The 72,089-nt window shown below is 45.7% G+C and overlaps 2 protein-coding genes and 1 pseudogene across 2 annotated transcripts; 1 reads left to right on the top strand and 2 right to left on the bottom strand.

Annotated features, from left to right (window-relative positions):
- Nucleotides 1-30,692: 30,692 nt before the first annotated feature.
- On the bottom strand, nt 30,693-48,329 carry LOC103350887 (prostaglandin-E(2) 9-reductase-like; annotated as a pseudogene).
- A 6,074-nt stretch (nt 48,330-54,403) lies between these two features.
- LOC100343788 (protein FAM163B) lies at nt 54,404-55,452 on the top strand. The gene is given in 3 exon segments (XM_051821596.3): nt 54,404-54,428; nt 54,431-54,495; nt 55,048-55,452. Coding segments are annotated over 3 exon segments (495 nt in total).
- A 2,385-nt stretch (nt 55,453-57,837) lies between these two features.
- LOC103346828 (ADAMTS-like protein 2) lies at nt 57,838-71,215 on the bottom strand. Its single transcript, XM_089311278.1, is given in 17 exon segments — nt 57,838-58,003; nt 58,313-58,515; nt 58,601-58,758; nt 58,761-58,786; nt 59,470-59,630; nt 60,692-60,728; nt 60,730-60,775; nt 60,778-60,841; nt 61,442-61,628; nt 63,076-63,202; nt 65,694-65,791; nt 69,804-69,969; nt 69,972-70,178; nt 70,772-70,876; nt 70,879-70,931; nt 70,933-71,012; nt 71,015-71,215. Coding segments are annotated over 17 exon segments (2,085 nt in total).
- Between the last annotated feature and the right edge of the window lie 874 nt (nt 71,216-72,089).

Raw genomic sequence — 72,089 nt, 5'->3', positions numbered from 1 at the left:
AAGGCAAATAGCCAATCAACAAACTATAACATACCTGCTTGTAGACTGTAACTCTGTTCATTGTTTTTAGACTGCTAACTTGGAGAGTTTTCTGGGTCTGAGACTAACATGGATACTCAACCTTTCATGCTGTACTTACATGAATTGTCAGTTATCATGTCTACTATTTGATTGTATCCCTATTCATTATTTTTAAGATGTCAGCCTGATTTATCTTGTGCTTGGTGTTTTCCTATTTGAGTGTGTGCCTACTGACTGTAAGAAGTCTACAGAAGTACAATTCTCAGCAGGATAATGCCTGGCACTTTGAGATGATGATTTGCACCTACAGAATAAACGAAACTAAGTTTAACAATGGACTCCAGGTAAATTTAGTTTGAGAGCCACTTGTTTAACCTCTCTGTTGCTCAAATTGGGACAAAATTGTTCTTTGAAATGCCTCCTGGTCATGACTTCCCTTCCAACATGGCACCAGATGAATAGCTGGGTCAAATCTAACTGGGCAATGAGGGATAAGTAAAGTTTAGCTGCAGGATGGCTGATCAGCATTGTGCCCCCCAAAAGATCATGATCACAAAGAGGAAATAAATATCAAGATGGAATCACAGGTTTTAATCCTAAACAAAATTAGGTTAAAACCAAGAGGTTTTTAAGGGAGGGTCATTATGTGTGATTGCCTGCTAGTAACTGTCACAAAAGACTCTGATAGAACTATACCCATTAAAGAGTACCCCAATTTCAAAAGAGAAATACTAACTAGAAGTGATACCTGCCATCCTCACATAGAGTACTAGATTCTATAGACAGCACCTACAGCACACACAGGGAGGTGTTGAGAAAGGGCTTTGACCTCTTTGTACATGAGAAGCAAGGATTAGGACTGGAAGGAATGACTCAAAATTTGGGGAAAATAAAATGACTAATGGTACACATTTCAAAAATGTGGACATTCCACCAAAGACTGGCTGTGGTGTCTGAGAATAACAGCCACTTGTGAAGTACTGCAGGAGACAGAGAGCTCAGTTTTGGTCATCTCACCACAGTGCATACAGCTTACTATGTGCTGCCGCTTCTGTAACAATAAGGATCTTACTGCTTACTTCAGGCCCTATGGTAAAAACTAACCTGTACTATTTGATAACTGAAATGGTCCTGTAAAACTGAATCATATTTTAATCCATCCACCTTGCCCTCAGACTCCCCTGGGGAAACTATGTGACTGATTATAGGTCATGTAACAGATATGTCTGATTAGGCTGGATCTGACCAATATCCCCTTACAGGTTACAGATTGGGAACTCTTTGTGTATCAAAACAGCTTCACAGGACAGGACAATCAAGGGTTGGATATGAAGTAGGAACTCTCCCAGAAACTTCAGAATCAATAGCACTGCCACGAGGTATCTTAGCCCAGAAAGCTGAGCTCAAAGCACTCTCCCATCCCTTGCAGCTTAGAGGAAGCACAAGAATAAATATCCACAGCATTGAAAGGGGAATATTGATGGCCTTGGCTGCTCCTGGGTTAGCGATGATGTACTTGGGCCTCCTTTTTATTCAAAGAAAATAGAAAAACATACAGAAGTCTGCCAGTTTCCCAAACTTGCCTCACAGTTATGTCTTCCACTGGTAGGATCTTATTATCTCTGTCCCACAGTTAGGAATGGGGACTGAATTTGGCACATTGAAGCCTTGGCCAATTATATTCAAAGTGTCATAAATGACAGAGCCAGAGGACAGTGCTTAATAAATAACAGAAGTTTCCTACTGAGGCAAGTAGTTCTCTAAAGCTACAGCTGCCTAGGGGGAAAACATGCCTCCCCTGAAACAGAATACTGTGTAGACATCGTTGATAATTCCACAACTATCTCCTTAGCTCACCAAGATAAACACACTCAGGTTGGTTATATGTTTTAATCTATGGCTCTCCTTCTGCTATGGGACTGAACAATTCTGTAGGAAAAATAATAATCTTTCTGGTTTTCATTACAGGGAGAGGAATGCTAGTGTGTCATCATTGTGGAATGAGGAGGCACCTGCAAGATAAAGCTGTGCAAAGATAAACTGGGCCAGAATCCATCATGGTTAAGTTCACATGCAGCTGTCCATATTCTTTGATCCTCTATTCCTGATTCCTCCTTCCTTGTAGCCTCCTTTAAAATCCCCAAATCATCCTCTTTCAGCAGGGTGGCAAATCCTGGGACAGAAGTATGCTACCCCCTCATCTTCAATAGATTAAATTGTCTATTTCTTTTATGCTTAAACTTGTGCTTTTTATTTTCAATCAGCATTGGGAACAAGGAATGAGATTTTAGTAACAACCACTTTGAGAATGTGGAAAGAACTTGAATTTTATAAGAAATAACCCAAGCTGGGATGTGGAGTTGTCCACAACTATGGTTGTAAAGGCAGTGGTCCTAACAGTGCTGTGCTGCCCAGTACACTGCCTGCACCCAGATAACATGCAGGCTATGCCTGCAGGGTCTTGGCTCTTTAGGAAACATAGAGACATAATGAGATTCATGGGTGATAGAAAACCACTGCAGACTCGGTTGGCTGGGGAAGTGATGGCAGAATGAGAACAGAACAAACATGGGTGTTTTTATTTTTTTTTAAGATTTATTTTATTTGAAAGGCTGAGTTACAGAGGGAGAGGGATAGATGCAGATAGGGAGGTCTTCCATCCACTGGTTCAATCCCCAAATGACTCCAATGTCTAGAGCTGGACAAGGACAAACCAAGGATCCAGGAGCTTCTTCTGGATCTCCCCCATGGGCACAAGTACCCAATAACTTGGGCCATCTTTTGAGCTTTTCCCAGGCATGGTAGCAGGGAGCAGGATTGAAAGTGGTACAGCTGCTACTTGAACTGGTGCCCAAATGGGATTCTGGTCTTGCAGGCAGCAGCCTAACCCATTATGCCAGAATGTCAGCCCCCAAACTTGGGGAAAAATACCCAGGATCACCTAGCCATCAGGGAAATGCAAATAAAAACCACAATGAGGTTTTACCTCAAGCTAATTAGAGTGGCTATAACTCAAAAAATTTAAAAAATGCAGCAAGGATGGGAGAAAAAACATACATTAATATACTGTTGTTGGCAATGTAATTAGGTATAACTATTATCAAAGAGTGTACAGACAATCCTCAGAAATCTGGAAATAGATATACCAATGAACAAGCCATCCTACTCCTGGGAGTTTACTCAAAGGGAATGAAATCAGCCAATAAAAGGGATGTGATGCCCCCAGGTTTATAGAAGCTAAATTAGCAATAGCTAAAATATGGAATCAGTGCAGATGTCCATCAACCAATAACTGGATAAATGAAATGTGGTAGATATATATTACAGAATAATACTCAGCCATAAAAAGACTGAAACCCTATCTTTTGCAGCACAATGAAAATTTGGGAAGTAATCAATGGTGAGAGCATAAAGAAAAAGATCTTTTAGAATGTGGTAACATGTTTGTAACTAGACTGAGGGGAAAGAGGTATTGAAGAAAGGTATGAAAAAGATAGTCGTATGGGATGTAACACACATGGAAAATTATATAGACTAGGGGAGAAAATAGTCCAAGACTTAAGAGAAAAAAGAACTCAGCTCAGAATACTGTACCCTGCAAAGCTCTCATTTTGAATGAAGGTGAAATAAACACCTTCCATAACAAACAGACATTGAAAGAATTTGTCACCACTCATCTTACAAAAGATGCCTACAAAAGCCTTGCAAAAGATGCTTAAGGATGTGTTACACATAAGAACAAAGAAAGATAGTCATCATTATGCAAGAATGTGAAGGCAGAAAATCTGCCAATAAACACAAAGGAAATGCAATGTAAACAATCGGTATATTTATGGAAAAATAGTAGGGGCAAGTCATTATTTATCAATAGTAACCATGAATTTAAATGGTGCTAACTCTCCAGTTAAGATACACATGGATTAAAAAATAATACCTATCTATTTGCTGCCTACAGGAAACATACCTCACCAACAAAGATACAAAAAGTAAAAGGAAGAAAAGTATATCCCATGCTAACAAGGCAAAAAAGCACAGGGGTAGCCATCCTAATACTGGAAAAAATAGACTTTAACACAAAAACTATTAAAAGTGAGAAAGAAAGACACTATATAATGATTAAAGAATCAATTCAACATGAAGATATGACTATAATAAACATGTACCCAAGTACAGGGTGTATCAGCTATTTAAAGTAAATATGAATGAATATTAATAAACAGAGACATAGACTTGAATACAGTACTAATGTATGATTTTAATATTGTCTATAGTCAATGCACAGATCAACTAGATAAAATCAACAAAACCAACAGTACTAATTGACACTATGTTCCACTTGGACCTAATTGATATCTACAGAACTGTTCAGTCCACAGTTGCACAATACACATTCTTCCCATCAGTGTGTGGAACTTCCTCTAAAATATATTTGCATGTTTAGTTATAAAGCAAGTCTCAGCAAATTAAAAAAATCATACCATGCGTCTTCTCTGATCACAATGGACTGTAGTTGGTTGTAGCAGGGGGCAATCTTTCCTGCTGAGCACCCTGCAGAGATGGAGAAGCCATCTGTGTCTGTGTGTGCAGCACGTCAGGAAGCTTTGTGCAGATTTCAGAAAGGAGAAGCAGTAGTTACCATTGCTGAGGGACTTCGAGGTGGTGGGACTCATTGCTCCCTGTCACTCATGGTAGTCCCATGAGGAGTCTTTTGTGAAGCAACTGGAAGTACACAGAACATTCAAGAGTGCTACCAGGAGGCAGTGGACACAGGAAGAAGGAGCACTAAGGACCCTGAGCCCAGATAGGGGTGCATTGACAACAGGACCCCAACTGACCTATACATTCATGCATTGATGTCCCAGTTCTCCAACTTTCATAAACACTTTGCAGAGGAATTATGTCTCTCCATCCTTTACTTTCTGTGCATCACAGAGTATTTGCACTTAAAACTTTATGTATGTATGAGATTCTAGTTCTTTGTGTTAAGTCTTCTGTTAATTGGGAGCATGGTCTTGGTGGTCTCAGGTTTTTGTCACTATTGCCAATTATATAAACAAAGATAATAGAATTGAAAATTAAATATGATTATCATTGTAATAAATATAAGAAGAAGATATTTGATGAGGAACATTCAAGTAATAAACACACAGGCAGTATCAATGTTAAGAATACTTCTTTTTAAACAATTAGTTGAGTGCAGGAGCTAGGAAAATGGATAATGCACCAGTAACAATGATAATAATGTTTTCTCTTTGGAAAATAAAAATCATGCAGTAACATCAAAAATTTAGTTTTCTGAGTATCTTGACATCTGGATTTGAATTTTAATTACAAATAAAGGCAAGACTACAAATGAATACAGACTTATTTCACATATCATCAGATTTGGTGCTGAAAATAAAAACAAATGATTTGTAATAACTGCTCAGAATAAATTATAATGCTCCAAATCTTTATATTAAATCCTCCTTGAAACTATAAAATGAGAAATCCTCTTCTATGCAACAAAAAAGTAATACTATCAATACCTTTAGGAGTATGCATATTTTTCTTGTTATATTTAGACATTGTTTTTATCTCCTTCACTTTATAAGACTAATAGGTTTCATTTAGGGATTCTTTCTGAGGGAAATCTCATATGAGATTAAGCCAATGTTGCAAATTTAAAATTCGAATTCCACAGTAGACAGACAAAAGTATTTGAATTTATATGGCTAATTCCTTATATTTTTTTTGAGAGGTTGAGTTACAGACAGTGAAAAGTAGAGTCAGAAAGGTCTTCCATCCACTGGTTCACTCCCCAATTGGCCGCAATGGCCAGAGCTGTGCTGATTCGAAGTCAGGAGCCAGGAGCTTCTTCCAGGTCGTATATGCCAGTGCAGGGACCCAAGGACTTGGACCATCTTCTCCTGCTTTCCCAGGCCATAACAGAGAGCTGGACTGGAAGTGGAGCAGCCAGGACTTGAACAAGTTCCCATATGGAATGCAGGGACTGCAGGCAGTGGCTTTACCTGCTAAGGCACAACACCTGCAGCAACTTTTCCTGCTATGCCATAGCACCGGTCCCCAAGCAATTATGTCATATATTGTTATTATATATTCATTAATAGTGACTCTTCAACTAAACTGTGAACTTAAAGTTAATGACTCTATGTCAGAAGCTCAGGATAAATATTGGGGGGTTCTTTCAAAATTTATGGTAAAACATATTTTATTCACAAAAGACCAAATAAATGCGAATAAGTACTTATACAGGGACAAAAACCAGCATAACAATATTTACTGCTGGATCGAAGTTAGAGCCCCAATGCATGTGCAAACATACAACTTTATTTCTCTTTAATCTCTTACATAACTTTCATCTGTCAATAGCAACAAATTAATTAAAGGATAACTCAATAGTTTTTCACTTAACTTTAAGCTAGCTTTAGATAATTGACAAGGTCTGAATTTAATTGAAAGGCTATTCTCCCCTTTTTTTTTTAATTTCTCTCCCTAGCCTCTGCCTATTCCAAGAAGAACTAATCCATGTAACAGTATGAGAGGATTTCTTTATTTAGATGTCCATAAAATATACGCTAATATACTTTGAAAGTAGGATTTGCTGAAAATCAGCTCTTCACCAACATATATGGGGTGCGGTGGAGAGAATAATAATTTTCCCTGAATATATTACATATTCAAGAACACTTTTAGGTAATGCATGCTTATAAATATCAGGAAGATCATGTTGTTAACCAAAGGGCACTCCATAAGCAAAATGTCAAAAGGGGTCTTAATTGAAATGAAAATTTAATTTCATTTTAAAAGTATTGTTTATCAGGGCTGACACTGTGGCACAGCAGGTTAACACCCTGGCCTGAAGCGCCGGCATCCTATATGGGCTCCAGTTTGAGACCCAGCTACTCCTCTTCTGATCTAGCTCTCTGCTATGTGGCCTGGGAAAGCAGTAGATGATGGCGCAAGTCCTTGAGCTCCTACACCCATGTGGGAGACCCGGAAGAAGCTCCTGGCTCCTGGCTTCAGATCAGCACAGCTCTGACCATTGCAGCCAATTGGGGGAGTGAATCAATGGATGGAAGACCTCTCTCTCTCTCTGCCTCTTCACTCTGTGTAACTCTGTAGCATGTAACATATATATTTCATATGTTAAACATACCTACATAAAAAGCATAAATTGGTTGCTGTTTTGCTTTTTTTCCTCCTTTTTTGGGTAATTTTTTCCTATGCAAATAATGGGAAAAACAGCTGTATAATTGTAGAATTTTTTTTTTGACAGGCAGAATGGACAGTGAGAGAGAGAGACAGAGAGAAAGGTCTTCCTTTTGCCGTTGGTTCACCCTCCAATGGCCGCCGCGGCTGGCGTGCTGCGGCCGGTGCACCGCGCTGATCCGATGGCAGGAGCCAGGAGCCAGGTGCTTCTCCTGGTCTCCCATGGGGTGCAGGGCCCAAGCACTTGGGCCATCCTCCACTGCACTCCCTGGCCACAGCAGAGAGCTGGCCTGGAAGAGGGGCAACCGGGACAGAATCCGGTGCCCCGACCGGGACTAGAACCCGGTGTGCCAGCGCCGCTAGGCGGAGGATTAGCCTAGTGAGCCGTGGCGCCGGCCTGTAGAATTTTTTGAGAGAATGAGATGTCTATATATTAACGACAATTTTTTTAAATAAAAGTTCCTAAAAGAGGGGGAAAAAAAGAAATTGCAAAGCAGTGTTTTGTTATTTATTTATTTATATAAAGGGGACAAGTTTCATGTTAACCATGATCAACGTGTTTGGTTAAAAGCAGTTTACAGCATCCAGCGGGCACTCAAGGTCAGCACCCCACATCATCATGAGCTTCCCACGTTGCCCACGAGCTGGGCCCTGGGCCTCAAGCACAGGAGGGGAAGGCTCAGAAGGGACTCAGTAGTCAAGAGCAGACAGTTTTCAAAGGCGTGCAAGAAAAGCCAAACTCTTCAGCTCCCCCAGGCCTAAGCACCAACGTCCTCCAGGGGGCCACTCTCTCCTGCCCTGCCCCACCGTGTGCTCTCACTGGAGTGGGCTCCCATCACAGTTGATCTCTGCAAAGGAGCTATGAGCATGCATACCTGCCCCAGGACTACTGCCTGCGATTCCTAAATGGGTGAATTATATGGTGTAGGAGTTATAGCTCAACATCAAGAAGAAAGTAATTTAGGAAGGAAACTGATGAGCCTTGATTATTGTTTAGGTGTGAAATAATACTGGCAGGGAAAAACAAGTTTTGTTGTGTTGTGTTTTGTATTTGATTACTCAGTGGGGCAGAAGGGAGTGACATGAAACAGAAAATATACAAACCTTATATAAGGAGGTGACATATAAGGAAATGACAAGCTTAGAACAAATTTGATCAGCTAGAGATGAAGCCATATCACTGAAGCTCAAGAGCAACCCCTAGGCTGGAGAAGATACACTTGGAGCCAGAACCATTACAATGGGTCATTGAAATCATTGAAGCGGGCAAGAAAGGACCAGGCAGGAGTCTGAGGGCTTCTGGTGTGTAGAGTCTTGCATGGGGAGTGGAATCACCTAAAGGGAGACAATTTCTTGAGACAGCACATATAAAAAAGCAAAGTCATGTGTAACATGTGTCAACTAAAGCAAGACTTCCAGGTGGTAGAGCTTCATTAATGTGTTTAGAAAACCCAAGAATCAGGAGGGAAATGGAGGCCTTATAGAGAAAGCAATACATTCTCTTTCTTCAAGTGATGTCCATTTTTCCTAATTGTGTTATTTTAGAATATTAAGTTTCCACAAGTAAAATCAAAATAATTTCAAAATATCATATATAAAAGAGATCCTTGGTCAAAATTGTCACTCAGTGCTAGCAAATTTCACTTGTCACACTGCTGCTAAAAGCTTTTCAAATGAAAGATGGTATCTTTCTAAGGAGTCTATAAAGTTAATATTATTTTAAATCAGTGATTCCTTATCAAGTCAATTTTCAGAAGGAGGTCAGTTTTTGTAAAATATTCTATTACTGGATATTTGAAAAAGTTTATATTCCTACTTAGTGTTCAGAGTAACTTCATTAATATTTACAACATGCTGCTTAGAATGTGCTTTTTCGCCAGTGCCGCAGCTCACTTTGCTAATCTTCTGCCTGTGGCGCCGGCACCCCAGGTTCTAGTCCCAGCCGGGGCACTGGATTCTGTCCCAGTTGCTCCTCTTCCAGGCCAGCTCTCTGCTGTGGCCCAGGAGTGTAGTGGAGGATGGCCCAAGTCCTTGGGCCTGCACCCGCATGGGAGACCAGGAGGAAGCACCTGGCTCCTGGCTTTGGATCAGCGCAGCACGCCGGCCGTAGTGGCCATTTGGGGGGTGAACCAATGGAAAGGAAGACCTTTCTCTCTGTCTCTCTCTCTCTCACTGTCTAAATCTGCCTGTCAAAAATAGTAATAATAATAATAAAGAATGTGCTTTTTCAAGAAAACTCACTGGGACTACTTGCCTTGGAAGTTACCTGCTTTTCAAAAGTAGTATACCAAGAGAAAAAGGTACTCTAACACATTGTTTGTAGAATGTAAACTAGTACAATCACTATTGAAGACAGTATAGTGATTCCTCAGAATCTAACAACTGGTTTACCATATAAGCTAGCCATCCCATTCCTGGGAATTTACCCAAAGGAAATGAAATCAGCTTATGAAAAAGATATCTGAATTATCCGTACTCCCATATGTATGGCAGCTCAATTCACAATAGTTAAGATATGGAATCAGCCCAGTTGTCCATCAACTGATGACTAGATAAAGAAAATGTGTGTGTGTATTTGTATATATATAAATGTGGCATATGTATAAATGTGGCATATAAATAAATGCGGTATTTTATATATTATGTATGGCATATAAATAAATGTGACATTATATATATATATATATATATATAGCTACTACTCAGGCATAAAGATGAATGAATTCCTGACTATTGCAACAAAAAGACACAATTATGCTTAGTGAAATAATGCAATCATGACCAATATATGTATTTTCTCTGATTTGTGTTCACTAATATATACAGTACAAAAATATAGTATATGTGATTGAAATTGACATCTTGAGATTTGATTATTGTTTATAGCCTTTTTCTATACTCTTAGGAACAGTGGTCTTTAATTCTTTAGTGGAGGATTAGCTTGTGGCTATAAAGTAAATTGAAAGTATGTCATTGCAAAAATCAAAAGAAAACAAGAAAGGAAGGAGAAGGGATGCGAAGGGAGGCATGACCATGGGAAGTATCATTTTGTACTTAAAAACTGTATATACGAAGTACAAGAAATGTCCTCTTTATATAAATAAATGAATTTATTTTAAAAACAATCAAATGAAACATTTACTAAAACTTTTCCGAAGTATTTACTTGTCTTTGCTTCCAATCTCAGCCAATATTTAATTATTCAGGAGATGAGTATTTGTATGAACTTGAGTTCTGTATTGCTTTCTTCATGTCCACTTGATGATTTTATTGTGTGTCAGTCCTTCTTCCATTAGAAAGGTCATGAAAGTGAAATTGAGGTAAGCTGAAACAATTAGTTACAAGCTGGCTTTACTCTGAGTGTGCAGTTCCCTGCCCATCGATATGTGCTAGTGCTTGCAGGGCAAGTTCTGTCAGTAATCTATGGAGATCCTTTCTTCTGTAGGTGAAACCTGAAAGTTCTTGTGCAAAGACCATGCCTGACTCTGCTCTCTGTTTTATTCCTGAGTGTGTAATTCAGGAGACTTAAATAGATTCACACTGTGTAAAACAGTGAGCAGAACTTTGCACACCCCTTCACTCAGTCTGTTCCTCCCTCCCTCTATCCTCTGGTTACCACTATTTTACTTCATGAATATAGCTTCCCCAACTCCATTTACTTTGGAAGACACTAAAGTGTGTTTTGCACAAACAAAGGAGCCAGCCATAATCCTTGACTGTAATGTGCACTCTTCTCCATTACTGCTTTCTTCATTCCTTCATTCACTCAGTCCTTCAGGACAAGCGAGTTTAGGGTGTGCTTTCACTGGGGGAGAAGCTGTGTGGCACACATTGGCTGTATGGACATTTCTGCTCTTTCCTATTTCATGCTTCCTTGCTTTAACTCCTGCTCCATGCTCTTTCCCATGGTCTGAGAATGACCATCCAATGGTTACATTAACTCACATGTAATTTTTTAAAAAAAATTTTTCTCGCCGGCGCCGTGGCTCACTAGGCTAATCCTCCACCTAGTGGCGCCGGCACACCGGGTTCTAGTCCTGGTCGGGGCGCCGGATTCTGTCCCGGTTGCCCCTCTTCCAGGCCAGCTCTCTGCTGTGGCCAGGGAGTGCAGTGGAGGATGGCCCAGGTGCTTGGGCCCTGCACCCCATGGGAGACCAGGAAAAGCACCTGGCTCCTGGCTCCTGCCATCGGATCAGCGCGGTGCGCCGGCTGCAGCGCGCCGGCCGCGGCGGCCATTGGAGGGTGAACCAACGGCAAAAAGAAGACCTTTCTCTCTCTCTCTGTCTCTCTCTCTCACTGTCCACTCTGCCTGTCAAAAAAAAATTTTTTTTCTCTATTCTAGAGCTTCAAGCCCTATTTTATGTTATACCATAATCCAACATTCGGGATCCTATTTTGGGCCACGCCCCATTCCAGCAAGGACTGCCCTGCCCCAGCTTCTCTGGATATAACATGGGGAGTAGATCCCTCCAGCTAGGGCCAGGAAAGGGCCTCATGCATGTGGCAAACCCAAGAGGTGACTGCCTGATGAATTGAAGTCTCATGGATCAATCCTTTCTTTGAAAAGACCTTGGAAGGAGTCAAAAATTGCTTCCAGTATAAAGCAGATGCTCACGACCATAACTCTCATTGGCTTTGCACAACACACACACACACACACACACACACACATGCACAAACACACAAATAGGGTAGTTTCATATCAGATAAAACATGTAGACCCATGTTGCCAATACCATGCAGCAATATACAGAGAATAATCTTTCCCTCATTTAAGTAACTTGGTTATTGTCTAGTTTATTATTTATATTACATTTTGGCATCTGTATTTTATGTTCAATTATTATAAACTACACAAAATATAAAATTTTCCATTTTATCATTTTGAAAGAATATATGTCAAGAGGGTCAAGTAACCATTCTCCACATTATTATTATTATTTTTGCTTATTTTTTAAAGATTTATCCATTTATCTGAGTCAGCATTCAGGAGAGGAAGAGAGAGAGAGAGAGAGAGAGAGAGAGGTCCTCCATCTGCTCATTCATTCTCCAGATGGCCATGATAACCAGGGCTGAGTCTGTCTGAAGCCAGGGGCTAAGAGCTTCTTCTGGGTCTCCCACATGCGTGTAAGGGCCCAAAGCACTTGGACCATACTTCGCTGCTTTTCCAGGCCATTAGCAGGGAGCTGGACTGGAAGTGGATCAGCCGAGAGTCCAGTAAGCACCTTTATGGAATGCTGGTGTTGCAGGTGGTGGCTTTATCTTCTACACCACAGCACCTGCCCCTCCACATAATTTTTAGATCTGAGTAGTCAACTCTCCATTTCTACTTTTCCTTCAGCCCCTGGAAACCATTTTACTTTTAGATTCTGAGAATTTGATTCCTCTACATGTCCTGTACTATGTAGTTTAATAGAAACAAAAACAGGCATAGATCAGAGAGCATACAGCCCTGATTTTACTAAGTACTTAAAAATGTTGACCCTAAACCAAATCTCCTGCCCATTCTGTATGTATTTCATACAATCTATCATTCACTCTTTCTTTCACAAGTGTATTTCAGAAGGTGATGTAAGTCAAAGACAAAAAAGTGTTGATTGTAAATCTCTGTTGTTTCACATTTCATTCCTTCCTTTAGTTCCTGCTTATGGTTTGCAAGTCTCTGTCCACTTTTTCAGAGAACACTGAGCCAAAGATGTTATGACCTCAGTGTAATCTTTCAGAGGACATTCAAGGACGTTTTAGCCTCTAGTCCAATCTTATGTGAATGGAAGTAAGAGGAGGACTGCTATACAGAAAGAGCATCTCTGGCTTCAGTGAGCTTAAAACACTGACTTCAGGTCTCCATTCTTGCTCATTATGCACTTTATCCATTCTCCCACTCACTAACTTATGCACAACAAATTTGTTTCAGTAAGAATGTGCTTACATCAGAGAGAAACACAGTTCAACACATTTTTTGTTTATTTGTTTTGAAGAACTACTTTGTGATTCCTTACAAATGTCCTACTCTATGGATTGAAGTGCATTTCCTTTTTCCTTTCTGAGAACACCTACCCAATGTTACTAGGTAGCTTATATGTGGGATTTCAAAAATACTCAACTCAGGAGTTCCTGTGCAATTTTTTCATTATGCCATTTTCTACCATGAAATATTGCCTCTCACAATCCATTTATGGCTCCCGATATATTCCAATGGTAAGAAACTGTCCCTGCTTCTCTGGAATCTGCTAATTAGCAGATATCCTGGATCTGACCAGAAAGTGGTTTACAGGGACTTCACACACAGGACCTAGGTGCTTTTTCATTGATGCCTACTGGCACCAACAATCTAGCAAACATTTTAGATGGGTTCAGAAACTTCTGCCACTTCAGATTGGGTGCCAGAACTCAAAGCCACAGACACACACCTGCATGTGTTTCATCTGTGAAAACGTTGAGGCTGATGTTACCAATATTATGAAGGAATGATATATGGAGTACAGACTTCCTAGCATACCCACTGCACATGGTTGAACTCTTGTCGCAGACCCAGGAGGATACAATCTGATGATTGGACCTCACATTGGCAATCATTTCCTTAAAATATTTTAAAAGAATGCAACAAACTGTTCTACTTTAAGAAGCTTTGTATTGAAGTCTTGTGTATGTGTGTGTGTGTGTGTGTGTGTTTCTCTTTTGCTTTAGCACAAACACCAAAATTTGAGGTTCCTATTGGAAAAATCATCTAGAGCAATGTGGCTACTATTATGAATAAACTAACAGACAGAATAACCAATTCAAAGTCTAAGCAACATTGTTATCTAACAGATTATTTTTAGTTAAGATATTAATTTGGTGTAAATATAATTTATGTTGTTACATCATACTTAATTTTAAGCACAGACTAAAAGAATATCAAATATATTCACACAGAATGCCATAAATCTTTACAACTGTTCCCTACCAGCTACCTAGTTCTTCATTTCCTCCAAATAGTCCCTGGAAATAACAATTAGATCAGCCAATACTGTGATATTGACCCCTTTGTATATATTATATAATAGAGTTTGATTGAATGGAAACAAAAGGTGGACTGCTATACAGAAAAGTAACAGATCTAGCTTTAGTAAGCACTTTAAACTGACTTTAGGTCTGTGTTCTTACTCTTTCTGTACTTTATTAATTCTTCCACTCACTAATTTGCCCACAAGAAGTCTGTTTCAGGATGTGCTTAAATTACAGGGAAACAGAGTTGAACACATTTGTGTTTGGAACAACTACTTTATAACTCCTTGCTGAATGTCCTGCTCTATGGCCTGGAATCTTCTTTCTTTCTCCTTTCTGAAAACATATGCCCAATGTTAATTTGAGCTCATATGTAATATTTGAAAACACATCAGACACATTCTAAACTATACCCCTGTCCAATTTTTCTTTATGCTAGTTATAGTCATTTGCTGTTTCCACTAAAGTATCCCAAGAATGACTATGATAGAGTCTGACACAGGTATGCAGTAAAAAAGAAATAGGTGATATTATTGAAACCAACAAGACTTGTCTCCATCAGGAAGGGAATATCTACATACTCAGGTGATCTATATGTGTCTTTCCAGAAAAGACAAATTATCGTATAATGAAATTTCAGAGAGCATTCTTATTTCTGCAACACTATACCAATTTTTTTTTTGACAGGCAGAGTGAACAGTAAGAGAGAGAGACAGAGAGAAAGGTCTTCCTTTTTCCATTGGTTCACCACCCAATGGCCACTGCGGCGGACGTGCTGAAGCCAGCGCACGGTGCTAATCCGAAGCCAGGAGCCAGGTGCTTTTCCTGGTCTCCCATGGGGTGCAGGGCCCAAGGACTTGGGCCATCCTCCACTGCCTCCCCGGGCCATAGCAGAGAGCTGGACTGGAAGAGGGGCAACTGGGATAGAATCCGGCATGCCGACGGGGACTAGAACCTGGTGTGCTGGCACTGCAGGCAGAGGATTAGACTATTGAGCCGCGATGCCGGCCTACCAATTTTTGAGTACATAAATGTTTACATTGTTGAAATGTTTCACTTGTCACATTTATTTATATTCTAAATTAATATTTCCACAAACAAAAGGAATATAGAGTCCTCTCAACCTCATTTACACTATATTATTTATTTCATATTTAACCTTAGAGCACACAAGAAAGGGTGAAGTTCTTGTGTTAGCTGTAAATTGTTTCCAATAATGGGGTTTTATCTCTGTATCCCTTCTTTTTTTAAAGATTTAATTATTTATTTGAAAGGAAGATTTACAGAGAGGCAGAGGCAAAGAAAGAGAGAGGGAGAGAGCGGTCTTCCATCCACTGGTTCACTCCCCAGATGACTGCAATGGCCAAAGCCAGGAGCCAGGAGCTTCTTCTGGGTCTCCCATATGGGTGCAGGGGCCCAAGGACTTGGGCCATCTTCCACTGCTTTCCCAGGCCATAGCAGAGAGCTGGATTGGAAATGGAGCAGCCTGGATTCCAACCAGCACCCATAAAGGATGTCAACACTGCAGGTGGCAGCTTTACCTGTTATACCATAGTGCTGCCCCTCACTTTGGTTTTAAATTTCTCTTAAGGCTCTTCATCTCCTCCACTGAGCTCTTCATGCTTTGAAAAATTAAAGCCAGATGTTTTTGTTGACACTCTCAAGCCTTCCTTTCTCAGGGCATATGAAGTATTTTGGCCCTCAACACACATGCAGTGAAGTGGAAGGCAGAGATCTCAGACCATCAAAGTGAATTGGAAAGAACTAATTAACAATATAGAAGTGATATTTAACATTTATTTTTCCTTTCCTGATTTTTTACTCTAAATTTTTTTCTCCCAAAGTTACTATAAGCTACACTTTTACCTATATGGTAAGCTTTAATACTTTCCATTGAATTAGAATGGAGTTACTGTAACATACATCAGCTTAGAAATATATTGTAATTCTCTTTCTCCTACTCTATGTTCATTTATATGGACTTGTGTTCTCTTATTTACTTTTTGTGTTATAATTAATTTTACTTTACTTTTAGTGCTGAAATCCACCCAAATGATTCCTACCTAACTGTTCTATTATTTTTCAGACTTACCACAATGAACCCTTTTAAAAATTCTTGCTTTCTGGCACAATTCAATGTCTAAGGCTCATGTTTTGCTTGCTTTGTAGCAGATCTGGGGTTTATAATAGAAACAACAATGTCTGGACCACACAGTGGCTTCTTCACACCAATGTCATTTTTTTTCCATTTTACCTTTCCAGGAAATATGTCATTTATGAAAAAAATAATGGATTCTGACATTTTCCAATTTAAATTCAAGTTTCAAATTGAGCTACTTTTATTTTAGCATTTTCTTCTATATTAATATTAGCATTTCATAAAATCTTAGAGTTTTCTTTCTTGCTCATTTACATGTAGAATGTCAACCCTGTCTCAACCAGAGCAAACTGTTGGATTTCTTTAATTCAAAAGACATTGTTCTAGTTGCTGTAGTACTCTGAGACCAGAAAGAGATAAATGATACTAAAAGGACAACAGGAAGTTTATCTAAAATATCCTTGTTGAATATTTTTTAGATTTACAATACTTATTTTGCTAATCCTCTGCCTGCGGCGCCGGCACACCGGGTTCTAGTCCCGGTTGGGGCACCAGATTCTGTTCCGGTTGCTCCTCTTCCAGTCCAGCTCTCTGCTGTGGCCCGGGAGTGCAGTGGAGGATGGCCCAAGTCCTTGGGCCCTGCACCCCATGGGAGACCAGGAGGAAGCACCTGGCTCCTGGCTTCGGATCAGTGTGGTGCGCCAGCCACAGCGGCCATTGAGGGATGAACCAACAGAAAAGGAAGACCTTTCTCTCTGTCTCTTTCTCTCACTGTCCACTCTGCCTGTCAAATAAATAAATAAATAAATACAAATATATGCTAATTTTTTTTTGTTTGGGGTAAATTCCTAGAAGTGGGATGGAGGTGTGTCCATATATTCTTCCACAGTGGTTGTGCCAGTCTACATTTCTGCCAACAGTGGATTAAGGTACCTTTTCCCCACATCCTTGCCAGCATTTGTTGTTTGTTGATTTCTACATGAAAGCCATTCTAACTGGGTTGAGGTGAAATCTTGTTGTTTTGATTTGCATTTTGCTGATGGATAGTTATCCTGAGCAGTTTTTCATGTATGTTGACTATTTGGATTTCCTCTTTTGAAAATGCCTGTTCAAATCCTTTGCCAATTTCTTAACTGGATTGTTTGTTTTATTTTTGTTGAGTTTCTTGAGCTAGTCATAGATTCTGGATATTAATCCTTTTTCAGTTGCATAGTTTGCAAATGTTTCCTCCCCTTCTGTAGGATTGCCTCTTCATTTTGGTGAGTGCTTCTTGCCATGCTGAAACTTCTCAATTTGGTGTAATCCAATTTGTCAATTTTGGCTTTGATTGCCTGTGTTCCTGGGATCTTTTCAAATAAGTCTTTTTTTTTTAAGATTTATTTATTTGAAAGAGTTATGTTATGTTATGCCCAGTTCGATTGTCCCCAGAGACCACCAAGGGGCTGATACCGCTGTAAAACACAGAAGAGTTTTGTTGCAGGCCTGGGTCTTGGCTCTCAGTCATCATTGGCACAGCAGATCCGAATTGAGAACCCAGACTATTCAGTTAATGGGGTTTTTACAGGGTTTTCAGAAACATTCTATACATTATAGCACCATTCAGCAAATTATCTCATTCTGCGGGAGATTCAAAGAACATCTCTTACAATTGATTAGTGCACTCAGTGGCAGGATGGCTTTGGAGTTGATGTTTTTTAAAATGATTGGCTAAAGTATAGGGTCCAAGCCGCTAGATTGCACATGCCAAACTGCAGGGTTTCAGGATGCTATCAATCACCTTAATGGCCTGAAAAGACACCCAGAACTCTAGGTATTTCCCTGTTATCTGCTGGTTGGCTATTGCTAGGGGTGTTTATTGCAAGGGGAGTTTATTTTTCTTTTTTCAGGAGCTTTTGACTTAGGGTTCAGGGCCTGACAGACCCAAGTTACAAGATGGAGGCCTATTCTAAAATAGCTATGCCTTGATCCAGGCTCAGGTTCTTCAGTTACACAGAGAGAGAAGGAGAGGCAGAGAAAGAGAGAGGTCTTCTACCCACTGGTTCACTCCCCAACTGGCTGTAACAGCCGGAGCTGCATCAATCCAAAGCCAGGAGCCAGGAGCATCTTCTGGGTCACTCACATGGGTGCAGGGCCCAAGGATTTGGGCTATCTTCTACTGCTCTCCCAGGCCATAGCAGAGAGCTGGATTGGAAGTGGAGCAGCCGGGTGTTGAACCAGCACCCATATGTGATGTAGCACTGCAGGCAGTGGCTTAAGCTGCTAAGCCACAGAGCCGGCTCCCCAAGAAGTCTTTACCTACAGTAATGTCATTCAGAATTCCCCCAATGTTCTCTAATGATTTGATGGTATCAGGTTTAGAATTAGATCTTTGATCCATTTTAGGTGGATTTTTGTAATTTGTAAGGTAACAGTCTTGCTTCATACTTACGCATGGGAAAAATCCATTTTTTATATTTACATCTACTTGTTGAATTGATCCCATAATGATTACATAGTGCCCTTCTTTGTCTCTTTCATCAGTTTTTATGTTAAAGTCTATTTTGTCTGATATTAAGATGGCTACACCAGCTCTTGGGTTCCATTAGCATCAAATAACTTTTTTCATCCTTTCACTTTCAGTCTACATGTATCTCTGTTGGTGAGATGTTTTTCTTGTAGGCAGCAAAAATATCGGTTTTGTTTTTGAATGTATTCAAAATGTATCTTTTAACTGGTGAGTTAGGCAATTTACATTCAAGGTTCCTATTAATAAGTAATAACTTGGTCCTGCCATTTTTCCAAAAATATTCCTATTGCTTACTTTGGATTTCCTTTGTACTTTTCCTGGGAGATTTTCTACCTTCACATTCTTTCATTATGATGACTACCTTTTTTGCGTTTCTGTGTTCAGCACATCCTTAAGCATCTTTTTAAGGCTGGATGAATCATGACTAATTCTTTCAATTTCTATTTGCTATGGAAGGTCTTTTTTTTTTTTTTTTTGACAGGCAGAGTGGACAGTGAGAGAGAGAGACAGAGAGAAAGGTCTTCCATTGCTGTTGGTTCACCCTCCAATGGCCGCCACGACCGGTGCACTGTGCTGATCTGAAGGCAGGAGCCAGGTGCTTATCCCGGTCTCCCATGGGGTGCAGGGCCCAAGACCACTGCACTCCCAGGCCACAGCAGAGAGCTGGACTGGAAGAGGGGCGACCGGGACAGAATCCAGCTCCCCGACCAGGACTAGAACCCAGTGTGCCAGTGCCGCAAGGTGGAGGATTAGCCTATTGACCCACAGCGCCAGCCTATGGAAGGTCTTTTTCATCCTTCATTCATAAATGAGAGCTTTGCTGGGTACAGTACTCTGGGCTCACAGGTTTTTTTCTTTTTCTATTTATTTATTTATTTATTTTTTGGCTTCAGGCTTGTAATATATTTTGCCAGGCTCTTCTAGCCTGTAGGGTTTCTGATAAGTTAGCTATGACTCTACTTGGAGATCATCTGAAAGTATTCTGACATTTCCATTGTGTACATTTTAGAATCTTTTATTTATGCTTTACTATGGAAACTTTGGCCACAGCAAGTAGTGGTCATGTCATTTAGGAGGTCACTGTGCTTCCTCTACGTGGATGTCCCTTTCTTTCTCCAAATTGGGAATTTTTTTGAAATTATTTCACTAAAAAGGCCTTCAGAAACTCCTAAAACCCATATGTTGGGTTGTTTGAGAGTATTCCATAAATCACCAACACTTTTTAATTTTTATAATTTATCCTTCTTCCTCTTCTTCTTCTCCTTCTCCTTCCTTTCTTTGTAAAATTTCCAGAGATTTGTCTTCTGACTTGGATATTGTTTCTTCTGCCTCACCCTGTCTGCTATTAAGACTCTCTACCACATTTTTATTTATCTGTTGAATTCTATTTCATTTTGATTTCTCTTTAAAAGCTCAGTTTCTTGGGAAATTTTTTCATGTATGTCATTTACAGATTTCTTTAATTCATGGATTTACTTCTTGTTATTTCAGAGAAATAATATGATTAACTTTTTGAATTCTATTTCCAGCAATTCATCAATCTCTTCATCTTCCCATTCTAGTGTTGAAGCATGGTTGTGTTGCTTTGGGGGCATGATGTTGTCTTTCTTATTCTTGTTTTTTTAATTTCTGCATTTAATTTTAGGTATCTGTGGAGATACCTCTGATGGCTTTTATCTTTGGATTATACCTCTATCACATAATGGAGTGTCTGCTCTTTCAGTGAACACCCATAAGTATGTGTTGGGTGGGGCCAGGAGGTCTGTTGGTTACAGTAGGGCGAGGGGCGTATCCATGGTGACACCCAAGTTGGGCATGGTAGATCTCATTTTTTTAAATCAGAGGAGAGGGTTTGATCAGCTCTGTTAGAATAGTCTCACCTTCAACTTCTCTCCTCTAAGGTGACCAAAGCCCTGGGCAATAGCCCCAAGTGTGTGCAATATTCATCGGCACTGCCACAAGATCCACACAAAGGATCCATGCATTCCTCCGTGTGAGCATGGATCTCACAGCAATGACCCACCACAGGCAATCAGGGAGCCCTAAGCATATGGAGCTGCTCACAGCCACTGCTCAGGGACCCAGACACACCCTGCACCTTCCCATGTGGCCACAGTGTTTCCATAGTCCTAGCATACAAGTCACAGGGTGCCAAGGATCCACTCTGCCCTGTCACTCTGTCCTGTTCACAGCAAGGTGGAGGCACTCCCAGAGCCAGCCTCCTGAGGGTACTCTGCCCAAGCAGCCTAAGTTCCAGAGCCTGTGATGTGCTGGGAGGCCAGAGGCACCTCACAGTCTTACATGAGCACCTAGGCCCTATCAATCCTCCAGCCAGACTCAAGTATCTCCTCTCAGCTGGTTGCTGGACACGAGGATACAAGTTGGTCAATTGTTACATAAGTCCAAAATGGCATCTGCCCTCTCTCAGCTAGTTGCAGGGTGCTTTGCTGAGGGGCTGGAGAGAGAGAAATGTACCCTTTTTTTCCTCTATGTTGTCTGGTCCCCTGTCCCTCATGGGGCTCCAGGCTGGACTCACGCAAGCTTGTCCCTGCGGCTTTATTTCCATTGGCTTGGACTGCTATAGTCTGTTCTCAACTCACTTTGCAAAGCTGGTGCTGAGGCTCTTGGATGCTGGGGTCATGTGTTGTGCTCAGGCTGCATGTCCACACCCTCCATGTAGATCCACAATGTCCCTCTAATTTCTGTTGAGTTTCCACTGCAGTTTTCTCCCTAACTCTTCCCTGAGATTGCACTCACTTCACTTTTTGTTAACTATCTTCCCATAGACTAGAGCAGTAAGCTCCCTCCCTATTCTACCACCTTGGGTTATCTCCTATATTCTGCATATTAATACTTTATCCAACACATAGTTTCAAAATATGGTCTTCCAGGGGCCGACCTGTGGTGCACTGGGCTAAGCTGCTGCCTGTGATGCAGGCATCTTATTTAAGTGTCAGTTTGGGTCCCAGCTGCTCCACTTTTTATACAACACCTAGGAAATCAACAGAGGATGGCCTGATGCTTGGGCCCCTGCCGCCAACATGGTAGACCTGAGTGGAGTTGCTGGCTAATGCCTTCAGCATGGCTCATAGCCTGTCACTGTGGTCATTTGGGGAGTGAAGCAACATATGGAAGATTCTCTCTCTCTACCTCCCTCCCTCCCTCTCTCTTATTTCTCCCTCTCTCTGTAACTTTACTTGTCAAATAAAAATTTTTAAAGATTTATTTTATTTTATTTTATTTTATTTTTATTTGAAAGAGTTACAGAGAGAGGTAGAGACAGAGAAAAAGGTCTTCCATCAGCTGGTTCACTCCCTAGTTGGCCACAACAGCTGGAGCTGTGCCGATCTGAAGCCAGGAACCAGGAGCTTCTTCAGGGTCTCCCACATGGATGCAGGGGCACAAAGACTTGGGCCATCTTCTACTGCTTTTCCAGGCCATAGCAGAGAGCTGGATCGAAAGAGGAGCAGCCAGGACTGGAACTGGTGCCCATATGGGATGCCGGCACTTCAGGACAGAGCATTAACCTGCTGCACCACAGCGCTGGCCCCTCAAATAAAAACCTTTAAAAAAGTTTTCTTCCATTCTATCAGTTGTCTTTTTATCTGCTGATTGCTTCCTTTATTGTGTAGAAGCTTCTTAGTTTACAATAATCTGATTTGTCTGTTTCTTCTTTTGTTGCCCATGCTTTTGGTGTCTTATAAAAAAATAGTTGTCTCTGCCAATGCTTTCCAATGTTTCCCATTTGTTTTCTTCTAGTAGTTTCATAGTTTAATATATTCAGATCTATTTTGAATTTATTCTTGTGAAAGGCTTAAAGTGGGGTCTTGTTTCAAATTTCTGCATGTAGAAATTCAATTTTCCCAACACTATTGAAGTGACTGTCCTTTCTCCACGGAGTGTTTCTGGCATTTTTGTAAAGGATAAGTTGACCATTGATGTGTGGGATTTTTCTGGGGTTCCTATTCTCCTCCATCAGGAATTTCTACCCTATCCATGTTTCTATTTTCATGCCAGTATCATATTTTGTTTACAATTGCTCTTTGGATCTTATATTGTAATGCCTCCTTTTTTGTTTTTGTTGCTCAAGATTGCTTTGGTCATTCCAACTCTTTTATGTATGAATTTTAGGATTTTTTTTCTAGTTCTGTGATGAATGTCACTGGTATTTTGATGAGTATTGCACTGAATCTGTAAGTCATTTTGTGTGATATGGACAGGTTAATATTATTTCTTCCAATCAATGAACAAGGGAGGTCATTCCTTCTATTTTTGTGCATCTTATTCAATTTTTTATTAGTGTTTATAATTTGCATTGTAGAGATCTTTCACATCAGTAGTTTAATTTATTTCTAGGTATATATATATATATGTACACATACACATATGTACACACATTAACATATACTAGCCATTCTAAATGAAATTGCTCTTATAAATTCTTTCTCAGAAAGTTTGCTATTGGTGCTTAAAATTCTACTGATTTTTATGAGTTAATTTCATAATCTGCAACTTCTCTGAATTTACTTATCAGTTCTAATAGTCACTTGGTGGAATATTTTGGTTCTTCTCCATATATAGGATCATGCCATCCACAGAACATAATTCTATATAAATTATCTCATAAACAGGGATAATTTGACTTACTTGTTTCTGATTTGTATACCTTTTATTTCTTCTTTTGAAGAATGTCTATCCATACCATTTGACCATTTCTTAACTAATTTTCTGTTATCTAATAATCAACTAAAACTTCCAGAATCACACTGAATAGAATTTTAAGAGTGTAAATACTTGTCTGAACCAGATTTTAGTGGCAATGCTTTCTGATTTTTCTCAGTTTATTAATATGCTGCTATGGGCTTGTCATACATAACACTAATTGTGTTGTCATATGCTCCTTCTATACATAATTTATTCAAATTTTTTGTCTTTTTATTATGACTTGACATTTAATTGTATCAAATACATTCTTTATATCTACTGAGATGATAGATTTTGATCCTTTATTCTGTTGATGTGATGTATATTGTTTATTGACTTGTTCACATTCAGCCAGTAGTATATCTCTGTAGTAAATCCATCTTTGTCAGGGTGAATGACCTTTTTCTTCTTAAATGTCCAAAATTTCTTTTTTTTTTCCTTGTAATATTTATTTATTTATTTATTTATTTGGAAATCAAACTTATATAAAGATGGAGAGACAGAGAGATTTCCATTCACAAGTTCACTCCCCAGTTGACTGCATTGGCCAGGACTGAACCAGGCTAAAATTAGGATATGGGTTTCCTATGGGGTGGCAGGGGCCCAAGAACTTGGGATATCTTCTGCTGCTTTTTCCAGGCCATTTGCAGAGAGCTGGACCAGAAGTGCAGCAGCTGAGACACAAACTGGGACCCATATTGGATGCTGGTGTCACAGACAACAACTTTATGCTCTATGTCACAATACCAGTCCCAAGGAGAATGATCTCTTTGATATGTTATTGAATTTGATTTGCCAGTTTTTTAAATTATTTTTTATTTTTTTTAATTATTTATTGATTTATTTGAAAGTCAGAGTTACACAGAGCGAGAATGAGAGGCAGAGAGAAAGAGGTCTTCCATCCACTGGTTCACTCTCCAAATGGTCACAACTGCTGGAGCTTTGCTGATCCAAAGCCAGGAGCCAGGAGCTTCTTCCAGGTCTTCCCATGTGGGTGCAGGGGTCCAAGGGATTGGGCCATCTTCTACTGCTTTCCCAGGCCATAGCAGAGTGCTGGATCAAAAGCAGAGCAGCTGGGACTCAAACAGGCACCCATGTGGGATGCCAGCACTGCAGGTGGCAGCTTTACATGCTACCACCACAGTGCCAGCTTTGCCAACATTTTGATTAGGATATGTACATGAGAATTATTGATCTAGGCTGTTTTTATTGTTGTACCCTTGTCCGGTTTTGGAATTAAGATAACTCTTTTCTCATCAAATAAGTTTGAAAGGCTTCCCTCCTTTTCAGTCATTTGAAGTAGTTTGGGAAGATTTACTCTTAGTTCTTCTTTGAATGTTCAGTAGAATTCATCAATAAAATCATGTAAATCTAGGCTTTTCTTCATGGGGAGACTGTTTATTACTGACTCAATCTAATCACTGTATATGAGTATTTGTAATTTTCTTTCTTGTGGTGTCTTTGTCTGACTTTGATATAGAGTAAGGTTGATCTCATAGAATGAGTATCAGCAAGTTTTTATTTTTCTAAATTTTTTTGAAGTCATTCAAAAATGGTTTTATTAAGTAATCTGCTAGAAAACACTTCTTTGTTGGAAGGATTTTGCTTACTGATTCAATCTCCATACTATAAGCTGTATTCCAATTTTCTATTTTTTCATTAATTTTTGTAGGATACATGATTCTAAGAATTGGTTTCTTTGATTTGAATTATTACATTTTTGGCATGTAGTTTATTAGAATATTTTTGTCAATTTCCTGTTATTAAAAAATAGGTATTAAAGTTTCCAACTAATATTGTTGTGGTCAGTTCCTTCAATTGTTTCAGTGTTTTTTTATATTTTGCATATTGTGTATAATTTGTAGCTTTTATGTATGTTGTATTATGTTTTTATTAACTATATTATTGACTAGTTGACCAATTTAAAACAGTGTTCTTATTTCTCTTATCAATTTTTAAAATTTTTGTTTATTTATTTGAGAGAAAAAATATTCCCATTACTTGACTTACTCTCAAAATTTCTGGATAGGCCAGCGCCGCGGCTCACTAGGCTAATCCTCCGCCTTGCAGCACTGGCACACCGGGTTCTAGTCCTAGTCGGGGCACCGGATTCTGTTCCGGTTGCCCCTCTTCCAGGCCAGCTCTCTGCTGTGGCCCGGGAGGGCAGTGGAGGATGGCCCAAGTACTTGGGCCCTGCACCCCATGGGAGACCAGGATAAGTACCTGGCTCCTGCCATCGGATCAGCGCGGTGCACCGGCCGCAGCGCGCCGGCCACAGCGGCCATTGGAGGGTGAACCAACGGCAAAGGAAGACCTTTCTCTCTGTCTCTCTCTCTCTCTCACTGTCCACTCTGCCTGTAAAAAAAAAAAAATTCTGGATAGCTTGGGGACTGATATCAGGAGAAAATAACTCAATCCAGCGTTTCTACATGGATGGCAGGAACTCCATGACATGAGCTATCAACATTTCTTCGCAGGTCTGCATTAGCAGAAAACCAAAATCAGAAACTGAAACCTGGGGTAAAACTCAGGTGCTCTGTCACAGGGCATAGTCACCTTAACTAACATCTTAACCACTAGGTCAAACACCCACTCCTCATGTCACTGTTTTTGACATAAAAGTTATACCAATCTACATTGAATTTATGAATTTAATTTGAATAGCAACTTTAAAAATCTCTGGTTATTTATAATTCTCTTGCATCACTTTATGTTACTGATTAGAACTTTATCCATAGTGTGTGTGTGTGTGTGTGTGTGTGTTTATGGTTGATGCTTATTTATATGTATTTACCTTTCGATATCTGAAGGTAAAAAGATAAAGTGATGCATCAAAATTTTCAAAATATATACTTTATCCATGGCTATATATTTGTCTTTTTGTGGATGCCTTTCTAACTTTATATAGTATTGAGTTACTGTCCAGCATGCTTTCACCTCAACCTGATTAACTCCCTTTGACATTCTTGTATGGCAATTTCAGTGCTAATCAATTATTCAGACTTTATTTGAGATCATCTCAATAATCCTCCCCACTTAAAATATTATTTATTTATATGAGAGGCAGGGAGGTGACAGAGACAGAGGTCTTCCATTCACTAGTTCACTCTACAAATAACTGTAATAGCTGATGCGGGGGCCAAGCCAAAGTCAAGAGGAGGGATTCAATCCTATTATCCCACATGAATGGCAGAGACTTAAATATCTGCATCATATACTGCTGCCCACTAGGGTGATTCTCAGGAAGCTGTAATTGAGAGCAGAGTCAAGACTCCATAGTTGTCCCAAGTGGAGTCTTAACTACAACTCCAAGCGCCTGCCATTTCTCTCATTTTTGAAGACTATTTTTGTGTACTCTTAAGCTCCAGAATTTATGTTTTTTTAGTATATAATTTGCATACCTTAGTTGTTCTTATTTTATTCACATATTAGTTTTATGATTTCTTCGTACTTCAGTCAATATATTTTTTAAATTTTATTTGTTATACAAGTTTCATATATTTTATATATATATAGATTTAGGAACATAGTTGCATTTAGCAATTTGTCATCAAGACAGTTGTTTTAAAGTCTTTCTCTACAAAGCCATTAGCCTCTACTTCTTCAGAAATGTTTTCTCAAATCTGTTTTCATACTTACACTGACACATAATTTAGCATTTTTAATATTTACTTAACACTAATATGTAATGACTTTGTCATATTTGTGTTTTATATTTTTTGGACAGATTCTATATTACAATATTTAAAAGCATCAAACACTTAAGACAATCAAATTTACTTTAAATCTTGAGAAAATTGAGTTATAATGGAGTTGATACACAGGGAAGCATTTTTTATAATCCAGATTAATAAATGAATGTTTTGAGAGTTTTTCCCCAAACTATATTCTGTTGTATTTTTGCCTTTTTTTTTTTTTTTTGACAGGCAGAGTGGACAGTGAGAGAGAGAGACAGAGAGAAAGGTCTTCCTTTGCTGTTGGCTCACCCTCCAATGGCTGCTGCAGCCAGCGCACCATGCTGATCTGATGGCAGGAGCCAGGTACTTCTCCTGGTCTCCCATGGGGTCCAGGGCCCAAGCACTTGGGCCATCTTCCACTGCACTCCCTGGCCACAGCAGAGAGCTGGCCTGGAAGAGGGGCAACCAGGACAGAATCCGGCACCCCGACTGGGACTAGAACCCGGTGTGCTGGTGCCGCAAGGTGGAGGATTAGCCCAGTGAACCACGGTGCCTGCCTCTGTTGTATTTTTTAATATATATTTTAAGATTTAGCAATTTTTAGTATTTTGCTGTATTTTACTTCATATGTAGATATTATATGCATATATTTACCTAAGTGCAAACACACATTCCTTGAAACATGAATATTAATATCACATAACCGGAGATTCTCCATATCAGTCAGCTGTTTCTCTGATTTTCTATCCAGGTATAGCGACATGAATAGATTAGGACATGAACAGACTAAGTCTGAGTCTCAGCTCTGACTCTTCAATAAAATATATGGAAAGTTAGTTTTTATCAGCAGATATAATTATGAAGAATATTTGTCAACATCCCCAAGCAGAGACGTGCTCAACTCCATCCTCCTCAATTTCCCCCATCCCCTACCCCTATTCATCCTTCCAGGCTGGTTCCTCCCCTTAAGTCACCGACTAGCCTCCCCCCAGGGATCCCTAATACCTGAGTTTCTGGAGCTCTGATTCTTGAAGTTCTGTAGGGGAGCCCCTGCACTGTTGGTCACACTTGCAGTATTGCCTCACCTCCCACGCTCTGTGAAGTGAGTGTTCTTGTTTTTGAAACACTGCAGAAAAATTGGGAAAATCTTTGCTAATTGTCATCCAATTTGCAACATCCAGTCAGCCACATCTAAGGAATAGTTGTAACCATCTCCCAATAGAGGACTCCAGTCTTCTAAGAAAATCAATGAGGTGGGGACTTAGGAGTCAGAATGAAACAAATAAGTAACAGCATCTACGGTAGGTAAGCATCTTTAATAAAAACATTGTTTTATTTTTCAAGAAGTGACAGAAATGTAGTGCCAAGGCTTCTCACCCTGTAGATTTGGCTCTAGCTGAGTGGGAGTTGCTAATCAGCATGGATTAATCAGAAGAGAGGTGCCCACGCAGCAGCATCTGAGGTGTCTCCTGCATCATGATTCACAAGAAAGGGTCTTATGCTAGAAGTCTGACAAAGGCTTCCATGTTAATATTCATCAGAATTTATATAAATTACCCATTTAGTCTAATAGCACTAAAATGAGAAGATATACAGTCTAAACTTAATAAATACATTTCTAGAATAATTAATAAGTGGTTTATGTGAAATTACCATCAAAGTTAATAGTTTTTTTCTGTAAAATTGTAAAATCTGTTTATATTCATGAGCATTCCTTTATAATACATAAATTTAATCACATATAACTTTTTCTAATCATATTCCTTTACCAGAAATTTAATATATAAAACATGTAGAATAAAAAATTCAATAACATTTCTCACCCATAGCTGCATCTTTCAATAATGCAAAGTGATACCCACTGCTATCTTACATAAAAATCTCAAGGAAGAAGGAAAGCAAAAAGAATAAGGAAAGAGAGAGGAAAAGAGAGGGAGGTTGGAAGGGAAGAAGGGAATATCATTCTTATAACTGTATATATAAGCATTTGAATCTGTTGTCTTTTTACTAACGTTGCAATAATTTGAAAAAATAAAATATCGGAAAAAAACAAATTTTCAAGGGAAATTGAAATTTACTTTGCCTATTTTTGAATAAAGACACATCCACATGCTATTTAATACTAAAAACTATTTCAGGGGTATAGATTACTATTAGCAATTTTTTTTTTTGACAGGCAGAGTGGACAGTGAGAGAGAGAGACAGAGAGAGAAAGGTCTTCCTTTTGCCGTTGGTTCACCCTCCAATGGCCGCCGCTGCAGCCGGCGCACTGCGCTGATCCGATGGCAGGAGCCAGGAGCCAGGTGCTTTTCCTGGTCTCCCATGGGGTGCAGGGCCCAAGCACTTGGGCCATCCTCCACTGCACTCCCTGGCCATAGCAGAGAGCTGGCCTGGAAGAGGGGCAACCGGGACAGAATCCGGCGCCCCAACCGGGACTAGAACCCGGTGTGCCGGCGCCGCAAGGTGGAGGATTAGCCTATTGAGCCACAGCGCCGGCCATACTATTAGCAATTTAACATCCCTTTTACTAATTCTTTGCTCATTGCCCATCAGAAACAGTATAGTATATTAGATTAAGAAATGGGAAGAATGTCATTAATAAGATAGAATTCCATGTCTATATAGCTTCCTGCATAATTTACATATCTCTATTTAACAACTACAGAAACACAATGTGCTAAAAATGAATACTTATTAAAATATTTAATGGAGAGTAAGGATTATTCATTTTTTGTCACTTTCTCTTTGCATTTTGGCCCTGCCACATTCATTTTCCCTTATACTAATAAAATCATTAAAAATCAGAACATAGGTACCAATTTTGAGTACATACAATTTTTTATTATGCTAATTTCTTTCTTTATCCTGATCTCTTTCATTATTACATTTATTAATATTACAAGTTAAAAGCCCCAAAGGTGTGTATATTCCTTGCTACCCTCATATACAGTATGTATTTTTATTAGATTCTAAAATCTTCCAGCTCAAAAGAAGAATAAAGATCTTTTCTTTGTGTAAATTCTCTCCCATGATCATTTTTAAGCCTATATTCCCATTCCTGGATTTTAAATCTACCTTTAAGACTTCATCATCTGCATTGAGATCACCATGTTTTAGAAAATTATAGCGAAGTGTTTCTATTGAAATACTTGGCCAGCCTTTTTCAAGGTAAATGCAGTTGTTGGTTCTTTAAGAAAATTGCAATAAAAAGGGAGAGAGAAATTTTAAACTCTTAAAGAAATTAACTTGAAGAGATCTAATGAACAGTTCCATATGGAGATGATAAGAATTTCTGTTTAGGACCACAGAGCTGATGGAGACATCCTCAATCTTATAAGAATTGAGGAGGTTTGAGACAAATGAAGTAAAATATTTCAGTTTTGCAAAGATTTAATCATCCACATTGATTATCACCACAGTGCATGGTGAATAGAGACTAGTATCCTTTTATACATTCATCCTCAGAAAACAAATTTACCAAAGTCACTTACAAATCAGCAGTAACATATTGAAAATTTCTGTTCAGACCATCTACAACTTTCATGTCCTCTGAAGGCAACTGAAATTCAAATACCTATTAGAGAAGTAGAAAAAATATGTTATTTTCATCTTTTCATTTGTTGGTCTGGAAAATCTCAGTAAGTTAGATCGAATACTTCGAAGAAAATACTTAAAATATCTGAAAAGTTTCCAAACAATTTGAGACATTGAACAAAATTTTCAAGTCATCAGTAAATGTTGAATGAAAAATAAATCCACATATATACAGCCAACTATTTTGACAAAGGTGCCAAAAACATACACTGGGGAAAATATAGTCTTTACAATAATGGTGCTGGCAAAACTGGACATACACATGTGGAGGAATGAAATTAGATATCTACCACTCAGTGTACCCCCAAACCAACTCAGGATGGATCAAGTACCTAAATATAAGACCTAAAGCTACAAAATTGTTAAAAGAAAACTCAGGACAAACACTTCACGTCATTAGTGTAAATGATAATTTCTTGGGTAAGACCCCAAAAGTGCAGGCAACACAAACAAAACCAAAGAAAGGGACTATATCAAACTCGGAAGCTTCTGCACAGCAAAGGGCAAAATTGATAGATTAAAGAGACAACTGACAGGAGAAAATATTCACAATAAATTATCTGACAAAGGATTAATATTGAGAATATCAGCAATGTAAAAACTCAACAACAACAACAAAAAAAACCAACCAATCCAGTTAAGAAATGGCCAAAGTACCTGAATAGACACTTCTCAAAAGAAGAAATAAAAAAATAACCAATAAATATGTGAAAAGTGCTCAATATCAATAGCCATCAGGGAAATGAAAATCAAAACCACAATGAGAATATCACCTCATCCCATCAGAATGGATATTATCAAAAAAAGAGTAGCAAATGCTGATAAGGTTGTGGAGAAAGGGGAACACTTATACACTGTTGAGGGGAATGTAAATTAGTGCAACACTGTGGAGAATGGTATGGAGATTTCTTTAAAAATTATAAATGTAACTTCCATATTATCCAGCAATCCCATCACTGAGTATATATTCAAAATACATATACTAATTGTATTAAAGATATACCTCTCCACCATATTTATAGCCGCACTGTTCACAATAGCAATAGCCAAGGCATGGAATTAATCAAGGTGTTCATCATCAGATGAAAGGATAAACAAATTTGGTAAATATATTCAGTGGAATATTATTCAGCTTTAAGAAAAAGAATGAAATCTTGTAATTTTCAGAAAAATGGATGGAACTGAAGGATTTCATGTTGAATGAAATACATGAGACACAGCAAAATAATTGCCAAAGGTTCTCCTATACATGTGGAAGCTAAATTTTCTTTAAAAATTCTGAACACAGACTGTTAATTGCTTGAGATTGGGATAATTAGGAGGGATAAAAGGAGCATGGAAAAAAAATAGGGAAAGCTGGATGTGGTTCATTAATTGTGACAAATATAACAAAATGAGATGTTAACTGAGGCATATGGGAATTCATTGTATTACTAACTAACAATTTTTGCTTTGAAAATGACAGAAATGCATTACTAGATATAATTGATTCAAATTGTATTGCTCTACAGATAAAAGGAAATCTCAAAATCATCTGAGAACAAACAAAGCTGACATTATTTAAAAATGAGATGGCCATGTACTTACAAGATTGAGAAAAATCTAAAGGCAAACTTTGAAATATATGAAATAATTTAATAAAGTTATTTGATATAGTTGGGTTTTTATATCCCATCAACAAAAAATTAGAATAAGAAAAAAATGCTTTCAAATTAATTTAAGACAAGAATTTTCCATTTATAATGTTGTATTGAAGGACACAGGAACTTGCTTGAAATGTATCTCACTGTCTGTATTAGAGGAACCTTAAACATCAAAGTGATGATTACAGTTTGCTAATGTATGGACTACCCATATGAATTATTAGCAATATCCAAAAATCATGATACAGAGAAAGAATTTAGAAGTCTCCAACTCAATAATTGATGAATTCAAGTAATGGGTTTTTATTCTATAATTCTTTGAACTTTCCTATACATTTGAAAATGCTCAAAACAGAAAGGAAAAAGCAATTAAAGACGATCAGAATTATATTCTTTATAGTTAAACCTGACAAAACATATTAAAATACTTTAATAGAGAAAGTTATGCAATATATTGAAATATACTAAAGAAACTACCTAAATAATTGGAATTTTGCATACATAAACCTCAGTATTGCGAAAAATTCAATTCTCAGGATAAGCATTTGATGCAGCAGTGAGAAGGCCCTTAGGACAAACACACTCCCTATCAGAATGACTCAGTTCCTGTTTCATCTCTAATTCACATTCCAACTTCCTGCTAATTTATAACTTCTAAGGTAACAGGCGATGGCTTAATTGTGTTTGTCAGTCACATAGGAGGTGAAGAGTTCTAGAATCCTGTCTTGGGCTCATTCTAGTGCTAGTGAAGGTAATCAATGGTTAGAAGAATCTCTCGCTCTTGCTCTCACTCTCCCCCTCCTTCCCTCTCTCTTTCTCCAACTCTCTCCTTTTTCTGCTTTTCAAGTGTAAAATAAAGCTGAGAATTTAATAAAAGAAAAATACTAAAAAAAAAAAAACACACGTCTCTCAAATCTGATAGTTCAGTTCAATGTCAAGCAACTTGGTAGACTTACTCTAAGAAGAAGTTAAAAAGTTATTAAAATTTCACAAAATAGACAAATGAGTACAATAGCCAGGATATTTTTTTAACTTTTGTTTAATGAATATAAATTTCCAAAGTACGACTTATGGATTACAATGGCTTCCCCCCCATACCATCCCTCCCACCCACAACCTTCCCCTTTCCCACTCCTCTCCCCTTCCATTCACATCAAGATTCATTTTTGATTCTCTTAATATACAGAAGATCAGCTTAGTATACATTAAGTAAGGATTTCAACAGTTTGCTCCCACACAGAAACATAAAGTGAAAAATAATAGATGATTTTTTAAATGATGATGAAATCAGATCAGACCTATTGTCATGTTTAATCCCAGTGAGAGTCAAGTTGGGAATTGATAATTTCTTTTTTTTTTTTACAGAAGATCAGTTTAGTATACATTAAGTAAAGATTTCAACAGTTTGCACCCCCATAGAAACACAAAGTGAAATATACTGTTTGAGTACTCGTTATAGCATTAAATCTCAATGTACAGCACATTAAGGACAGAGATCCTACATGAGGAGCAAGTGCACAGTGACTCCTGCTGTTGACTTTACCAATTGACACTCCTGTCTATGGCATCAGTAATCTCCCTATGCTCCAGTCATGAGTTTCAAAGGCTATGGAAGCCCTCTGAGTTCTCCGACTCTTATCTTGTTTAGAAAAGTTCATAGTCAAAGTGGAGGTTCTCTCCTCCCTTCAGAGAAAGGTACCTCCTTCTTTGAAGACCTGTTCTTTCCACTGGGATCTCACTCACAGAGATCTTTCATTTAGGTTTTGTTGTTGTTGTTGTTGTTGTTGTTGTTGTTTGCCAGAGTGTCTTGGCTTTCCATGCCTGAAATACTCTCATGGGCTATTCAGCCAGATCCGAATGGCTTTAGGGCTGATTCTGAGGCCAGAGTGCTGTTTAGGACATCTGCCATTCTATGAGTCTGCTGAGTATCTCGCTTCCCATGTTGGATCACTCTCCCCTTTATTTATTCTATTGGTTAGTATTAGCAGGTACTAGACTTGTTTATGTGCTCCCTTTGACTCTTAGTCCTTTCATTATGATCAATTGTGAACTGAAATTGATCACTGGGACTAGTGAGATGGCATTGGTACATGCCACCTTGATGGGATTGAATTGGAGTCCCCTGGTATGTTTCTAACTCTACCATTTGGGGCAAGTCAGCTTGAGCATGTCCCAAATTATACATCTCTTCCCTCTCTTATTCCCACTCTTATGTTTAACAGGGATCACATTTCAGTTAAATTTCAACACTTAAGAATAACTGTGTATTAATTACAGAATTAAACCAGTCATATTAAGTAGAACAGACAAAAAAAAAACTACTAAGAGGAATAATGTATTAAGTTGTTCATTAACAGTCAGGGCTATGCTGATCAAGTCACCATTTCCCATAGTGTCCATTTCACTTCAGGAGGTTTCCTTTTTGGTGTTCAGTCAGTTGTCACCGATCAGGGAGAACATATGGTATTTGTCCCTTTGGGACTGGCTTACTTCACTCAGCATGATGTGTTCCAGATTCCTCCATTTTGTTGCAAATGACTGGATTTCATTGTTTCTTACTGCGGTATAGTATTCTAAAGAGTACATATCCCATAATTTCTTTATCCAGTCTACCATTGATGGGCATTTAGGTTGGTTCCAGGTCTTAGCTATTGTGAATTGAGCTGCAATAAACATTAGGGTGCAGACCGCTTTTTTGTTTGCCAATTTAAATTCCTTTGGGTAAATTCCAAGGAGTGGGATGGCTGGGTCGAACAGTAGGGTTATCTTCAGGTTTCTGAGGAATCTCCAGACTGACTTCCATAGTGGCTTGACCAGTTTGCATTCCCACCAACAGTGGGTTAGTGTCCCTTTTTCCCCACATCCTCGCCAGCATCTGTTGTTGGTAGATTTCTGCATGTGAGCCATTCTAACCGGGGTGAGGTGAAACCTCATTGTCGTTTTGATTTGCATTTCCCTGATTGCTAGTGATCGTGAACATTTTTTCATGTGTCTGTTGGCCATTTGGATTTCCCCTTTTGAAAAATGTCTATTGATGTCCTTGGCCCATCTCTTAAGTGGGTTGTTGGTTTTGTTTTTGTGGTGTTTCTTGATCTCTTTGTAGATTCTGGTTATTAACCCTTTATCTGTTGCATAGTTTGCAAATATTTTTTCCCATTCTGTTGGTTGTGTCTTCACTCTCCTGACTGTTTCTTTTGCAGTACAGAAACTTCTCAATTTGATGCAATCCCAATAGTTGATTTTGGCTTTGACTGCCTGTGCCTCCCGGGTCTTTTCCAGAAACTCTTTGCCTGTGCCAATATCTTGAAGGGTTTCTCCAGTGTTCTCTAATAACTTGATGGTGTCAGGTCGTAGATTTAGGTCTTTAATCCATGTTGAGTGGATTTTTGTGTAAGGTGTAAGGTAGGGGTCTTGCTTCATGCTTCTGCATGTCGAAATCCAGTTTTCCCAGCACCATTTATTGAATAGACTGTCCTTGCTCCAGGAATTGGTTTTAGATCCTTGATCAAATATAAGTTGGCTATAGATGTTTGGGTTGATTTCTGGTGTTTCAATTCTGTTCCATTGGTCTATCCATCTGTTTCTGTACCAGTACCATGCTGTTTTGATTACAACTGCCCTGTAGTTTGTCCTGAAATCTGGTATTGAGATGCCTCCGGCTTTGTTTTTGTTGTACAAGATTGCTTTAGCTATTCGAGGTCTCTTGTGCCTCCATATGAATTTCAGCATCATTTTTTCTAGATCTGAGAAGAATGTCTTTGGTATTCTGATTGGAATTGCATTGAATCTATAAATTGCTTTTGGGAGAATGGACATTTTGATGATATTGATTCTTCCAATCCATGAGCATGGAAGATTTTTCCATTTTTTGGTATCCTCTTCTATTTCTTTCTTTAAGATTTTGTAATTCTAATCGTAGAGATCTTTAACGTCCTTGGTTAAGTTTATTCCAAGGTATTTGATTGTTTTTGTAGCTATTGTGAATGGGATTGATCTTAGCAGTTCTTTCTCAGCCGTGGCATTGCTTGTGTATACAAAGGCTGTTGATTTTTGTGCATTGATTTTATATCCTGCCACTTTGCCAAACTCCGCTATGAGTTCCAATAGTCTCTTAGTAGAGTTCTTTGGATCCTCTAAGTAAGAATCATATTGTCTGCAAAGAGGGATACTTTGACTTCTTCCTTCTCAATTTGTATTCCTTTAATTTCTTTTTCTTGTCTGATGGCTCTGGCTAAAACTTCCAGAACTATGTTAAATAGCAGTGGTGAGAGTGGGCTGCCCTGCCTGGTGCCAGATCTCAGTGGAAATGCTTCCAACTTTTCCCCATTCAATAGGATGCTGGCTGTGGGTTTTTTATAAATTGCTTTGATTATATTGAGGAATGTTCCTTCTATACCCAATTTGCTTAGAGTTTTCATCATGAAAGGGTGTTGAATTTTATCAAATGCTTTCTCTGCATCTATTGAGATAATCATATGGTTTTTCTTCTGCAGTCTGTTAATGTGGTGAATCACATTGATTGATTTGCGAATGTTGAACCATCCCTGCATACCAGGGATGAATCCCACTTGGTCTGGGTGAATGATCTTTCTGATGTGTTGTTGCATTCTATTGGCGAGAATTTTATTGAGGATTTTTGCATCTATGTTCATCAGGGATATTTGGTTTGTAATTCTCTTTCAGTGCTGCATCTTTTTCCGGCTTAGGAATTAAGGTGATGCTGGCTTCATAGAAAGAATTTGGGAGGATTCCCTCTTTTTCGATTGTTCTGAATAGTTTGAGAAGAATTGGAGTTAGTTCTTCTTTAAATGTCTGGTAGAATTCAGCAGTGAATCCATCTGGTCCTGGGCTTTTCTTTGTTGGGAGGGCCTTTATTACTGTTTCAATTTCTGTTTCAGTTATGGGTCTATTTAGGTTTTCTATGTCTTCATGGTTCAATTTAGGTAGGTTGCATGTGTCCAGGAATCTATCCATTTCTTAAGATTTTCCTGTTTGCTGGCATACAGGTCCTTGAAGTAATTTCTGATTATTCTTTTTATTTCTGTGGTGTCTGTTGTTACATTTCCTTTTTCATCTCTGATTTTATTGATTTGGGTCTTTTCTCTTCTTTTTTAGTTAGTTGAGCCAATGGGGTTTCAATTTTGTTTATTTTTTCAAAAAACCAGCTTCTCGCTTGGCTGATTTTTTGTAGTTTTTTTTTTTTTTTTTTGGATTCAATCCTGTTAATTTCTTCTCTGGTTTTAATTATTTCTCTTCTCCTACTAGATTTGGGTTTGGTTTACTGCAGTTTTTCTAGGTCCTTGAGATGCGCTGAAAGTTCATTTATTTGGTACCTTTCCAATTTATTGATATAGGCACCTATTGCTATAAATTTGCCTCTCAATACTGCTTTTGCTGTATCCCATAAGTTTTGATATGTTGTGTTGTTATCTTCATTTACTTCCTGAAAGTTTTTATTTCTCTTTTGATTTCTTGAATGACCCATTGTTCATTCAGGAGCATGTTGTTCAGTCTCCATGTGTTTGCATACTTTCTGGGGTTTCCTGAGTTGCTGATTTCCAGCTTCATTCCACTGTGGTCTGAGAAGCTGCATGGTATGATTCTAAGTCTTTTAAATTTGCTGAGACTTGCTTTATGGCCTAGTATGTGATCAATCCTAGAGAAGGTTCCATGCACTGCTGAGAAGAATGTGAAGTCTTTAGATGTAGGATTGAAAGTTCTGTAGATATCTGTTAGATCCATTTGGGCAATAGTGTCGATTAAATCTGCTGTTTCCTTGTTGATCTTCTGTCCTATTGATCTGTCTGTTTCTGAGAGTGGAGTATTGAAGTCCCCCAGTACTATTGTATTGGAATCTAAATCTCCCTTTAAGTCACTTAACATATCTTTTAAATAGACCGGTGCCCTGTAATTAGGTGCATATACATTTATAATAGTTACATCTTCCTGTTGAATTGAACCCTTAATCATTATATAGTGTCCCTCCTTGTCTCTCTTAACAGTTTTTGTATTAAAGTTTATTTTGTCTGATATTAATATGGCTACACCTGCTTTTTTTGGTTTCTTTTGGCATGGAATATCTTTTTCCAACCTTTCACTTTCAGTCTGCATGCATCTTTGTTAGAGAGATGTGTTTCTTGTAGGCAACAAATAGTTGGGTTGTGTTCTTTGAGCCAATCAGCCAATCAGTGTCTTTTAACTGAAGAATTCAGACCATTAATGTTCAATGTGACTATTGATACGTAGTGACTTTGCCCTGCCATTTTCCCGGAGATATTTTCTAGTATATGCTTTGAGCTTCCCATGCTCTTTTACTGGTAGGTGTTCTTCCTTTCCCTTCTTTCATATTGATGGCCGTGTTTCTGTGTTTCTGAGTGTAGCACATCTTTAAGTATCTTTTGCAGGGCCAGACGAGTGGCCACAAAGTCTTTCAATTTCTGTTTGCTATGAAAGGTCTTTATTTCACCTTCATTCACAAATGAGAGCTTGGCAGGATATAATATTCTGGGCTGGCAATTTTTCTCTCTTAGCACCTGTGCTATGTCTCGCCGTTCCCTCCTAGCCTGTAGTGTTTCTGATGAGAAGTCTGCTGTGAGTCTAATTGGAGATCCTCTGAGAGTAATCTGACGTTTCTCTCTTGCACATTTTAGGATCTTTTCTTTATGTTTCACTGTGGTAAGTTTAATTACCACGTGTCGTGGTGAGGATCTCTTTTGGTCATGTTTATTGGGGGTTCTATGAGCTTCCTGTACTAGGATGTCTCTGTCCTTCTCCAAACCTGGAAAGTTCTCTGCTAGCATCTCACTAAAAAGGCCTTCTAATCCTTTCTCTCTCTCCATGCCTTCAGGAACTTCTAGAACTCGAATGTTGGTTTTTTAAATAGTATCCTGTAGATTCCCAACAATATTTTTTAGATTTCTAATTTCCTCGTCTTTTCTTTGGTTTGACTGTATGTTTTCCTGTGCTCTATCTTCTAAGTCCGATATTCTCTCTTCTGCTTCACCCATTCTGTTTTTAAGGCTTTCTAATGTGTTTGTCATTTGATCTATTGAGCTCTTCATTTCATTTTGATTTCTCTTCACTATCACACTTTCCTGTTCTACTAGTTTCTGCGTTTCATTTTGATTCTTCCTTAAAAATTCATTTTCACGAGAGAGATTTTCAATCCTGTCCAATAAGGATTTCTGTAGTTCAAGGATTTGCTTTTGAAAACTTCTAAATGATCTTATCATAAATTTTTTGAAATCCGTATCTTGCATTTCTTCTATCTCATTATCTTCATAATCTTGGCTTGGGGTGTTTTGTTTATTTGGAGGCATCATAGTGTCATCGTTGATCTTGTTCCCTCGATTTCTGTGTTTGTTGCTTGGCATAGTTAATTCTTCTTTCGTCACTGTGTGTTTTTTTTTATTTATTTTTTTATTTTATACTATGTCTGTGTTAAGTGGACTGCCTGCTGTTGGAGGAGCCTTGGAGGCTTGAGATGGGTGTGGCCTCAGAGCTCTGCTTGGTTCTTCCAGGTTATGGGTGTGCAAAGGTGACACCCTCAGGTTATGTGTGGTAAATCTCTCTCTTTATTTATTTATTTATTTATTTATTTTATTCAGGGGGTAAGTAATACTGCATGGCACGGCTGTGCAGAATTGATGGTATTTAGCTTCCAATCTCTGGCTTCTACCCAAAGAGTCTGTGCAGGCTCTGTTTCTCCTCTGGACTCCCACTGGGTTGCCTAGGCTACTGAATTGTAGTGACTCAGTTCCTTAGCTCTCCCCTGTTATGTAAATCCAGAGAGGGGGCCTGCTCTTCATCTCTTGCAAACTCTTGGAAACTATTGTAAGCCTTGCAGCCTTGCAACCTTTGCAAGGTTGTCAGAAAGAGAAACCCCCCACCTTTTTTTTTCCTTCTCTCCGGTAGTGAGTCTGGTGCACTTTCCGGCTCCCCCCTAGATTCTGACCCCCGTTTCCCTGCCAATGTCTCAGGTTATTGAGCTCACCTCCCCTTCCATCGCCAATGTGTGGACTTGGAGCCCTGGGCGTCCCAACTCTCCCCGCTGGTGTCTGTGTGACATGCACTCCCCTTCCTGCACTGGCGCACAGACCCTGCAGCTCCCATGGCTCGGCTTCCGTGTGGTGGGCGACCTTGTTCTCCCAGTAGGTCCTCCGATTCACAGCCACTAGATCCAGAAGAGTTTCCTCTGCAATATTTTCCTGGTCCTTTTTCTGAGGCTACCATAACTCCCCTTTTATTAAACTAAATTTTCCCAGACTATCGGTGCACGCCCTCACTATTCCGCCATCTTGGCTCCGCCCCCACCATAGCCAGGATATTTTTTAAAATATAAGTTCCTTGATGCTTTAACATTCTGGAAAGCAAGATCTTACTTTCCAACACAATGAAGACACTTGAGATAGGTAAATAAATCTGTTGCAAAGATGAGTGAAGCAGTTGGCTTGTGTCACAGTGAGTTAAACTGCCATCTGGAATTCTGATATCCATATCAGAGCATGAGTTGGAGTCCTGGCTGCTCTTTCTCCAGTCCAGCTTCCTGCTAATGCACCAAGGAAAGCAGCAGAAGATGGTTCAAGTCCCTGGCACCCATGTGGGAGACTGTGTTGGGTTTTTGGGTTTTCAGGATCCTGCTTTTCAGCCTGGCTCGGGCTGCTCACTGCAGGCATTGGGGCATGAATCAGGGGGTGGAAGATCTGTCTCCTCCTCTCTTTCATCATAAACTTTTTTAAAAGGAGTGAAATAAGAAGCATAATTATTCTTTTGAAAAACTTTGATACTCATTTAATTTATTTACTAGAGGGAAGGAGGGAGAGAAAGAGAGAGAGGGGGAGAGAGAGAGAGAGAGAGTTCTCCCATCTGCTACTTCAATAACCAGGGCTGGGCTAGGCAGAAGTAAGGAGTCTAGAATTCAATGTGGGTTTCTTAAAAGGGGGGTAGTGATCCAAGTACTTGGGTTATCACTTGGAGCCTTTCAGGATGTGCATTAACATGAAACTGGATCAGAAGCAGAATGAGGCACTCCTATATGGTCTGGTTGAATCCTGAGCAGTGTCACAACAATCGCAATAAATACTTGCCCCTAATATTCTTCTTAAAATATATGTGTATATATGTGTATGTGAAATTGTTTTACATACGATTAAAAGAAATTTCAGCTGAATTAAAAACTAAGTTGAGAAGGAAAGGCAATATCATTTTCATATGATAATGTAATAGGATATTGTCAAGTTCTCAATAGAGAAAAGGATATGGCACATATCCGCTAGAAACAAAGGCATGGACATTTAACTACGTGAAGTGTAGGAACTTTTGATCATGAAGACATGCTATGGAAAAAAATGAAAACACTGGTGCTCATTGTGAGAGTACATCCCACAAATAGGCTAATCAACATCCTAGAAGAGAGTTGCCTCATTCTAAAGCATATGAAGCATAGAGAGTTGATTGCAAGTATACCAGACAGCCCATCATAGAATACAACTTCAATGAGCTTAGGTTGAGCCCAGACTAATTTCCAAAAAACTTCTTAGAGATAAGATTTAAAGGACTGGTGCCAAGGCTCAATAGGCACCTGCGGCGCTGGCACAATGGGTTCTAGTCCCGATGGGGTGCCGGATTCTGTCCCGGTTGCTCCTCTTCCAGGCCAGCTCTCTGCTGTGGCCAGGGAAGGCAGTGGAGGATGGCCCAAGCGCTTGGGCCCTGCATCCCATGGGAGACCAGGATAAGCACCTGGCTCATGGCTTCGGATCAGTGCCATGCGCCAGCCACAGCACGCCGGCCGCAGCGGCCATTGGAGGGTGAACCAACGGCAAAAAGGAAGACCTTTCCCTCTGTCTCTCTCTCACTATCCACTCTGCCTGTCAAAAAAAAAGATTTAAAATTCTTTTTATATTAGACTTCTACATGGAAGACATTTTGCTTTCCAATTATGACAGTTAATAATATAATAATGGGCCGGCGCCGCGGCTCACTAGGCTAATCCTCCGCCTAGCGGCGCCGGCACACCGGGTTCTAGTCCCGGTTGGGGCGCCGGATTCTGTCCCGGTTGCCCCTCTTCCAGGCCAGCCCTCTGCTGTGGCCGGGGAGTGCAGTGGAGGATGGCCCAGGTGCTTGGGCCCTGCACCCCATGGGAGACCAGGAAAAGCACCTGGCTCCTGGTTCCTGCCATCGGATCAGCGCGGTGCGCCGGCCGCAGCGCGCCGGCCGCGGCGGCCATTGGAGGGTGAACCAACGGCAAAGGAAGACCTTTCTCTCTGTCTCTCTCTCTCACTGTCCACTCTGCCTGTCAAAAAATAAAAAAATAAAAAAAAATAATATAATAATGGTCTCATAATTGAAAACCCAAGCATCATCAATCTAATGGACAAAGACCTGGAGTACATCAGAAGCAAAACAAAGAGAACATTCAGGTGATGATGGCCTGGGTCTGGAGGCATCAAGAATCCCACAGAGTATCCTTCACACACGTGCTTCTTTGTACGATGTCAAGAAATCTTTAGGATAAGTCTGTTTCTCTGTCTTGGGGCATGCATTCAAGATTTCTGTATATTTCTGAGACATAATGGCTAGGGAGAGTTAAGACTGAACATAAAATAGAAAATCAGGTTTCAGGATTGAATTGGCAATATACTCTTGCAGCCATTTAGGGAGTGAACCAGCAGATGGAAGACCTCTCTGCCTCTCCCTCTTTCTTTCTGTAACTCAGCCTTTCAAATAAATAAATAATAAAAAAAGAAAACTATTCAAACCTAACCTCTGATTTACATAAACTTGGAGCAGAGAAACAATTAACCTGTGATTACAAGACAGCAATCTGAGAAATCCAGAAAATTTGACAAAGTTAACCTGGATATTTTAGGAAAACAAAATTTCTGACTAACTAGGTGGAACAAGATGGGCTCTAGTTTTGTCAAAAAATCCCTTAGTGTTGTTTCTGTTGGTTACTTGTATCAACATAAATAGGTAATTTCTTTTATCTTCCACATATTACCATAGTCTCCAGTTAATATTTTCTGGATTCATGAAAGAGCATGAGGAAAATGATGAAAATTGTGTGAACTACTACATTGCAACACTTTAAGTAGAATACAATCAGGGACAACAATGCAAATGTATACTATGCACTGGATGTTAAGTGATAGGAGGAAGTAATTGTTAACTTCTTTAGACACAATAATGACACTATAACTGCAGGACAGTATCTTTGTACACAGGGGATGTTTTCTGATGTCTGTAGGAATAAATAGTAACACTTACCACAAACTATTAGGAGAGTGAGCAAAATATTGTATGTGTATGTAAACATACTCATATATGCCTGCTTACTTTGGGCCTTCTTTTCTTTCTTTCTCTTTCTTTCTTTCTTTCTTTCTTTATTTTTCCCTTTAATATTCACAATAGCATGCTTTTAATTTACTCTATAATTGCAGGCTTATTGTACCACTAACCACAATGTGAACCCTGTTAAACAAGTAAAAAGTAGGAAGATTACTGTTACACAGGGTTACAGACAAGGGCTACAAACAACAATCAAAACATATCAGTTTCATTCTTATACTTTGGGGTTTTTTGTATTCTATATTAAATACTGCATATCAGAGAAAATGTATGATATTTTCTGGGTTTTTTTTGGGGGGACTGGTGTTTTTCACTAAGCATAATGGTCTCCAGTTACATTTATTTGATGTCAAAAGGCAGGATTTCATTCTTTTTATGACTAAGTAGTATTCTGTTGTGTATATATATCACATTTTCTTTTTCTAGTCATCCTTTAAAAAATGTAGAGACAATGGAGACCCATCCATACCCTTCCATACAGAGGTTCAGCTGATAGAATCTTCCATTACACAAAGTAAGTTTAACAGGAGAGGAGAACAACTAGACACGTGGCAGTAGTATGAGAAGAGGATAATAACAAAAGGAGAAGAGGCTGAGAGTCCTCACCTGGTTGCAGACAGGCCTGTACTTGAGCCCTGGCTTGTTCAGAATCATCTCCAGCTGCCTGCGGTTGAAGTTGGATACCCCGATGGACTTGGCTGATCCTGCATCTTTGCATTTCTCCATGGCCTGAGAGGAAAGATTGTGAAGAAATATTTCCACAATTGGTTGCCAATATAAATGCATAACACAGTTAAAAGGAACACTGTCAAGAAATTACAGTGAGGCTAGTGGGCACTGACTGACCAAAAGAGAAAAGCTAGTAGAGAAAATCAGCAACAGCAAAAAAAAAAAAAATTCCTGCAACCTCCTTAGAAAACAAAAGACATTATTGTATATGGGGGGCAAAATATGCCTGACATCATTGCCCCAATTCTTCTCTCTGTTATGTCCCAGTATTGCCTTCCTCTCTCTCCACTCAGTACATCAACACTTGTTGGTGACATAAATCTCAAGATCCAAAGCTGCATATCTCATTCCCACAAATTGAAGTGTGATCTGATGCTCCCACTTCTGACTTCCTGTTTTCTCTCTCCTGGGAGTACTCACCTCCCAAGTGGCACAGATATCCACTGTGTCAAATATTGTCTTTCCATGTTCATCTGTTGGAATAATCTCCTCTCCAGGCTGGAATAGAAGCAGTTATTTTTTACTATTTCATTAAATTTAGATACCTACCCATGGCAAAACACTGAAGTATACTTATGGAGACAGCAATAAACTTTCATGAAATAAGTGGAGCAACCTCCCATAATTGCAAAATGCACTGCATATAAGTCTGTAAAGAATGTCATTGTACTACAGACCTTCTCTTTTCTTTTATATTTACTATACATGTTAATAAATACTACTACTTTCCAGATTGTAATAGGGTCCCGTAGATTTATGTTACTTTGTGTTTCTCTGTTCTTTCCTCTCTGGAGAGATATCTCTCATTCACTGGGAAAGTTACCAGTTCCCTGGCCTTGATCTCCACCAATAGTGGATGTTGCTCATCTCCTCAAAAACATTTTGTTCCAAGAGCAGATACTTGAATCACAGATGGTCATTCAAGGTCTTTTTTCTTAATAATAATAATTTTAATTCTAAAGGATACAGAGAAGCTGTCAAAATTAATGATCATGAGAAAATAATTGTCCCATGGCCATTTATGACACCAATGAAAAGGCTTAGACAAAACCAACAAAAATTAGATTAATACAGAAGAAAATGATTGCTATAAATACAAGCAGTTCCTAACATTACCTCAAATGTGTATGTTACTCATGGCCTGGCTTCCCCTTTTACAAAATCAAATAAACTAAATTGCTTCACTTGCTTTGGGCAGTTTCTATAACTTAGAAACTGTTGTAAAATTTATATCAGAGGCAGAGGCCAGCTTTGTGGCGCAGCAGGTTAAGGTGTTGCCAGTGACCTCAGGACCCCCTATTGGAGCACCAGTTTGAGCCTAAATTCCCTAGCCAGCTCCCTGATAATATGCCTGGGAAGGCAGCAGAAAAATGGTCCAAATACTTGGACCTTTGCCATGTCATGGAAGACTGTCATGGACTTCCTGGCTTACACCTTTAGCCTGTCCCTGTCCTGACCCTCAATGACCATTTGAGGAGTGAACCAGATGGAAGATCTGTCTTTCTCTTTCTGTCCCTCTGCCTTTCAAATAAATAAAAAAAATCTTTAAAAATAAGTAAAATACATTTTATGATGTTGGTTGCCTACCTTCAGAGCTGTTGGGAAGTGAATAATGTAGAGATCAATGTAATCCAACTGGAGTTTTTTCAGTGAGTCTTCCAAGCTTGGTCTGACCAGCTCTGGTCTATGAAAAATGCACCAAAGCTGAAATGATAAGCAATTAAAATTGTGGTGAATTAATATGTTAGTTAATTTTTTTGTTTCCTTCACATAATACTGAGATATTTTCCCTTGGTTAAAAGCTAATGAACACTGAAAGAAAATACATTACATTTTGTATTTCCTGTGATCTGAACTAACTATATCATCCTTCTCACTTGTTTAGCTATTACTCATTAATCCACCAATGCATGGAAGGTAATTATACCAGAGATAAAAATTTTATCATGTAATGCTAATGATCAGCATTTGAGTTATGCTTCACAAAGTTTACAAACAAATTCAATGGTCTGATTCTTATAATCATTAATCAGTGGTAATAATTACTATATATTTTAATCACATAATAAGCAGAAAAATATTTTGAGTATTTGAATATTGTTGTGTGCATGAATTAAGCCACTACTTTCAATGCTAGCATCTCATATTAGAGTGCTGGTTTGAGACTTGGCTGCTCCACTTAGCAACTTCATTTCTGCTGAGGTACCTTGGAAGGCTGTAGAAATGGCCCAGGTAATTTGTTCCTGTCACCCATGTAGGAGATCAGATTGGAGTTCCCAAATCCTGACTTCATCCTGGCCCAGACCTGGCTGTTGTAGCCACAGGGGCATCCAGCAGATGGAAGGACTCTATCTCTTTTTGTCTCTCCTCTGTCTCTTTATTCAAACAAATAAATAACTCTTTTTAAACCGTGTCAATTCATATTTACAATAATAAGAAATTTTAAAAAGTAATCCAGGAAATCAGGAACATCATATTTAGCTCACAGCCCTCTCTGATTTCACAAGCCATGCTGAATCACACTGTTTGGAGTTGATACTAGGGAAATCATGGGAATGAATTTCATTTAAAATATATAAATTTGGATATAGCACAAGGTGGCATTTACCAATGCCATCTCACTAGTCCCAGTGATCAATTTCTGTTCACAATTGATCATAATGATAGGACTAAGAACCAAAGGGATCACATAAACAAGAATAGTGTCTGCAAATACTAGCTGATAGAATAAAAAAGGGAGAGAACGATCCAACATGGTAAGTAAGATACACAGCAGACCCATAGAATGGCAGATGTCCTAAACAGCACTCTGGCCTCAGAATCAGCCCTTAAGGCATGCGGATCCAGCTGAAATGCCCATGAGAGTATTTCAGGCATGGAAAGCCAAGACACTCTTGGGGGGGGGGAACTAAATGAAAGATCTCCGTGAGTGAGATCCCAGTGGAAAGAACGGGTCATCAAAGAAGGAGGTACCTTTCTCTGAAGGGAGGAGAGAACTGCCACTTTGACCATGGCCTTGTCTAAATATGATCAGAGTCGGTGAACTCAGAGGGCTTCCATAGCCTTGGCAGCTCATGACAAGAGCCTAGGGTGATTACTGATGCCATAAACAAGAGTGTCAATTTGTTAAGTCAACAACAGGAGTCACTGTGCACTTATTCCTCATGTAGGATCTTTGTCCTTAGTGTGCTGTACATTGAGATTTAATGCTATAACTAGTACTCAAACAGTATTTTTCACTTTATGTTTCTGTGTGGGAGCAAACTGTTGAAATCTTTACTTAATGTATGCTAAACTGATATTCTGTATATAAAGAGAATTGAAAATGAATCATGATGTGAATGGAAGGGGAGAGGGAGTGGGAAAGGGGAGGGTTGCGGGTGGGAGGGAAGTTATGGGGGGAAGCCATTGTAATCCATATTCTGTACTTTGGAAATTTATATTCATTAAATAAATGTTTTTAAAAAATTGGATATAGCAATAATTAGAAAGCCATAATCTTTGTCTCTGTGATACTGGATGTTACAGGAGGATGTGTGATAACAATTTTACTAATAGGAATAATTACTCAACATCTATGAAGCATATCAAGTAATCATTTCTACACAACATTTCATTAACCATCTCTCCTACACATCATCTACACTCTACCTTTGAAGTGTAGAATATATCTTCTCTCTTCACAGTGCCATCTGCAATCTTGTTTTGGATGGCCAGACCTACTTCCTTTTTGTTTTTGTAAAAATAAGCAGAATCAATGTGGCGGAACCCAGCATCAGTAGCTATTTTGGTGGTTCCATAGCTTTGCTCTTAGGGACCTGAAGAAGGAGTTAAAAGTATTATTTGTAGATGCATGTGATTGAAAGCAGCTAAGATATTATTAATGACTTTTGGCAAATCCATTTTTCCTCATGTCTTGGGATAATTTTGCATTTGAACTCTGAGGGGATGAGCCCACCCAGTTTGCCTGATTTCCCTGAATTAATAGCAGGAGTTGGGAATCTCAGGCACCCCTTCACACTGGGCCACCCCTTTGATCAAAGGCATCAAAGGTCCTCAGGAACAAAGACAGCTTTATTGCTTTGCTAGAAAGATTCACAGTTTACTGCGAAAAGAAAATCATGGTTGATAATCATGCAGTGAATTTGCAAAGGAAAGTTAACACAGAGTAAAAATGAATGGAATGAAATATGGAAGCAATATACTGCAAGTTTCTATGAGTCCTCCCCCAGAAATAAACAGAGCACATTCAAATTGTTTGAACTGGATTTAAGAACATATATGGAAACTTATCAGCAAGGAACTCTGAATATGTCGATTCTTCATTCCTAAGACTTTTCCTATAGGGTTGATTACATAGATCCCCTCTGTTGGTCTACACCATATTTCGGTTTCAAATAAAAGCAAGGATACACACACTGTACTTGTCCTCACAAGCAATTTAGCTACATCCTCATATGCTAGGAAATGAGGAAGAACGAAGAAAGTAGGTTCTCCAGTGTCAACCAGGGATATGTTTGAAAATAAGTAGTTCAATTATGCTGAGTGAAATAAGCCAGTCCCAAAGGAACAAATATCATATGTTCTCCCTGATCGGTGACAACTAACCAAGCACCAAAAAGGAAACCTGTTAAAGTGAAATGGACACTATGAGAAACGGTGACTTGATCAGCCCTTGCCCTGACTGTTGATGAACAACTTAATATGTTATCCCTCGTAGTATTTTTTTTGTTTGTTCTACTTAATACTATTGGTTGAATTCTATAATTAATACACAGTTATTCTTAAGTGTTGAAACTTAACTGAAAAGTGATCGCTGTTAAATATAAGAGTGGGAATAAGAGAGGGAAGAGATGTACAATTTGGAACATGCTCAAGCTGACTTGCCCCAAACGGTAAAGTTAGAAACATACCAGGGGATTCCAATTCAATCCCATCAAGGTGGCATGTACCAATGCCATCTCACTAGTCCCAGTGATCAATTTCTGTTCACAATTGATCATAATGATAGGACTAAGAACCAAAGGGATCACATAAACAAGAATAGTGTCTACAAATACTAATCGATAGAATAAAAAAGGGAGAGAATAATCCAACATGGGAAGCGAGATACACAGCAGACCCATAGAATGGCAGATGTCCTAAACAGCACTCTGGCCTCAGAATCAGCCCTTAAGGTATTCAGATCCTGCTGAAAAGCCCATGAGACTATTTCAAGCATGGAAAGTCAAGACACTCTGTCAAAAAAAAATGACCTAAATGAAAGATCTCCACGAGTGAGATCCCAGTGGGTGATTACTGATGCCATAAACAAGAGTGTCAATTTGTTAAGTCAACAACAGGAGTCACTGTGCACTTACTCCTCATGTAGGATCTCTGGCCTTAATGTGCTGTACATTGTGATTTAATGCTATAACTAGTACTCAAACAGTATTTTTCACTTTGTGTTTCTATGTGGGCGCAAACTGTTGAAATCTTTACTTAATATATACTAAACTGATCTTCTGTATATAAAGAGAATTGAAAATGAATCTTGTGAATGGAAGGAGAGAGGGAGAGGGAAAGGGGAGGGTTGAAGGTGGGAGGGAAGTTATGGGGGGGGAGCCATTGTAATCCATAAGCTGTACTTTGGAAATTTATATTCATTAAATAAAAGTTAAAAGGGGGGGTGAAGGAAGGGAAGGAAAGGGTGAGCCAACAAAAAAAAAAAGAAAAGAAAAGAAGTAGTTCAATTGACAGTAGGGCATTATGTTAATCTTTTCTGCAGGGTCATTATGTTCACACACAAAAATTATAGAAAAGAAAGAAAAGAAAACTACATGCTGACAGTAAAGATATATTATGAATTATAGAAATTTTACATGAGAAATTAATTGCCATGTAAGGGATTATCATGGAGGATATCATCCCTAAAACAAAGGCATTCCTTTTATGCAATATATAAGTAAAGTAGTACAATATCAAATTTTGGAGTTTCTTAAATTGGATAATGATTTGAAAGTGCATTTGTGAAAGATCAAAGAGGTAAGTCTAAGGAAACCTTTTTCATTTATTTCTTCAAATTGAGAAGCTGAAGTTTACAATGAAATCACCACAAAGTAGACAGTGAACCCATTTTCCTTTCCTGATATCATTCCTAGGTGTGAGGGCCTCAGAGATTCACCAAGACTGAAATATTACTAGTGTCCATGCTCCTTCCCCCTCCTTCATACCACTTTGCTCTGCAAAGAAAATCAAATCGTTAACATGTCATCAAAATATTCATCAGTGATTTCCTTAAGTTTTACACAAGAATCAAGTGGAAGTTCAAGTTTGAAGTAAATAGTCTCTTTTTTTTCAATTTCCAACTTTCTTCCTTTACTTTTTACACATACTACAAGTTCAAAGCACATCTTTCTTTCTACATTGGTCTGTGCTTATTTCTTTTTTAGAAAACTAGGATAATATCAGTGTGCAAAATTTTTTCCACTATGCTCACTTTCATTATGTAGGACCATTTGTACAATTTCCTTTAACATTTGTTATGATCAATAATTTAGCCATGTCCCTATTATTTTCCAGTTTTCTTCTAACATGATGTTGTACTTGCCTTCAGACAAGTTTCCTAGTACATGGGAAAACTTACTTAGCCCACAATCTCTTAATGCCACACGTTGAAATTTGGGATCCATTGCCTTTCATTCCTCTGACCAAGCACACTCTGATTCCTCTGGCTTCACAGGGTATATAAATAACAGGAAGTCTACGGCCACATTCCTGTCTAATTTTAAGCAACATATGGGAGGAGTGAAATTAAAGCAGTATTCCATATTTACAGAAGAGTATCCTGTTCACTTACTTTAAATGAAGCAGAATTTTTAGGTTGATTACTTAAAAATCAGATTTACAAAATTTTCTCTTTGGAATCTCTCACTTGGTATTTTTAAGTATTAGTGCTGTGGCTCACTTGGTTAATCCTCCGCCTGCGGCGCTGGCATCCCATATAGGCACCAGGTTCTAGTCCCAGTTGCTCCTCTTCCAGTCCAGCTCTCTGCTGTGGCCCGGGAGGGCAGTGGAGGATGGTCCAAGTGCTTGGGCCCTGCACCCCATGGGAGACCAGGAGGAAGCACCTGGCTCCTGCCTTTGTATTGGCGCGGCACTGTCCACAGCAGCCATTTGGGGAGTGAACCAATGGAAAGAAGACCTTTCTCTCTATCTCTCTCTCACTGTCTGTGACTCTACCAAATAAAAAAAAAAAAAAAGAAATTCATTGAATAATTATTGGTGATTTATTAAGTTACAACCCTGCAAACATCTATGTCTTGTTTTTCTTATTTTTTTATTTTTTCATGCTGAAGTCTGCCTTTGATTACACTTTGAGACAATTAACTAGTTTACATGACAACACAAATGCACACACAGAATCAACTATTATTGAGCACTTTATCAAATACTGACCCTCAATGATACTTCAGAAGTTTAATTGAAGGAAAGTTAGCATTTTTAACTTTCCCTTTGGGAAAATATTTTCTGTAACTTCACTCTAGTTTTGTAATAATAATGTGCAAACCTAGAGAAGCAGGGAAGGGGCTGCCACCAGGCGGCCACAGGCTTGGGACACCACGGCTCAGTTCGAACGGAGATCTGGTTCTTCCAGGCCAGTGCATGTGGCCAGGGGCCAACCCCTCGCATCCTGGGTTCCTGGCGTGGCTCGTCCCCCTTATCGAGGCTGGCGGTGGCGAAGTCTCACCCTCAGCCACCGAAGAGCCCAGACCCTTGGCAGGTGGAAGCTGGCCTCAGGTCCTGGGGAGCTGGCGTGGTGGGGCTGCAACCTACGGTCATGCGCGATGGAGCCAAGAGCCCTGCAGTGAGCAGGACCCCCCCCCCGCAGCTCTCTGCTCGCCTCTGCCCCACCCCCCAGCACCCCCACACGCTGGCTTCCCCAGGGAGGTGGGGAGCCCGTGATGAAGTTCCACAGGAAGTGAGCGACAGGAACCCGCCGTGAGACCGAGTGCTGAACTGCGGCGCTGTGGCTCCCACCCCTCCCCTCGCCGGGCTGGACTGGGTTTCACATCGCGGTCCAGCACAGGTCACCGAAACGGCGGAGGAGGAGATGGCGGGGCTTCCTGTTGCTGGTCCGCTCTGAAGTCCTGCCCAGGGTCCTCCCAGATGCCCCCTCCCTGCCGGAAGCACAGCCCTGCAGGGAAGCGTCCCTGACCCTGTGCCGCCCCCAGACACAGCCCATGCCCCCCACAGCCCCGGCTCTGTCTCTGCTTATCCCTACCCCAATGCCTGACCACGTCCAGACCGCGTAGTATGGAGGCGGCACATGGTGGGCACTCAGTGGGTGATGGTGCCCTTAGTGTCGGCACTGCCGTCCCGGCCCAAGTGAGGAGGGAGTGCTGGCATCCCATATGGGCGCCGGTTCAAGTCCTTGCTGTTCCACTGTCGATCCAGCTCTCTGCTACGGTCTGGGAAAGCAGTAGAAGATGGCCCAAGTCCTTGGGTCCCTGCACCCACGTGGGAGACCTGGAAGAAGCTCCTGGCTCCTGGCTTTGGGTTGGCCCAGCTCTAGCCTTTGCTGCCAACTGGGGAGAGAACCAGCAGATGGAAGACCTCTCTTTCTCTCTCCCTCCCTCCCTCCCTCCCTCCCTCCCTCCCTTTCCTCTCCTCTCTGTGTAACTCTCACATTCAAATAAATAAATAAATAAATATTAAAAAAAAAAAAAAGATCAATGATCTTGAGGCTTCTGTAAGCCAGGAAGGGAGGAGGAGAAGGAATGGGACCTGAGCCGAAGGCACCTGCTGTAGCCGGATCCTGGGTGAACCAACTGACCATGGACGCTGGGGGTGTCAGGAGGGTGCCAGACAGACCCAGGCTCGCAGCCTGGCCACATCCTCAGCTGCCAGACGTCGCCCTGAGGGGTTTATGAGTGACCTCTGGGCACAGGGATTCCCTGCACAGGGCTCCGGTCACTTCCTCCATCCCAGCTCGGGTAATCGAGGGAATTGTGTAGCCTCTTGCTAACCCTTGCTGCAGCCAACACAGGCTGGGCTGAGCACCTGCCAGTGCCACAAGTCAGGGCATGTTGGTGCTGCTGTCGCCTGTCCCGCTAGGGGCGGGTTGAGCCAGGTGACCTGTGGAGAGCACCTGCCACAGTGACAAGCTCACAAGGAATGTGGGCCGGGCCGAGAATCGCACTCCTGAGAGGGTAGCCCAGGGAGGTTGTCAGCGTGGTTTCTGAAATCGGGCAGCTCCTGTTACTTAGCCAGAGACATGCTTTTCAAGGCATAGATAATGGGCAGGCATTTGGCCTCATCCCACTGCAGGGGCCAGGGTCTGACACACGCCTCTGGCTGGTGCAGACCTTGGGAGGGGCAGGCAATGGCGCGATTGGGCCCTGGATTGAGTTCCCAGCTTCCGACTTGGGCCCGGCCGAGCCCCCGCTGCCATTGGCAGCTGGGAAGGCAAACAGTACGTAGGAGCTCTCTTTGTCTCTACCTCTCACAAAATTGTTAATAAAACTATTTTTACAGATTTATTTATTTGAGAGGAAGAGTTAGAGAGAGAGAGAGAGAGAGACAAAGACAGAGAGGTCTTCCATAAGCTGGTTCACTCTCCAAATGGCTGCAACGGCTGGAGCTACACTGATCTGAAGCCAGGAGCCAGGAGCTTCTTCTGGGTCTCCCACGCAGGTACAGGGATGTGTGTAGCAGGGCACGGACTCTGAGATGCACCCAGATGCCCATGACATGTGACGTGTGTTGCAGGGTGGGGGACTGTGGGGTGCACCTGGACGCCCATGACACGTGATGTGTGTTGCAGAGCGGGGGGGGGCTATGGAGTGCACCCAGATGCCTGTGACACATGATGTGTGTTCCAGGCTGCTGAATCAGAAGGGGGCGGATGACAGCCGGGACCGTGGTCATCACCGGGGCATCTTTGCGACGGTGATCCTGCTCTGCTTTATCGCTGTTCTGTGCTACTGTCGGCTCCAGGTACCCCCCGGGGGTGGGCGGAGGGGAGGCTTGCGGCCGGCCCTGCCCCTGCCCCTGCCCCACGAGGTAGCCCCTGCAGAAGACCAGGAGGGCCGGACTCCAGGAGAGGGCGCTCCAGGCCTCCTGGCCAGTGACACGCAGCTGCCCAGTGAGAGAGCGATGCTGGGTGCTCGGACCAGCTCTGCGGCTCCTTCCCCATCCAAGCCCCCCCCCCCCCCGCCCCGTGTCTGCCCGAGAGAGGAGTGGGAGCCACTGGTGCAGGGCAGCTTGAGCCCCCACTGTGCAGCGCCCCTCCGTGCCTCAGTTTCCCCACCTGAAAAACGGCTCAGCCTGGGGGTGGCTGTGCCGATCCAAGGAGTGGCTCTGAGAGGTGCCTAGCGCTTAGCCCAGCCTGAGCTGGATCCCAGAACACACAAGTGCGCAGATACAGGCGTCTGATCAGGCGCGCCCCCGCCCACCGCCCTGATGCTGTGCTCGGGGCCGGCTCCTCTCCCGCGCGGGGGGGACTGGGAGGGCCGGGGAGGGCCAGCCGGTCACCCGCTCTGCACACAGTACTACTGCTGTAAGAAGGAAGGCTCCGAGGAGGATGAAGAGGAGCTGGACTTCGCCGTGCACGCGCACCTGCCCCCGCTGCACTCCAACCGCAACATGGTGCTGACCAATGAGCCGGGGCTCTACCCGGCCACCTCCACCTCCTTCAGCCAGCGGTCCCCGCAGGCCCAGGCCCTGTGCTGCAGCTGCTCCCACCACGAGCCGCCCACGTTCTTCCTGCAGGAATTGGAGGACAAGGACCTGCGCAACAGTGGCGAGCGCGTGGCCTCCGCCAGCTTCAGCCAGGAGGACCTGGAGCTGTCCCCCAGCAGGGGTTTCGGGGGACTGCAGGCGCTCAACCCCAGCCGTCTCTGGGCCATGCGGGAGGGCTTAGCCCGCAGCCACAGCGTCAGCGCCGACGTGTGACTGTGCCCCCCGCCATGGCGCGCCACCCTGGCCCCCCTATCCTGGGGGCACCCCAGGCCCGCAGAGCCCCTGGGCTGGGTGCAGGGGTGAGACTCAGTGAACACAGGTGTAGCCATGGGTAGCAGGGAGACCTAATGCAGCGACAGGGTCGGGGCCATGGAGTGGGTCAGTCAGGCACACGGCCGCTGGTGGCCTCCAGCTCAGCCCGACAACGTGGCCGTGGTGTGGCCACCCCGCCCACCCTGGACCTCACGTGTTCCGGGAAGGGGCAGCCTCAGCCTTCCCTGCCACTGACGACCAGCTGCTGTCCGTAGGGGCCCCCTCTCGCTCTCACGTGCACACACACACGCATGAACATGCCCACGCATGCACACACACGTGCCCAGCACCTGCCTGCTTCCCTCCTGCAAGGGGGCTTCCCGGGCAGCCTACTCCTTGAGAGTTCACCCCAACCCACATTCTGGTCAAGGGAGGCCTGGGCAGGGTTGGGGGGCTGCTGCTCTGGGGGTACCGGCCCCAAGACCCCAGCCCGGCCCTCAGCTCTCCACACAGCACGCGAGCCAAAACCCGGAGGGCAGCATGAGGTGTGGCAGGGTGGGCAGAGCTGGGCCAGGGCTCGAGAGAGCCCTCCACCCATGCCCACCAAGAGGCGGGGCCTCCCGGGATGCAGTCAGAGTCCTGAGTGCTGAGGGGCGCTGGGTCTCGGCGGGATTCTGGGTCCTGAGGGAGATGGCTGCAGGGCGCGCTGTCTTGTCCCATCCCCAGCAGTGTCCCTGTGGAGGCTCCTGTGTGGAGCCGCCCTCCAAGCCCGCACTCCATCCAGCCCTGATTCAGGCTGGGGGCTCCCTGCTCCCTTCCATCAGCGGCAGAAATGACACCACTGGCTCCTTCAGGGCACCAGCCCCCACCCCCAGCTGAGGGAGGCCCAGGAACCCCTCCCTCTGACAAGGGCTGTGGCCATCCGCGAGTGAGGCTCATCTCCCACCGCGAGCTCCCAGAGCCTCCTGCAGTCGGGGGACACTGGCTGTTCAGGGACTCCTTGCCCCCCCCTCCCCTGGCCCCTGTTTGGATGCACCCTTGACTCCCTGCTCCTGGCCCCGCCCCCATCGAGTCTGTTCCTAATGCATTCATCTGGGGAGGGGTCTGGGGTGGGGGCGGGGGACGAGGGCCCTGAGGCAGCTGCTCCCATTTTGGTCACCAGCCTCTGCACATAGATACTTAGAGCTCTGGAATGCAGTGAGCACCCCCTGCCCTGGCCCGGTCCCTGCAGCGCCGTCCTGGGACCCACCCACCAGCCTGGCAGAGCCAATGGATCATCTCCTACCACCCTCCATGGCTTCAGTCTGGCTGCTGTGGCCAGTGCAAACCCTCTCTGCATTGTGCCATGCCCGTGCAGCCCAGGCCCTGCCTGGAGGAACCCAGAGTGGCTCTCTGGTGAGGGGTCTCCAAAACCACCTTTGTCAACCCTGGGGGGATGGAGGCTGTGCTCATCTCCCCTGGGAACCCCAGCTGAACCCGTCTGGGCTGGTAACAGAGCCACTGCCTCAGGGGGCTCCGGGCAGCCCTGACGGGGCACAAGGCCTTGTGTGTGATGGGCACACACACTCAGCGCTGGCAGAAAAGGAGGAGGCTCGGGCAGGAAGAGGATGGCAGAGCAGAGCAGGGACCGCGGGACACGGCATGGGCAGGGGCCACAGCCACTCAGCCCTCCCCGAGCGGAGCCGGAGCCCTTGAGCAGGTGGGGGCTGGGAGAGACCCTCTGCGGCAGCCACAGCGTGGTGGTGGAGTCGCAGCCGTTGAAGTCGCCGTTCAGAAGCCTGCAGCCAACGGTTGGGACCTGGGTTCTGTTCCCCAGGATGGCTCCAGACTCCAGCAGGGATGGCTCGAGGAATGGGGCTCCTTCCACCCACATGGGAGACCAGGGTTGAATTCTTGCTCCCAGCTTTGGCACCTGGCTCAGCCCCGGGCCATTGCCAGCAGATGGCAACTCTCTTGTGGGCGCCTTCTCTCTCTCTGCCTCTCTCTGCCTCTCTCTGTCTCTCTCTGCCTCTCCAATAAATACATTTTTTAAAAACGTGCAGCCCCTTGATGCATACATGTGCAGCCATGGGCACACACAGGCAAAAGCACCCCAGACTGGTTGCTGCCTCAGCTTCCCCAGGGTGGACCCCGCTCTGAGTCCAAGTTTGGGGACAGGCTGGGCCCCCATGCAGGAGGCAGCCACTGGCCTCTCTGGCACCTATGCCCAAAGGAAACAGTTCTCCTGGCCATCCTCAGTGCCGAGGCCAGCTGGCAGTCCCTTGGGTGGCGGAGCCCCAGGCCCCTCCCCTCCCGGCACCCTCCACGGCTGCTCTGCTCTTGCCTCTCCCCACGCCTGCCGCTGGGTCAGCCCAAAGGAGGGCTCTCGTCCAGCTCGGCACCCACGAGTCCAGACCAGGGGGCCCTCCGCAGAGCTCCAGAAACACCAGTCCTGAGGCTCCGCACACCTGCCTCGTCCCTGGTCCCCCAGCCTGCTGCAGGGGGCACTCTGGACCTTAGTGCAGATCCTCCCCTGCAGCCCCACACCAATGGAGGTTCCGGCCCACTCTGACCCCGGCGCAGGGCTCCTGAGGCCCCACTGCCCACTCTGTCTGTGGCCTTTGGTCTGCACCTGGCTGGCCCCAAACCCCAGGCCTTAGGGATTGAGAGACCCCACACGGCCACGCCCTGGCTCTCCCAAGCCCATGGGGTCCCCCGCCCCTCCTACCAGAAGCAGCAGAGACCCCACCAGGCCGCCATATATACGACCATTTTATTGACATACATGGATGAGTACTGACTGCGGTTACAGGACAAACCCACTGCTGAGAACCATGCACACCGAAAGAGGGCTCCCTGGGGCTTACAGTTCGGCAGGTGCTGGGCTGGGCCGGGCCATGAGGCAAACCCTCCAACTGATGGGCACCTAGATGCTGGCAGGGACCCACTGACACCCGGGCCACTGCCGCCACCTCTCCCACAGAGCCCGGTCAGGGTCACCTGCCAGTTATCTGGAGGAGGCCCTACCCAGAGACGGCCTGGACCCTGGGCACAGGTGAGCAACTTCCTGGGGACAGAGGCTGGGGTGGGGACGAGCGGCAGGGCGGGAGCCACGGGGCCGGCCACTCACCTCCAACCAGGGGCTGGAGTACCACTTGCAGCAAGGCCTCTCAAAACAGGTGCTCTCCTCCGGCAGCTTCTTGGTCAGCCCGCACTCAGGCCCGCTGTGCATCTACAACTTCCCATTGGTCAGCTCCATGCACAGGACCAGTCGCTTCTTCACACCTCGCCACAGGTGGTGTTGCACTGAGGCCAGGGACAGGTCAGATCAGAGGCCAGGGGCTGAGAGGGCTGGGATGGCTGACCCTGCCCGGGGTGGGGGGAACCCTGTGACAACAGCTGGTCAGTAGATACGGAGGTGGGGGGGGGGGGAACGCAGGGACCGATGGCGCATCGGCTGAGAACTCTTTGTTCCACAACCGTTTGTCCCCAAATGAGTTTGATCAAAAGCAGCGGAACCTGAAACCATCTGTTTGAAACAAATTGGTTAATGACCATTTGGCTGGGGGTGCTGTGGCCAGAATCGATTTAGCAGACAACACTTTGTCCTGAGATGATTTGGTTAATAGTGATCTGCTTGAAGGCACATTGGAAGCAATGGGTCTGGCGTGGGGTGGGGGTTGACAAGCATGGACAGCAGGCTGCCCAGCCTGCAGGCCAGAAGCAGTTGCAGCCGGACAGCACCTGCGCCGTGCCCCATCGCTCGGGCGCCTGGGTGCCTGGTGTGGGGACGCTGCCAGTTCTGCATGCACCACGGAGCCTGTGCCCACTTGGAGCTGAGAGGTCGCAAGGGGTTCCCCCGCCTGTTTGGCTCTGTGTGTGTCAAATCCATCTCAGCGAGCTCCGCCTTCAAAGTTGCAGCCAGCTCCTGGCCAACCTGCTGTTCTCCGATGCCCTCTGGCCAGACGCCCCCATCTCCGGGACACTCACCAGCCCTAGTCCTGGGCCAGCCAGTGGGCTGGCCAGTTCTTGTCCCCGCAGGGGTGGATGGCCAGAGACTTGGTCTCCACCTGGCGCTGGGACTCGGGGACTACGCGGCCATCGCTGGTCTTGCAGCACACGTGCCTGATGGTGTGGCCCTGCCCTCAGCTCCCTCTGCACTCCAAAAGGGAGAAGGCAGGGGCCTGGGTGGGGGGGCGCTCCACAAGCCCCCAGCCCCCAGGGAGGGGAAAGCACCCCAGGCAGTGTGGGAAGCGGTTGCCATAGTAACCACTTTTTAAATCACATTTTCTAATTACAGAAATAATGCCTACTTGATGACGAACACACAGGGAGAAACACATACCTACAGATAGGGGCTACGCACAGGGGACCCGGCTGGCATCTGAGCAGGTGAGAGGGGCAGAGACAGAGATGGGGAGAGGTGGACGGAGACAGGGGAGACGGGCAGAGACAGACCGAGACATAGGGAGAGGCAGATGGAGATGGGGTGAGATGGACAGAGACGGGGGAGATGGACAGAGACAGACAGGGAGAGATGGGTAGAGACAGGGAGAGACACACCGAGACATGGGGAGAGGCAGATGGAGATGGGGGGGAGGTGGAAGGGCAGAGATGGACAGGGAGAGACAGACTGAGACATGGGAAGAGGCAGACGGAGATGGAGGGAGAGACGGGCAGAGATGGACAGGGAGAGACGGGTAGAGACGGGTAGAGATGGACGGAGACGGGGGAGACGGGCAGAGACAGGGAGATGGACGGAGATGGGGAGAGACAGACTGAGACATGGGGAGAGGCGGACGGAGATGGAGGGAGAGACGGGCAGAGATGGACAGGGAGAGATGGGGAGAGATGGGGAGAGATGGACAGAGATGGGGAGAGACAGACCGAGACATGGGGAGACGCGGATGGAGATGGGGAGAGATAGACGGAGCTGGGGGGAGGCGGACAGAGACAGGAGAGATGGGGGAGATGAGCAGAGACAGGGAGAGACAGACGGATGGAAACGGGGGGAGACGGGCAGAGGCGGACAGAGAGAGACGGATCAAGACGGAGAGACGGATGGAGACGGGGGGAGACAGCCAGGTCAGATGGGGGCTTTGATTCCTCGGAACTACAGGGAGACCTGGCACTCAGGGGCTCCTCCCTCACACCCTTGCTTCAGAAACTGGAGAAGCCGGGGGCAGCAGAGGCCAGCCCCATGCCAGCCACGCTCACCAGCCCCCCAGTCAGATGTGGTCCACTGGTGGTCGCAGGGGACCTGTGCGGCTCTTTTCGCCCACCAGCCTGGTGTTGGGGTCACACGCCTCTCGTCCCCAGAGCAGCGGATGTGCCTGGTCACCATGCTGTGCTCCCCGTACTTGGCTGTGCACTGTGAGGGGCGGGCGGGGGACTGGGTACGAGGCTGAGCTCCATGGCTGGCTCTAGTCCTTGCCCCTCCACCCATGGCCCTGCCAAGCCCCAGCCAGCCCATGGCCAGCTCCACCCTGCAGAGGCCCACCAGCTCACAATGGACCCCTGGGACATCTCCCACTGCCCAACCCTGCCCAGCAACACAAAGATCCAAACTCCACCCAGCCAGGCCTCACCTCTCACTCAGGACCTGCCCCCCAGGTTCCACCCAGCCCCGCCCCCTCAATCAGGCCCCATCTGGCCCCACCCACCCTGGCCCCCCACTCCCACCCCAGTCCCACCCCCACCCCAACCCAGGATCCAACTGGCCACATCCCTACCTGGCCCCACCCAGCCCCACCCTCACCCAGGTTCCACACGGCCCCGCCCCCTCACTCAGGTCCCACCTGGTCCCACCCCAAGCCCAAGCTGGCCCCATCCCCACCTGGCCCCACCCAGGCCCACCCTCTCACCCAGGCCCCACCCACACCCAGGTTCCACGCGGCCCCTGCCCCCACCCAGGCCCCTCCTGGTCACGCCCAGTCCCGCTGGATCCCTGCCACAGCTGCCACCAATTCACCTCCAACCACTGGGACATCTCCCACTGCGGCCTGCAGGCTGGGTTGCGGCAAACCTTGCGCTCCTCCGGCCGCACGGCCTCGGCCGCCTCCCACAGGTTGCTGTTCACCGAGCTGTCGAAGCCGGGGGACGGCATCTTCCAGCAGCCCAGGATGGGGAACTGGTAGCTCCAGCTGCTACTCTCCCACCTGCTTCGGGGGTGGGGCGGCCTTCAATGACCCCACACCTTGTGGCTGGAGCCCTGACAACCCTGCACTCCAGAGACACGTGGCCCCAGGTCCCAGGGGTTGGGCCTGACAGGGAGGCCTGGGGCCGAACTGGAGGTCATCACCATGACAACCGGGGATGGGGGTTTCCCGAGCCTGTGGCCCCCCACAGCCTGCGATGCCTCCTCCTGCTCTCACCTTTGCACCTTGGGGCCCTGCTGACCCATCCCCCACCCACCACCCCCTCTCAGGACCATGCCCCAGTGTCCTGGAGCCCTGAGCCCCCTTGTGTGCTGCTGTGCCACCCTGGACCCTGGGGTGGGTCTTGTTCTCCATGAACCCTGGCGCAGAGAAATGGAAGCCCGTGTCCAGCGGGGTCCAGGGGCCCCTCATCTTCCCTGCCCCTCCCGGAAAGCAGTAAGACCCCCCTGACTGCCAGGAGCTGGGTGAGTGCTCCCCATCTCAGAGGCTCCCCCAGCGGCTCTGGGGCCCCTGCACCAATTCCTGGGCTGGTCCACACCAGGGCACAAAGCACCTGAGCTCTGTCTCTGACCATGTCTGTGAGGCAGGACAGGAGGCCTGGGGCTGGAACACTGACCAGCCTCTGCCCACGTGAGTCGGCCAGCAGCCTGCATTCCCAGGGATACGAGAATCTTTCGAAAAGTTCATGGAAAATGTGCACAATGAAAACCTAGGCGTGGCTTTCACCATGTTTTACACCCGAAGAAACTTTTTTTTTTTTTGACAGGCAGAGTTAGACAGTGAGAGAGAGACAGAGAAAGGTCTTCCTTCCATTGGTTCACCCCCCAAATGGTCGCTATGGCCGGTGCACTGCGCAGATCTGAAGCCAGGAGCCAGGTGCTTCCTCCTGGTCTCCCATGCAGGTGCAAGGCCCAAGCACTTGGGCCATCCTCCACTGCCTTCCCAGTCCACAGCAGAGAGCTGGACTGGAAGAGGAGCACTGGGACAGAACCGGTGCCCCAACCGGGACTAGAACCTGGGGTGCTGGTGCCGCAGGCAGAAGATTAGTCAAGTGAGCCGCGGTGCCGGCCCCAAAGAAACTTTTAATCTCATTTTCCCATGAGCTTCCGGAAGGGCCTCGGAATCCCTGTGGGTTTATAAAACCCAGCTGCACCCAGCAGAGGTCATTGGGACAGGTGTGGCGTCGGGAAGGGTGGGGTGCATCTATCAAGACCCCCATGCCCTCCTCCAGGGCCCCCACCATCCAGCCCGGGGGCCAGGTCTGACTGCTGTCCTGAGCGGAGGCTCAGCCATCCCGGCCACCCCATGGCCACCTGGGCAAGTACCTGGGCTGGCACTCCCTCCGGGTTGGTACCTGGGTTGGCGCTCCCTCCAGGCAAGTACCTGGGCTGGCGCTCCCTCCCGGGTGGGGGTACCTGGGCAGGTACTCCCTCCCAGGCGGGGATACCTGGGCAGGCACTCCCTCCTGGCGCAGAACTCGTGCACAGGCTCCAGCCGGGTCAGGGTGTCGCAGTAGCTGTCGTCCACCTTGACGCCGTCCTAGCAGACACACATGGCGTATGTCGACATGACTCCTAGGTCCAGGGCAAGGGAGGGTCCTGTGAGCCCCATGGTTAACCAGAGGGCCTTGGGTGAATGAAGGGACGGCTCAGAGCCTGGCTTCCCGGTTTGGGGACCGGGACATCCCTGGGCTCAAGGCATCACTGGAGGAGCTCAGGGAGTGCCTTGAGCCCTTTCCCCACCCACGACCCTGCATCTGGCCTCTCCCCTGCACCCCTCCCCAGCCCGTGCAGCTGGGACCCAACTCATCTGTCACCAACCCTGAGATGACCCAAAGAGAAAAACATCACCAAGTGTCTCTCAGTCTCACCCATTTGCAACCGCCCATTTCGGGGCAGCAGGTGTACATCTGACCATTCCAGGCCTGACCGGCCTCCTAGGAGGTCACAGGGATGCTCAGAGCCCCGGATCTCCAAGGGCCTCCCTCCCCCTCAGCTGTCATCTCTTCCCCAGGAGAGCCCCAAGACGTGAAAGTTGGGGTCTTGCCAGTTCCCTCCATCACTGCTGTGCCCCTGGGGGCAGAGGCATCTCTGTGATCACCCCTAGGAGCCCAGCTGAGACCAGACACGGTCACAGCTGCTGCCCTCATTGCATCTTTTTTTTTTTTTTTTTGACAGGCAGAGTGAACAGTGAGAGAGAGAGACAGAGAGAAAGGTCTTCCTTTTGCCGTTGGTTCACCCTCCAATGGCCGCCGCGGCCGGCGCGCTGCGGCCGGCGCACCACCCTGATCCGATGGCAGGAGCCAGGAGCCAGGTGCTTTTCCTGGTCTCCCATGGGGTGCAGGGCCCAAGCACCTGGGCCATCCTCCACTGCACTCCCTGGCCACAGCAGAGGGCTGGCCTGGAAGAGGGGCAACCGGGACAGAATCTGGCGCCCCGACCGGGACTAGAACCCGGTGTGCCGGCGCCGCTAGGCGGAGGATTAGCCTAGTGAGCCGCGGCGCCGGCCTGCATCTTTAAAGAAATGAAAACATGGGGTTACCAAGGGAGCACACTTGCCACCCAAGCCCCACCCCCACCCCCACTCCATGGACCCAGCAGCCGGGCACACACAGGGGTGCCAGGCACAGGGCTGCCATGCACAGTCCACATACCCCACCCCTGCCCAGCCTGGCTGTGCACCCTGCCCGAGGGGAGTCCGCAGTCCCTGTGGCCCTAAGCAGTGACTGTGAGGCCCCAGGGTGTGAAGGGACTCCGGCACAGGTGGTGAGGCCTGGCCCAGCAGTGGGGACAGGGACGGTTGCCATCCCAACCACAGGCCTTGCCTCTAGCCTAGGCTGCTCACCAGGTGGGCACCCCCCTCAGAGGCCACGGGAAGCTGCTGCCTGGGGCTCGCTCGCTCCTGGACAGCGTCTTTACAAGCATGGCCCCGCCTCTCACCAGAGCCACTCATCCTGGTCACACTTTGGGCCATGCGTGTCACACCCCACCTGCCCCTCACCCCCGTTCCAGCCACTCCAACAGCTTGCTGGGTCCTCCTGAGGCCGTCAGCAGCCAGGGCTGTCTATCAGGCCCCTGGTCCCCAAGGCCACATCACCCTGGACACATCTCTCCAGCCAACAGCGTGTCTGGTCTGGTAGGTGGGGGCAGAGGGCGGTGCCAGGCACATGCTCGCTAAACACCCACAAAGCCTGCTTCCCTCTGGCATGGTGGGGGTTGCACGGTAGCCTCAGCGTTCCCATGCCATCAACTCTGCTTGGGGCACCTGTCCCGGGATGAGAGCCCCTTCCTCAGCCTAAGAGGCAGGGCCACCCACCCTGCCCTCATCTTGAGGGTCCATCTCGTGCAGGGGAACAGCCACATGCAGACTGCTGGCAGTCAGAGACCGCAGGGGCGTCCACGGGCCTGGCCAGCTGGCGTCTACAGGGGCAGCTGGGAGTCGACCAATCCCACACAAAACTCTGAATGCAGAGCTGACCCTTGGGGTCTCCCTGCAGCATGTGGCCTCTGTGTCCTGGCTCTGGGTCTCACATCTGAGTTTGAGGACAGGCAGGGCAGGGGCTCGGGGCAGCAGCAGGTGCAGCCGCTGCCCCTGGTGGCCATGACCAGTGTCTCTCTGGCAGTGTCTGGCCTCATGGCCAGCAAAGTGCGGGCCCAATCCCCGCCCAGTCTTCCTGCTCACACACGGGGTGGGGGTCTCTGGCCCCCCAGAAGTCCTCGCCTGCAGCTGAGCTCCTGGAACCTGACCAACCATGAGTCGCAGGGTCGACTTCTCCCTCCCTGTATTTGCTTGACCTATGAGTTCTCGCTCCCACTCCTCACCCGGACACTTGCCCCAGCGGGAGCTGATGGGCACGGCCATAGCTGGGGGAGCCTTTGGGGTGGCCGGGACCCGACCATGGCCTGGTGGGCAGTGACACAAAGATGTCACGGTCTGCCTCCCAAGCCCCACCCCCTACACACAGTTTGGGGCTACCAGCCAATGGGTGTGCCCCCAGCTCCATGAGGGGCCCCTTGTGGAGGTGGGCCCCAAGTGGGCTGCCTGGCTACAACCCGGGACCAGTACCTGTGGTGCAGGTGGCGCTGCAGGGTTCCTGTGACGAGAGCTTCCACCAGTACATGTTGGCTGGACTCACACCTTGCTCACGTGCCTTGGCCCTGGTCCTGAAAGGAAGCCCAGGAGAGAGGGAGTGAGAAGACCCCTGCCCACCGCTCCTGGGAGGGGCCATTCCTCCTAACTACACGCTTGCCTTCAGCCGCAGGTGTAACCCCACCAGCGGGCGCCAAAGCTCCCCAACACAGCTAGGGGGCAGAGAGATGCAGCCTGGGAGCTGTTGGGGCTCCCTACAGGGGTGCTGAAGAATGTGGGTTTCACACTGTGACTGCACCCCACATGCAGGCATCTCACTCCCACCTTCTCCCGTCAATCCTGGATTTCTTCCCACCAAGAAAGCAGCACTTGTGAGCCAGGAATGTTCCAGAATGCCCTGCTCCTGCCTCCCTCCAGCTGGGTGCTGGGTGGTTGGGGACACTGGCCACTCAGGCTCCAGCTACCAACATTAAAGAGCTCAGCTCCAGGCAGGGGTGTGGCAGCCAGCTTCCGCAGGGTCGCAGGGACCCTGGGCTGGAACTCTTGGCCAGGGCATGAGGCGCTGCAGCCGGCTACAGTCACGGCACATGGCTGCTTTGAACTAGCCATGTGCCGGGCCTGATCTCAAGCTCCACGTGCAGGCTCACTCTGGATTCAGCATGAGAAGCAGGGACGCTGTGGCGGGGCGCAGACAGCCCCTGGGGTCCTGTGGCCTGCAGCAGGGCACTTGGCCTGGTCTGGCGCTGGCCCCTTCACAGGGCCATTTGCTGGTCCCTTCCTAGGGCCGCTCCGACGTGCGTTCTTGCACTTGTGGGAGGAGTGGTAGCATCGACCGCTCCCATGCTCTGGGGACCCAGGAGACAATCTCCAACAGGAGCAGCAGAGGCAAATCCACCCAGTCCAGGAGGGAGGGGACAGGGAGGGAGAGGCAAGGCTGGGATGTGGTTATCATCTTTCCCCCAGCCGTGCCCTCACCTCGGGCTTCCAACCAGGAGTCTGTCGGCCTTGGAGGGAAGCCCCAGCCTCCTCTTTAAAAATAAGAAGAGACGTGGATGGCAGATTAAGCCGCTGCCTGTGGCGCCGGGAACCCACATGGGCAGCGGTTTGTGTCCCGGCTGCTCCACATCCAGTCCAGCTCCCTGCTGATGTGCCTGGGAAGGCCGTGGAAGATGACCCAAGTGCTTGGAGCCCTGCACCCACGTGGAGGCCTGGATGGAGCTCCTGGTTCTTGGGTTCAGCCTGGCCCAGCCCCAGCCGTTGCGGCCATTTCGGGAGAGAACCAGCAGATGGAAGATCCATCTCTCTTCTTTCTCTCTCTCTCTCTGTCTCTCTGTGTTTCAAATAAATAAATCTTAAAAAAAGAGAGGGGGGAGGACTTCTAACATGGGAGGGGGCCGAGACCCGGGGACCTAAGAGCAAGAGAGGACCCGAAGCTGAATCCCTGACACTGGGTTCAGAAAACACCCATGCTTCCAACAGCTTCATGTCCCCCTGCGCCACACCACTCTTGAAACAAAGAGCCAGCCCCTCCCTGCCCCTCCACCCGCTGTCATTATCTAATGACAGCTCCCAGCCAGCAGGCAGGAGTGCACCCAGCCCTCCTGAGGCCCTGGGGAGTCCCTGGAGGGGCTGCCCGCATGTCTCCTGTGGTCACAGGTGCAGCCTCCCCTGACCAGGATTTGCACAACCTGAGAAGTAAAACACCCAGGACATGGGTGACCCCCTCTGGCCCCCACTTCCATCTGGAGGGAGGATACCTCGCCAGGCCAGGGGTTTCCAAATGGCCTGTCACTCACAGGGCCCCCTGCCCAAGAGATGCAGACTCTTCTGGCCTAGCTGGGGTGGCTCCTGGGTGACTGGGCAGAAAGGGCTGCTTTCCTGGCTGCCGGCCCCTGCTTTGAGGGGGGCCGCCCTGCCCCATGTCTGTCTGGGGACAGGCCCCGCCCTTGACTGCTGGAGCTGCTCTCAGATGGACATAGTCTCTCCTTTCTGGAACGCATTTGATGCGTCCTGCTTCCAGCTTCCTGTGTGCGGCCAGCTCACTGAGGTACAGCTTTTTGGACCCTGAGGTCTCCCCATGGCCTCCAGGGCCCTATCTCCCTGGGCCATCTTTGGGTGGATGGCAGGGACAGTGCGCACTGACCAGCATTTGATGGACAGATGCTAAGACTCCAAGATGGGCAGCGGAGCCAAGGCTTGGAGATGGGGCCCAAGGATCTCAGTGCTTGCGCTGCACGAGACCCCGGGCCCGGCAGTCACCTTGCACCTGAGTCTGCAGGGGCCCTGTCCGGCACTTCCTGATGGACAGAGGAGCACCTGGAGCCCAGAGGCTGGTAGACTTGGCTCCAGGGCTCGCCATGTGTCCTGCTGTCCCGGCACACCACACAGACAACAGCAACGCCCATGCCTGATGCTGAATTGAAGAGCTGGGCTCTGTGCCACCAGGACAGATGTGGCCAAGAGGGGTTGCTGTCCACCAGCTGCCCACCCCTCAGCCCCTGGGGATCCGGCCCTGGCTCTGTGCTGTGCACACAGACAGCTCTCGGGGCAAAGAGGACCCAGGCTGGGGGTTGGGAACGGGACTTAAGGCCTGAGGTCCTGGCCGGAGCACACAGCCAAGCGGGGTCTGTGTCAGACCCTCCTGTTCTTCTCCTCGAAGCCCCTTGTGCTCAGAGCTGAAGCAAAGCCTGTTACTCCCTGCCAGCCTGAGGGTTTGGGGGTGCCAGGCACAGGGGACGTGAGTGCTAGGCAGCCTGTGGAGGGTCCAGCTGTGTCCTCCTGGCAAGGAAGGGTCCCTCTTGAGCCCCTCACAGTGCCAAAGTGGGGGGGGAGTCCTCCCAGCCCTAGCCCAAGGTCCCACAAGGGCTGGGCCTCGTAAAGAGGCTGGGGGGAGGTGCAGCACCCCCAGGGTCCCTGGCTCTGCAGCTCTGGACCCTGACCAATGGCCCAAACCTCTGGCCTTCCAACCCAGTCCTGGGGACCCCCGACTGAGCATTGCCCAAGGTCAAGAAACTGCAGGGGGCTGTCCCTGCCTTTGGGGCCCACCCCACCAGTGGCGGCTGAGCCTGGCTCCATCTGCTGAGAACACTCTTGCTGCCCACGGCTTTGTCAACAGGGAGCACCCTGTAGTGTGACAGGCAGGTCTGGGGCCACCCTGCTGCACACTGCACTGGTGAAGGTCATACCTCTCTGACACAGTCACACTGCCCAGGTGACCCAGCTGTGACTGCCCAGGCAACCCCAGCTGTGACTGCCCAGGCAACCCCAGCTGTGACTGCCCAGGTGACCCCAGCTGTGACTGCCCAGGTGACCCCAGCTGAGACTGCCCAGGTGACCCCAGCTGTGACTGCCCAGGTGACCCCAGCTGAGACTGCCCAGGTGACCCCAGCTGAGACTGCCCAGGTGACCCCTGCTGTAACTGCCCAGGTGACCTCAGCTGTGACTGCCCAGGCAACCCCAGCTGTGACTGCCCAGGTGACCCCTGCTGAGACTGCCCAGGTGACCCCAGCTGTGACTGCCCAGGTGACCCCAGCTGAGACTGCCCAGGTGACCCCTGCTGTGACTGCCCAGGTGACCTCAGCTGTGACTGCCCGGGCGTGCCCAGCCATGCTGCCCAGTTGCCACTGGCTCTGGGGCCTCCGGGGGACCCTCACTGTGCCCTTCCCAGGGCACTTCCTGCCTTGCTCCTGACCCTCGCTCTGGGGTCCGGCCCCCACTTGAGGACCGCTGGATCCTCCCTCGCTGTCAGGCCTGTTGTGCAGCTGGAGGCCAAGCCGCCCCCATTCCAAAGTGAGTCCCTAGAGAGCCCTCCCTAGGGCCAGGGCAGCTGTGACAGGTGCAGGGTCACCTGCAGCTAGACGCCGACGCCCTGGCTCAGGAGAAGAGCTCAGAACCGTGTCTGTCCCCCCGCCCCTCCACCCTGTGTAAGCTCCATGCGCTGGCATTCGGCGGGGACCTGGGCCTGGGACTGACATTGAGGAGGACACGCCGAGGGCCAGGCCCCTGCCCTCTCCCCAGAGCCCCAGCACATGGGAAGGCATGGCTGTCCCCCACTTCCCCAGGCCCTGCACAGGACAGGGGTGGGGCCTCCTACCTGCCCTGTGAGTTTCATTCCTGGCCGAGGTGGGGAGACTTGTGCTGGTGTCGGGGAAGGGGGCCGAGGAGGTGTTGGTGACCCTGTCACTGCTGAGCTCCAGGTAGGACCCGTTGAGCAGCTCAGCGCCGGCTCCCTCGTTCTCCTCGTAGCCCAGTCCAGGCTGTCAGCCAGGGAGCTCCCGGGGCCGCCCGGGGCGAAGATGCTGTTCACTGCCTCATTGAGACCGAACTCCTTCTAGTCGGAGCTGGCACCCAGCAGCTGTCCAGAGATGGCGTTGGCCGACAGGAACTCCCGGGATGTGAAATGGGTGTCCATGTCTTGGCCCGCCTTGTCCCCCATGAGCACTGTCCCTGTGGCGTTGTGGTCTGTGGAGGGAGACAGGGGCCTCGACACCAAGGGCTCCCTGACCCAGACAAGGAGGTGCTGGGCTTGGACACTCTCAGAAAGGAGTTTCTGCTCAGTTAAATAACCTGAGTTGGCCGCGGTCTGGACGGTGTCCTGCAGGAGCTAGAAGGGAGTCCGCCAGATCGTAAGCATGGGGACCTCAGCATGTGACCCCCCTGGGCCTGGGAATTAGGGTCCTTGGGGATGTCATTGGCTAGGGACCATCACTGTGTTCTCACGAGGACACAGGGACAGACGGAGCAGAAGGTGGCCATGTGAGCACAGAGGCAGGCCCTGCACATCTGGGCCCCTGCAGCTCGGGCGCCCCATCCCCTCCGAACACAGGCAGGCACTCCCTTTCTCTAAGCCTCAGTCTCCCCGTCTGTCAAATGGGGATAGCCAGAGACAGGCGGCCTCCTATCCAGGGGGTCCCCACCTGTGGGTGCAGCCAAGCATGCATGAGAAAGCTGTGTGCACCAAGCCCCTCGCTCCAGCCGGCCCAAGCCCTGGCCCCTCTGACCAACCACCCCTGGGAGGGGCTGAAACCCTGCTCCCCCCACCCCCTCCGGGTTACCTTGGAAGCCCTTGGCCCTGGGAGGGCCCTCGCAGGCTCCGCCACCACCACCAGCCCACACACACACCTCATTGGTCTCCTGGCCCCAGCCCAGGCCCAGCTCATCTCCGGCCCTGGGGGCCCGAACAGCCGGTTGTCCAGGCCCAGCCGCTCCGAGGAGGCCGTAGAGGGAGCCGTTGTGCCTCACAAAGCCCAGCAGGCCGGCCCTGCCCAGCTCCCAGCATTCTGCGCTCTGGGAGGCGGGCTCTGGGAGGCGGGCTCCAGGAAGCCATAGTGGAGCGGCTGCAGCAACATGTACTCGAAGGTGATGGAGGGGCTCTTGCCATTCTGGTTCCACACCTGGGGAGAGAGAAGCAGCACCGGGCCCTTCCCCACTCCTCTCCCTTCCCACCAGGGCTCCCGGCTCCCACCTGAGCCTCCCCCAAGGATGGCACATGCCCCCATGCCAGGGGCAGCCTGGACCCCAGGCTAGGAAGCAGGGGCACAGAGCAAGAGGGGTAGCGGGAGTGGCCCACCCTGGACACGAGGTGAGGGGCGCCCCACGTGCTTTCCTGAGTAATAAAGACAAAAGCACCAGCGGCTGCATGGGGCTGTCACTGCCCCCAGCCTCGCTGCAGGGCCCCCTGGGCCAGGCTGGTGGGCTGGGCAGACCCAGGCCCGCCTCACTCTCGGACAACCCCCAAGGCTGGGCCAGCTCCGAGCTCCCATGACACAGAGGCCTCTGAGGAGCCCCCAACGGTGGCCTGGCTGTCTCCTTCCCAGCACCGCCGTGGTGGGGGTCAGGGTGCTCCTGGGAAGCAGCCTGCACACTGGGACTCCCTGAGGGGTTGAGCACAGAGACCCCTGGAAGGCAGGGGTGTGAGCATGGAAAGGCCGACAGTGTGAACTGGGGTGGGGAAGCCAGAGGGAAGAAACGCACCATGGGGCAGCTCTCAGGGACCAAGCGGTGGTGAAGCCGAGGAGGAAGAGGAGGAAGAGGGTGGCGCAGGCCCGGGTCACCACATTTAAGCCAAGCCAGGCACCAGCTTGGTGGCTGTGGGGAAACACACATGTCCTACAGAGCAGGCAATGAGATCCAAAGCCAGCCGGCCCCTCACCGCGCCAGTCCACACACCCAGCACAGAGGCCAGCCTGGAGCTGGCAGCCCGGCCCTTGGGGCGTGGGATCAAGGTCAATGACCTTCAAAACGTGAGATCTCAGGGTCGCCCCAACCCTGACCCCGTCCAAAGAGTAAAGCCGTGGGGTCTGGAGGGGCCACAGACAGCACCTGGGGTCACAGAGGATGACACAGCTCTGCACTGCCCGGAGGACGCCAGGG

Source organism: Oryctolagus cuniculus, chromosome 13 (assembly GCF_051225735.1).
Source record: "Oryctolagus cuniculus isolate XC-2025 breed Fujian yellow rabbit chromosome 13, ASM5122573v1, whole genome shotgun sequence".
In the NCBI taxonomy this organism is placed as follows: Eukaryota; Metazoa; Chordata; class Mammalia; order Lagomorpha; family Leporidae; genus Oryctolagus; species Oryctolagus cuniculus.
This window is presented reverse-complemented; position numbering and strand designations above follow the sequence as displayed.